General features: G+C 40.2%; 2 protein-coding genes across 2 annotated transcripts; both read left to right on the plus strand.

Moving 5' to 3' along the window:
- Nucleotides 1-25,813: 25,813 nt before the first annotated feature.
- Nucleotides 25,814-26,974, plus strand: LOC138868791 (uncharacterized). Its single transcript, XM_070146361.1, has 2 exons — nucleotides 25,814-25,906; nucleotides 26,606-26,974. Exons 1-2 carry the CDS (start codon nucleotides 25,814-25,816, stop codon nucleotides 26,972-26,974), a joined length of 462 nt encoding a protein of 153 aa, XP_070002462.1.
- Nucleotides 26,975-44,564: 17,590 nt separating this feature from the next.
- Nucleotides 44,565-47,586, plus strand: LOC138868792 (uncharacterized). The gene is made up of 4 exons (XM_070146362.1): nucleotides 44,565-44,757; nucleotides 45,040-45,297; nucleotides 45,416-45,692; nucleotides 47,475-47,586. The coding sequence occupies exons 1-4, from the start codon at nucleotides 44,565-44,567 to the stop codon at nucleotides 47,584-47,586; spliced, it is 840 nt and encodes a 279-aa protein (XP_070002463.1).
- Nucleotides 47,587-72,089: the final 24,503 nt, after the last annotated feature.

Consider the following 72,089-nt stretch of genomic DNA (forward strand, 5'->3'; position numbering starts at 1 on the left):
GCCACGAGTTACCAGGGCTCGGGGAGAGTCGCATAGTGAGACTCCATATCAGACTTCACATACCTTGCCTTCTTTAGAGAAGATCTGAGGGGCACCAACTCCAGCACCCACTCCAGTACCCCCAGCTCCTCAACCAGATGCACTGGGTCAGGAGATAAGAGATGCTATTATGCTATTGACTCGATTAGTGGCTGCACAGGCTCGGCGCCAGGAGGTAGCTATTGATCATGCAGATAGGGCCATCAATGCAAGGGTTCGTGATTTAATTAATTTGGACCCTCCGATATTTACTGGATCAGACCCAAACGAGGACCCTCAAGTATTTATCGATAGAATGCGGAGGACTTTGAGAGTAATGAAGGCCACTGTGACTGAGTCAGTTGAGCTAGCTTCCTATAGACTTCAGGATGTTGTAATTAATTGGTATGAGTCTTGGGAGTTGTCCAGAGGTGAGGATACCCTTCCAGTAGTATGGAAGGAGTTTATAGAGGCTTTTCTTCGTCATTATTTGCCACTAGAGATTAGACGGGCCAAAGTTGATAGTTTCTTGACCCTTCGATAGGGTAATATAAGTGTTCGGGAGTACAACCTTCAGTTTGATTCTTTGGCTAGGTATGCTCCCACTATTGTAGCTAAGATGGAGGATCGAGTTCACCAGTCTGTGATGGGGTTGGAGCTGCACCTGCTTAATGACTGTATGTCGGTCTCACTTCATCCAGGCATTGATATTTCTCGTATTCAGGCATACGCTCAAGGTGTAGAGGAACGTAAGCAGAAATAGAGGGCCGATCGTAAGCATGATAAGGGCCAGAGTAAGAGAGCGAGATCTTCAGGTCCTTCTGGTGAGTTTCAAGGTGGTGAGAGATATCAGTACCCGAGGTTATCCAACCCAGCCATCGGTTAGTGCACCCCCTCAGTTTTCTGGTAGGAGATTTGATTATTCCACCTATCCAAGGTCCAATCAGAGTTCCAGGGCCTTTAGTTCTCAGTATAGGGGTGAGTCAAGTGATAATAGGCTAGATTCATGTAGTTTTGTGACTATTTATTCCCTAACTTCGCTATGCCTCACCGTTCTAGGATAGTTAAATGATGATAAATTGGCTCTAATTGTGAATTTCATATTTTGCAGGAGCAAATTGTGCTTATGAGGACTTGGGACAATATTTGGAGCTAAATTAAAGCAAAGGAAGCCCCTCGGAGCCGAGTACGTATGAAAGAAGAAAGAAAAGAAGAGGAAAAGGCTGCTTCACTCTAGCACAGCCTTATCACGGCCTTAGCGCGACCACGCTAGAGCAGAAAAATGAGGTAGAACATTCAGCGATATGCACGGCCACGAGCACGGTTCGAGCGCGTCCGCGTCCGCGCTAGTCCATCCGGAGGGCAGAAATTTTAGGGCCAAACTTGGAAGTTTGGGGGTAATTCCAGCTCGCCCAAAAAGACATTATCAAGGTTTTTATAGCTTAGTTGAAGGCAAGAAGAGGCAAGAGGCAAGAAGGATAATTCGACATTGAGTTTTACCTTTCTTCCTTGTATATTTATCATTCATGATGAATTTTGCTGTTGTTATTATGAACACGATTATGAGTAGCTAATTATTTAGTCTAGGGTTTTGATGGAACCTATTGAACGATGAACTTCTTGTTGTGTTAATATAGTTTGTCCAGTTTAATCTCTATTTGTTCAACTACGTTCTTGTTGTAGTTAATTGATAGGATCCTCAATTAGCTGTGCCTATTTAGTATGTATTACTCAGGAGAGAGTGCATATTTAGGTAGTTGTTGAACAACACCACTCCCAAAGTATATGAGGAATCAATAACCGAGGGTTTAAAGGTGAGATTAGGGATAATGAAACCTTGGGTGTGATATAAAGTAAGTTGTAATAAAAGCCTGCTAGCGTAACTCGGGAGAGTGCATCTAGTAAATTGTCGTAATTACTCGGGAGAGAGTTATGATAGTAAGAGTGCTCATGATCGATAGAGATGATTAGGCAAATCTATGCGACACATAACAGAAAGGGATTCCATTAATAGGGGAAATCACAACCTTAGATCCTTCTCTTATTTGTTTACAACTCAGTCATAGTTAGCTTTTAGTTTACTTAACTTCATTCAGTTATAGTTGGTAAAAATATCACCAATTGTTATTCAATATATCTGGGAAGTTGATTACGAAGAATTCAGTGAGTCTGACAAAAGTAATTGGTAGGTTAATTCCATATGGGATTCGACTCTGAGCTAAATACTTGGATTATATTTGCAATGACCGCTTTGTCCTTTTTATAAGGCATAATTGGGCGTGATCAAATTTTGGCGCCGTTGCAGGGGAATTAATAGTGTTATCAATTACAGTTGAAGGAAATACAAAAAAGAATTCTTAGTGTAGTCAGTTTTCTTTACTTTCAATCCGTACATTGAAATTTTAACGTTTGTTAACTTGGTTGTACATGTGCATGCCTAGAAACTTATCGAGAACTGGTGAAGTATTTGAAGCATTATCAGATCTCGAGAGAGTTTTCAAGGCCTTGAATCGGGCCAACCGGAAAAACAAACAACAACAATCAACTGAACAACCTGAACCAGACATGGGGGATAACATGGTAGACCTAGCTACACCAGTAGTGGTGCCTCGTGTGCCAAAGGCTCCTCTATATGACTGGGCGCATCCTACAATAGAGAATTTGGCCACAACCATATTAGTCCCACAGATACAAGCCGAATCTTTTCAAATTACAAACAACATACTACACTTGCTGCAAAACAAGGGACAATTTTCGGGGTCATACATTGAAGATCCTCAGCAACACTTGAAGAATTTTCTGTCAATCTGCAAAATTCAAAGGCAACCCAATGTAACTCAGGAAGTAATAAAGCTGTTGTTGTTTCCATTTTCAGTGACAGGAGCTGCCCAGACTTGGCTAAATTCACTCCCCATTAGTTCCATCACGACTTGGGAGGAGTTAGTCAAGCAATTTGTGAATAAGTTTCATCCACCCAACAAGACTGCTCAGCAAATTGATGAAATTTTGAGCTTCAAACAGAAACCAATGGAAACACTGCAAGAAACATAGGAATGATTCAAAGGGATGTTGGTTATATGTCCGCACCACAGTATTCCAGAGCAGATGTTGGGGCAACATTTTTACATGGGTCTAACAGATGGTGTGAAGGCTAATTTTGATGCTTCAGCTGGTGGAGCATTGTTGAGCAAATCATGGAGAGAAAACTAGGTCTTGCTTGACAATATGGCACATAATTCGGGGTGGATAACTAGGAATGCACCTATCACTCCAGTAGTTCACTCAGTGCCCTTAGATCCATCCAACACTCTTGCTGAAAATATGGCCACCTTAATGAGACAAATGAGTATACTCACCAAAAACGTGGAAGAGTCAGGGCAAAAGCAGCAGGTGCACATTGTAGATACAACCAATGGGGGCTTATGCACATCTTGCATTAGTCAGCCAGTTGGTAACCAATGGAATGTAGAAAGTGATCATCATCATTATCCTGAGGACATGAATTATGTGTCTATTATGGGGGCCAGAGACAGGGTGTCAGAATTGGGACCAACAGAATCAGCCATACAGGCCAGTCCAGCCACAACACAACAATGGAACTATGGGAGCCATGCGACCTCACAATAATGTGGCACCCTACCAAAGGCCACAGGGATACAACAACCAAAATCAGTAGCAAGGTTATCATCCTCCTCAGGAACAACATGGTGGGAGATAGGAAGATGTGTTTGCTAGACTCAAGGAAATGATACAGCAGGTTATTGGGTCAAATGCAAAAATGAGTGAAAGAGTTGATGCACATGAGTCAGCTATAAAGAATATTGAACTGCAAATGGGCCAAATCTCAATGTCTTTGAATAATCGTCCTCATGGGACATTGCCTGCAGACACTTAGGTAAATCCAAAAGATCAAGGCCCGAAGAAGCTGATGGCAGTGAGTCTACATAATGGTAGAGACTTAGACTTAGAGCAAGAGAGGGCTCGAGAAAGCAGATAGGCTGAGACACTTGTACCAGTGCTCATTGAGCTAGATGATTCAACGAAACTGACAGAGATGACAATATAGCCTGCCCAGGAAGAAACCAACACACAAATTGAGACTGAGAAAGAAGCTAAGACAACCCAGGAACCAGTAGTTGAGGTGGTGTCTGACAAAGAGAAAACCCAAATCATTGGGAAGAAGAGACCTCCAACACCATTCCCACAGAGGTTGGCCAAATACCAAAAAGAGGAACAATATAAGAAATTATTGGAGATGTTGAAATAAATCTAGGTAAATATTCCATTGATTGATGCTTTGAAGGAGATGCCTAGTTACGCAAAAATGATGAAGGACTTGATGTCCCAAAAATTTGATTTCCAAGATTTGGCCACAGTGACTCTAACTCAGACCTGCAATGCTATGGTGACTAGACCAGTTGCTGAGAAGTTGTCTAATCCAGGGAGTTTCACAATTCCCTGCACCATTGGTAACTTTGCCTTTGCCAAGGCACTTTTTGATTTGGGGGCTAGCATAAATCTTATGCCCCTGGCGATCTATAAGAGGTTGGGATTGGAATAGCTAGACCCACGTCTACGTTGTTGTAGCTAGCTGACAGAACTATGAAAAGACCCTATGGTATTTTGGATGACGTGTTGATACAGGTAGGGAAATTTGTGTTCCCTGTAGATTTTGTGATTCTGGATTGTAAGGTGGATGAAGAAATTCCCATAATTTTGGGAAGGCCGTTCTTGGCCATAGGGCGATCCCTCATTGATTGCGAAACTGGGGAGCTCAAGATGAGGTTGAACAATGAGGAGATAACATTCAATGTGTAGAAATCTATGAGGCGACCAAGTGAATTCGCTAATTGTTCTATTATTGATGTCGTGGATGTAATCATGGAAGAGGATGATGAGACATTGACTATTGAAGATCCTCTTGCTGCATGTCTTGTGAATTTAGATGAGGTGAACGTGGAAGAATTAGCAGAATGGATGTTGGCTCTAGAGGGCAGAGGGTTTTGGGAGAGAACACTTGAATTCGAGCCCCTGCACTTAGAAAACAGAGAAACTCCTCCAGCCAAGCCATCTATAGAAGAACCACCAAAGCTGGAGTTGAAGCCACTGCCCGCCCATCTCAGGTATTCGTTCCTAGGACATAACTCCATATTACATGTTATTCTCTCATCTAGTTTGCTAGATGTGCTGGCATAACAGCTTTTGCAGGTACTCAAGGAGTGCAAGACTGCCATTGGGTGGACCATAGTAGACATTAAGAGGATCAGCCCGACATATTATATGCATAAAATTCTGCTGGAAGAGGGGCACAAACCTTCCAGGGAGCACCAAAGAAGGCTGAACCCCAACATGAAGGAAGTGGTGAAGAAGGAGGTGATTAAGTGGTTGGATGCGGGAATCATTTTCCCCCATCTCTAATAGCAACTAGGTTAGCCCGGTGCAATGTGTTCCTAAGAAGGGTGGTATGACTGTGGTAAAAAATGATAAGAATGAGCTGATCTCTACAAGAACCGTCATAGGCTGGAGAATTTGTATGGACTATAGGAAATTAAATCTGGCCACCCCGAAAGACCACTTCCCACTTCCCTTCATTGATCAGATGCTTGACAGACTGGCAGGGAGGTCCCACTTCTGTTTTCTAGATGGGTACTCAGGGTACAACCAAATCTCCATTGCACTAGAGGACAGAGAGAAGACCTCTTTCATATGTCCATATGGAATTTATGCCTTTTGGAGGATGCCTGGTTACGCTAATCTAGGTAAATATTCCATTGATTGATGCTTTGAAGGAGATGCCTGGTTACACAAAAATGATGAAGGACTTGATGTCCCAAAAATTTGATTTCCAAGATTTGGCCACAGTGACTCTAACTCAGACCTGCAGTGCTATGGTGACTAGACCAGTTGCTGAGAAGTTGTCTAATCCAGGGAGTTTCACAATTCCCTGCACCATTGGTAACTTTGCCTTTGCCAAGGCACTTTGTGATTTGGGGGCTAGCATAAATCTTATGCCCCTGGCGATCTATAAGAGGTTGGGATTGGAATAGCTAGACCCACGTCTATGTTGTTGCAGCTAGCTGACAGAACTATGAAAAGACCCTATGGTATTTTGGATGACGTGTTGATACAGGTAGGGAAATTTGTGTTCCCTATAGATTTTGTGATTCTGGATTGTAAGGTGGATGAAGAAATTCCCATAATTTTGGGAAGGCCGTTCTTGGCCATAGGGCGAGCCCTCATTGATTGCGAAACTGGGGAGCTCAAGATGAGGTTGAACAATGAGGAGATAACATTCAACGTGTAGAAATCTATGAGGCGACCAAGTGAATTCGCTAATTGTTCTATTATTGATGCTGTGGATGTAATCATGGAAGAGGATGATGAGACATTGACTATTGAAGATCCTTTTGCTGCATGTCTTGTGAATTTAGATGAGGTGAACGTGGAAGAATTAGCAGAATGGGTGTTGGCTCTAGAAGGCAGAGGGTTTTGGGAGAGAACACTTGAATTCGAGCCCCTGCACTTAGAAAACAGAGAAACTCCTCCAGCCAAGCCATCCATAGAAGAACCACCAAAGCTGGAGTTGAAGCCACTGCCCGCCCATCTCAGGTATTCGTTCCTAGGACATAACTCCATATTACATGTTATTCTCTCATCTAGTTTGCTAGATGTGCTGGCATAACAGCTTTTGCAGGTACTCAAGGAGTGCAAGACTGCCATTGGGTGGACCATAGTAGACATTAAGAGGATCAGCCCGACATATTATATGCATAAAATTCTGCTGGAAGAGGGGCACAAACCTTCCAGGGAGCACCAAAGAAGGCTGAACCCCAACATGAAGGAAGTGGTGAAGAAGGAGGTGATTAAGTGGTTGGATGCGGGAATCATTTTCCCCATCTCTAATAGCAACTAGGTTAGCCCGGTGCAATGTGTTCCTAAGAAGGGTGGTATGCCTGTGGTAAAAAATGATAAGAATGAGCTGATCTCTACAAGAACCGTCATAGGCTGGAGAATTTGTATGGACTATAGGAAATTAAATCTGGCCACCCCGAAAGACCACTTCCCACTTCCCTTCATTGATCAGATGCTTGACAGACTGGCAGGGAGGTCCCACTTCTGTTTTCTAGATGGGTACTCAGGGTACAACCAAATCTCCATTGCACTAGAGGACAGAGAGAAGACCTCCTTCATATATCCATATGGAATTTATGGCTTTTGGAGGATGCCTTTTCGCCTATGCAATGCACCAACCACATTCCAAAGGTGCGTGATAGCCATATTCACTGACATGGTTGAAGAAATAATGGAGGTGTTTATGGATGATTTCTCAGTGTTGGGAAACTCATTCGATGAGTGCCTTACAAACTTGACTCGAGTGTTGAAGAGGTGTATAGAGACTAACCTTGTACTTAATTGGGAAAAGTGCCATTTCATGGTACAAGAGGGTATAGTCTTGGGACACAGGGTATACAGCAAGGGAATCGAGGTGGATCGTACTAAAGTTGATGTGATAGCAAAGCTTCCACCCCCCACATCAGTCAAGGCAATCAAGAGCTTCCTCGGGCATGCCGGGTTCTACCGGAGATTCATCAAAGACTTCTCAAAAATTGCCAACCCTCTCTGTAAGTTGTTAGAAAAAGATCACCCTTTCATGTTTTCTGATGATTGCAGGGTAGCATTCGAGGGGTTGAGAAGAGGCTAGTCACAACACCCATCATTGTTGCCCCCGACTGGGAGCAACCATTCGAACTCATGTGTGACGCCAGTGACTATGCAGTGGGGGAAGTGCTAGGACAGTAGAAAGACAAGCTAATGCACCCAATTTACTATGCCAGTAGAATGTTGAGTGGAGCTCAGCTGAACTACACTATGACTGAAAAGGAGATGTTGGTTGTGGTGTTTGCCTTTGACAAGTTCAGATCATACCTGATTAGCTCTAAGGTAATTATATATATTGATCAGGCTGCTCTCAGGTACTTTATTGAAAAGGAGTCCAAACCACGCCTGATTTGTTGGGTGCTGTTACTGAAAGAGTTCGACCTGGAGATTCGTGACTGTAAGGGTACAAAAAACCAAACCGCGGATCATCTATCATGGCTGGAAGGAAATGAAAACTTAGTTGAGGTAGAGGATATTCTGGAAACTTTTCTAGACGAGCAGCTACTCGCCACAAGCCTTGAGGAAGTGCCATGGTATGTAGACTTTGCAAATTACCTGGCAAGCGGTATAGTTCCCTATGACCTTTCCTCTGTGCAAAAGAAAAAGTTTTATCGTGACTGCCGCATGTATTACTGGGATGAACCTTATCTGTTTAGAATATGTGTTGACAATATAATCCGTAGGTGTGTTCTATTAGAATATGTGTTGACAATATGATCCAGAGGTGTGTTCCCGAGATAGAACAATCTTCTGTTTTGCAGGCATGTCATACATCAGCATATGGCAGACATTTTGGAGGAGTCAGGACGACAGCAAAAGTGCTAGAGCCGAGTTCTACTGGACAACAGTGTTTGAGGATGCACATCAATGGGTGAAGGGCTGTGATGAATGTCAGCGAACCGAGAACATTTCCCGTCGCCATGAGATGCCCATGAACCCAATTCAAGAGGTTGAAGTGTTCGATGTATGGGGGATAAACTTCATGGTCCCCTTCGTCAGCTCCTTTGGTAATAATTACATACTTGTTGCTGTAGATTACGTGTCCAAATAGGTAGACGCTGCAGCACTCCCCACCAATGATGCAAGAGTGGTGGTGGCATTTTTGAAAAAGAATATATTCACCCGTTTCGGGACCTCGATAGCTATTATCAGTGACGGAGGCACTCATTTCTACAATCGAGCATTCGAGAAATTGCTAGCAAAGTACGATGTGCACCACAAGGTGGCAACCCCATATCATCCTCAGACTAGTGGACAGGTCAAAGTATCAAATAGAGAGATAAAGAGTGTGCTGACCAAGACTGTGAATGCCACAACAACTAATTGGGCAAAAAAGCTAGTTGATGTACTTTGGGCCTACAGAACCGCTTTCAAAACACCAATTGGTATGCCACCATACAAGTTGGTGTTCGGGAAGGCCTGTCACTTGCCAGTGAAACTAGAACATAGAGCTTGGTGGGCAATGAAACAACTAAATTTGGACATTGAGGCTGCGGGAACAAATAGAATCACAGAATTGCATGAGCTAGACGAGTTCCAATTTTTTTGCTTTCGAGAGCACGAGGTCGTACAAGGAGAGAATGAAGAGGTTGCACGACAAGAACATTGTTGAGTGAAATTTTTCAATTCCGGAGACATGGTGTTGCTTTATAACTCAAGATTAAGGCTATTTTTGGGTAAACTCAAGTCACGATGGTGTGGACCATTTCGGGTGGTCGAAGTGCTCCCTTCAGGTGCCATAGAGATTGCCTCATAAAAGGATTCCCATACATTTAGAGTCAATGGGCAAAGATTGAAACCATATGTGGGCATGGATGAACCCAAGGAAGTGTCAATGATCCATCTGACTGAACCTCATATGTCAAGCGAGCCTTAAATACGCTGATCTGCGTCGTGCCACGACATTAAATCAAGCACTGCATGGGAGGCAACCCATTGACTTGTTGTATTTTTCGTGCCACGACATTAACTATGGCGCTGGTTGGGAGGCAACCCAATGCGTAGTGACTTTAGTATAGTTAGTATTTGTTAATTTTGATTTTGGTAAGTACTAACCAATGCAGGTGAGCTTGGGTGAGTGATAAGTCCATCAGACGCGGAAGGAACAGGTAAAAAAGAGGAAAACGTTTGAGCCTAGGAGTGCGCCCGCGCTATAGGCCGCGCATATGGCCAAACATTCTGCCTCAACTTTACACCCAGGAGCGCGCCCGCGCTAGTGCCTGCGCTTATGGCCAAACATTTTGTCTCACTAGCATGGCCACGCTCAGACCGCGCTAGTGCCATCCGTCTGCCACTTTTTTTAACTTAACATTTTTGTTATTTTGTATGTTAATTGTTTTAGTTGTTTATTCCCCCCCACCCTAACTATTCCCCTATTCTTTATTCCCCAATACCCAACGCCCAACGAGAACCCCAGCCCTAATTCCCTTCTTCTCCAAATTAGATTCTTCTCCAAATTCCCCTCTTCTCCATTCCCAACTAATCCCAGCCCAAATTCCCCAAGGTTCAAGCCACGCCCTCCCCTACTCTTCTTCACTTCTCACAATCTCCTCTCACTGCAGGTAAGGTTTTCTTTTTGCCATTTTTTTAGATTTTCATTTAATTTCTTACTTATGTAGTAGTTTTTTCTTCTCTTTTCTTAGAAGTAATTTGTAGTGTGTGTGTAGTGCTTGTGGGTGCTGATATTTGTGGAGTTATATATCTTAACTTAGTTAGGTGAATTTGGGGAAATTGTGGTGGTAATTGGGTTACACCATGTTTAATTGGGAGTTCCGGTAGATGATGCCCACGAAGTGTTTGTTTAAATGCCACAGTGAGTGTAAATGGTAATTTTAACCAATTGTGCAGGTGAAGTCTGAGTAACCACAGTTGAGTCACACCTTTTGTGTTGTGCTAATTCTATTCCTTTTCCAAGTACTATAGCACCATCCAGGAAACGCCGCACAACTAGTGCTTCATCCAGTAGTCAAGTTGGATCTTCTAGGGCACGCGGGTCAGCTCCTACTCGTCCTTTTGACAGTAACAGGTTCGTCTCTGCTAAGGCCCAGGATCATTTTGCTGATAAGGCTCCTAAGAAACCAATACCGGAGAGGGGCATGGATATAGGGTCATTCCAGCTTGGCTGCCCCAACTTGTATCATAAGCTGGTCAGGCATGGGCTATAAATCTTCTTTGAAGTGTCGGACGAGGGGAATTTGATGGTTGTCTGTGAATTCTATGCCAACGTAAAAGAACATGTGAATGGTGTAGTAATAGTGCGTAGGAAGGCTGTGGATGCCTCTGTTGAGGCTATTCGGAGGATATACCAGCTGCCCGCACCAGTGGATGAGTATGAAGACTATTATGAGCTGTATGGGAGAAAATACACCTAGTGGGAGAGGTTCTTTGAAACCATTTGTGTACCCAGCAAGGAAATTGTATGGATGAAGTATGGGCAGAAGTTTCACTCTGCGACACTCACCTTTGAAGGGAAGTGCTGGTTGTATGTCATCAACAACCGCTTGATCCCATCGTCCAACACTACGGAAGTGAATGCTCCTCGAGCTGCTCTAGTCACAACTTTGATGTGGACAAGCTGATTCACGAGGAGATGTTCACCCGTTGTCCGGTGAAGAGGTATGGTTTATTCCTCCCTTCCCTAGTCACTAGGCTTTACCGGGCAGCTCGGGTGCCGAAAAATTTGAATGTGGATGGGATAGTGGCAAGAGACTCCAAGTTCCAAGCTGATAAGGTAACTACTGGGAAGGAGCCTGTGGCAGCTGGTGGTGATGATAATGTTGAATCCGATGACTCTGAGGAAGGGAAGGGTGAAAAAGAGGAAGTAAGTGCCGAGTCACCGGCCTATGAGAAGATTGTAGAGGCTACAGGACCATCTGGGGCTGCTCTGGTTACTTGGTTCACATCTTTAGAGAAGGAGGTGGCAGTGTTGCGGACCTCGTTCGCTGACTTAGATACACGTGTTGATGCGGTGGCCGCCCAGCAGGCAAAATCGGAGAAGAAAATATTAGGCTGGCTGCAAGCTCTAGGTCGTGCATGCAATTTGAACCCGGAGACGGTCTCCGATCAAGAGTGAACAATCTGGGAAGTTCCTTTACCTCACTGTTCTTTATTTTGTATGCCATGAGGAAATGTCTTCCTTTTAAGTGTGTGGGGGGGATACTTCAATGTATGTGTATATATGTAAGAACTTGACTGTTTTATGTTTTCTTTGTTTTTCTTGATTGTTTTTGTGGTTGAGTAGCAGACAAATTAGGTAAGTTGACTTGCCCCGATGACATATCTCTTTCGACGGGGTTCTTGAGGGTATAAGTCGACGAAGTAAAAAAAAACAGAAAGATGTTGGACTCTTCCCGATGACGGATCTTCTAGACAGTTTTCTTGAGGGAAGTAAGTATAAAGAAAATACCAAAAAGTTTTTTTGTTTTTGTTTTAGGTAGTATAGTAACTCCCCCTTCGTTTTTCTTTGGGACACGATTCTTTTCCAAGGGTTTTGCTTGAACCGGATATAGTTAGTTTTTTTTTGTTTATTTTGTTTCTAGTTTTTAGTTGGTACTTATGGGTGATGAGTTGAAATAGGAAGAGAAGCCCTTAGCGTTGATACACCTGAACACAGTAGGCACTAGAGTGTGACACTTAGTCTCAGTTGTTGATTCTTGTTAGAGTGCCTTAAATTGTATGTTTGTAACTTACTTGAGTACACAAACGAGAGTGTCTTGATAAGCCAATCTGGAGTGAGTCATGTTCCATGTGTGTGTGAGTTGTATTGTATTCTATGCTCTGCACTTGATGCCTAGAACTTGCCCCGTGAGTTTGCAAATCGAAAAGTAGCTTTATTTAGTCTTAGAAGTGATATAGGCATTTCTTTGTTAAGCTAGATATATAAAGTAGACCCACATAAATGCGATACATCATAGTAACCCCGTTGAGCCTATAAGCCTATTTCTTTGGCAACCACATTACAAACCTTACCTAATTGTTTGAACGGCCCATCTGTTTGAACCCCTTTACTTCCCATGAGCACTTGAATGGTTATGAAATATGCAAAAGTTAAAGTGTAGGGTGGTGGTTTGGTTTTTGAGTGGAACCAATGAAATAGAGAAAAAGGTGCAGTATATTGAAAAATAAAAGAATAAGCGCCACTTAAAAAAAAAGAAAAAAAAGAAAAAAGAGAATGAGTAAATGTAGTACTTGATAAGTGGTGACTTGATAAAATTGCACCTAATGGAGTTTGGGGTATTATAAATAGAAGTGTGGTGGAATGTCTGGTCTGACATAAGTATGGTTGCGAATGCGAATGGGATTGCATTAAAAGTGCTTAGGGAGGTTAGTCACTATATCCAAATATATCCTACCCGTCTCTTAGCCTACATTACAACCAAATGAAGTCCTAATTGATCTTAGACTGAATGGGCTCCATTAGTAGAGTAGTACACTACGGGAAAGCCTATGGTGCATCTGTGTGGCATATGAATTTTCTTTCCGAGAGTGAGCAAATTTTGTCTATCTAAGTTCCTAATTGTTCGAATATTATTATTTGTGGAACTACTCTCTTGTATGATGTGAGGGCATCTGATTCATGAAGGAAAGATAAGTCTTGACCTCTGTATAGAGTAAATTGACTAAGTATGAATATAGCATGACACATGAGAGTCGACTCTTGAGGCAAAGATGTTACACTACTAGACATAACTTTGGTGATTTGTTCTTGGTGTGATATGTTAGGGAAAAACTCAGTGAAGGAACCTTTATAGAGTATGGTGGATTGCTCAGGGACTAGCAATGATTTAAGTGTGGGGTGTTGATAATAGGTTAGATTCATGGAGTTTGACGACTATTTATGCCCCAACTTGGCTATGCCTCACCGTTCCAGGATAGTTAAATGACGATAAATTGGCTCTAATTGTGAATTTCATGTTTTGCAGGAGAAAATTATGCTTATGAGGACTTAGGATAGTGTTTGGAGCTAAATGAAAGCAAGGGAAGCCCCTCGGAGCTGAGTACGCATGAAGGAAGAAAGAAAAGAAGAGAGAAAGGCTACTTCACTCTAGCGCGGCCTTAGCGCGACTACGCTAGAGCAGAAAAACAAGGCAGAATACTTAGCGATATGTGCGGCCACTAGCGCGGCCGCGCTAGTCCATCCGGAGCGCAGAAATTTCAGGGGCAAACTTGGAAGTTTGGGGGTAATTCCACTTAACCTATAAGAGGTCCAGCTCGCCCAAAAAGACATTATCAAGGTTTTTATAGCTTTGTTGAAGGCAAGAAGAGGCAAAAGGCAAAGAGGATAATTCGACATTGAATTCTACCTTTTTTCCTTTTGTATTTATCATTCATGATGAATTTTGCTGTTGTTATTATGAACAGGATTATGAGTAGCTAATTATTCGACATCGGATTATGAACTTCTTGTTGTGTTAATATAGTTTGCCAGTTTAATCTCTATTTGTTCAACTACGTTCTTGTTGTAGTTAATTGATAGGATCCTCAATTAGTTGTGCCTATTTAGTATGTATTACTCAGGAGAGAGTGCATATTTAGGTAGTTATTGAACAACAACACTCCCAAAATATAGGAGGAATCAATAACCGAGGGTTTAAAGGTGGGATTAGGGATAACGAAACCTTGAGTGCGATCTAAAGTGAGCTGTAACAAAAACCAACTAGCGTAACTTGGGAGAGTGCGTCTAGTAAATTGTCGTAATTACTAGGGAGATAGTTACGGTAGTAAGAGTTCTCATGATCGATAGAGACGATTAGGAAAATCTATGTCAAACATAACAGGAAGGGATTCCATCAATAGGGGAAATCACAACCTTAGATCCTTATCTTATTTGTTTACAACTCAGTCATAGTTAGCTTTTAGTTTACTTAACTTCATTCAGTTATAGTTAGTAAAAATATCACCAATTGTTATTCAAAATATATGGGAAGTTGATTACGAAGAATTCAGTGAGTCTGACAAAAGTAATTGGTAGGTTAATTCCCTATGGGATTCGACTCTGAGCTAAATACTTGGATTATATTTGCAACTACCGCTTTGTCCTTTTTATAAGGCATAGTTGGGCGTGATCATCAAGTCAGATGAGGCCACCCTTGCCATGATGTGCTCAGTGTGGTAAGCAACATGCCGGACAGTGCCTCGTGGAGTTGGGTGTTTGTTATACTTGTGGTTATCCAGACCATGGTATGAGAGATTGTCCGACGAGAGGTGGTGTAGGTATAGTTCAGCCAGCGGGATCTGTAGCTTGTTTGTCATCATCAGTACACCCCCTGAGCAAGGTTCACAGGCACCGGCCGGTCGTGGTAGAGGTAGAAGTGGAGCATCTAGCTCGAACGATCCTCAGAACCACATTTATGCATTAGAGGGTCGATAGGATCAAGAGTCGTCACCTGATGTTGTTACAAGTATATTATCAGTCTCCTCATATGATGTATATGCATTGATTGATCTAGGTTCCACCTTATCACATGTCACTTCGTTGGTTGCTAGAAAGTTTGGGATAGAACCTGAGTTGATTAAACCTTTTGAGGTGTCTACACTTTTTGGGGATCCAGTGATAGCTAGGCATGTATATAGAGATTGTATAGTAGTAGTTCTTAGTCGCTCTACAGTAGCAAACCTGATTGAGCTAGATATGGTAGAATTTGATGTTATAATGGGTATAGATTGGTTGGCTTCTTGTTATGCTAATGTTGATTGTAGATCAAAGATGGTTCGATTTCAGTTTCCAGGGGAGCCAATTCTAGAGTGGAAAGGTAACACTGCATCGCCGAGAGGTAGGTTTATTTCATATCTCAAGGCAAGGAAGATGATCAAAAAGGGCTATATTTATCACTTAGTTCGGGTACAGGTGAAATCAGAGTCACCGACCCTTCAATGTATCCCGGTGGTTAATGAGTTTCCCGATGTTTTTACCGATGAGTTTCCAGGCCTTCCGCCAGAGCAGGAGATTGAGTTTGCTATTGACACATTACCAGATACTCAGCCGATATCTATTCCTCCTTATAGAATGGCACCTACAGATCCGAGAGAGTTGAAAGAACAACTGAGGGATTTGTTTGAAAAAGGCTTTATCAGACCCAGTACATCACCGTGGGGAGCACCTGTGTTATTTGTGAGAAAGAAAGATAGTTCCTTTCAAATGTGTATTGATTATAGACAGTTGAATAAGGCGACGATCAAGAATAAGTACCTGCTCTTGAGGATTGATGATTTATTTGATAAGTTGCAGGGTGCCAGGTGTTTCTCGAAGGTAGACTTGAGGTCGGGTACCATCAGGTAAGGGTTAGAGAGAAAGATTGTTACGCCCCGCAGTATTACGTCGATGTTACCCTCTGCAGTAATGCATTACGATGATGTCACACTTCGCAGTATTAAGTTAAGACAGTATTGCACCTAGCAGTATTATATTATGGTGATGTTGCGCTTTGCAATATTAAGTTACGACAGTATTGCACCCAACAGTATTACATTACGGTGATGTCACGCTTCGCAGTATTAAGTTACGATGATGTTGCACCCTAAAGTATTGTACATTGAATTTGTTGCAAGGTAATTGACATCAATCCAAGTAAAAGATTATTTGGAGATTATAAGGATTATGCCATTTCACAAGTAATAAGTAAATTTGTAAAGTTGATAGGGAAGCAAGTCAAAGAAAATGAATTTTTGTCCAAGTTTGGCATGTTGGGATAAAATACGGCTCAAGCTAAAATACTTGGTATTTATGGACTAGTACCATACAAGGTACCACATGATCATAATAGTAAGGTGTATAAGGTATGTGAAAAGTAAGTAATATTTTAAATAAGTGGGAATAATTCTTAATTTTACGGGTAATTGATTAATTATCGGGTAACGGGACATTACTTAATTAATTGGGGATATATTTGGATAAGATTAAACCCCACCCCACACCCCATGTGGCAGCAAGCCACTCTTGGCGAAGTGACTCTTAGTCTATTTTCATTAGGTGGCAACTAATAGTCATACACTACTTCATTTCTAGCAATTTCCATATTACAATCAGATGGATCACCACTTCATTTCTAACCTTTTCAATACTACAATTGGATGAGAGGTTTGGCACCTTGGAAATGAAATTCTCACAAAATTCATACAATCAGAACATTAGCCGTGAATTGACAATTACAAAGCACTACAAAGAAGAACGTTAAGCCATTCTTCATGTTTTCAACAAAAACGTCTTGCAACAAAGAGGTTCCAACAAAAGTTATTAGAACTTAGCAATGTAAAATTTTTCGGTTCTAAATGAGTACGGTGCAATCTTTTTTCAAGAATATTATACGTAGCTTTCCCTACTCCAGGTATGTTAAGGCTATCCCTTCTTTCTTTTGGCTTGATCCATACGATACGAACGAAACGTGCAAATGCACGAATTCCATAAATGACTCTATTCATAGAAGTATAGAGATATCTATGTTCTTGATTTCCATGTGTCATACTATTTTATCATCTGTTCATGGGTCTTAGAAAAATACGAAAGATGAAAAGAGTTTACTTTATGATATTACTCAAAGGCAAAATGGTCTTATGACATTCCGAAAGATTTTATTAAAGTACTTTTCATGCATTGCATTCATGTACATTGACCCATGACCAGATGGCGTTATATACACATATATATGTATGTATATATATGTATATGGGATATGGGAAAGGTTATGGCGTTATATACGCATCACCACCTGATCAGCTGGTATACATTGATGATTTTGCCCATAGTGGCCGATATGATATGATGTGATACCCTCAGAGGCTGATGATGCTATGAAATATGTACCTATGCACGACATGACATTCATACGCATATGTATGACGCTAAAAGTAATTTATGATTTACAGAGTTATCCAGACTTACAGGTTGAGTCAATTATTCCATATTTCTTCCATGTCTGTTATGTACTTATTTATGTGCCTTACATACTCGGTACATTTTTCGTACTGACATCCCTTTTGCCTGGGGACACTACGTTTCATGCCCGCAGGTCCCGATAGATAGGTCGAGAGCCCTCCAAGCAGGCTATTAGCTCAGCGGAAGATGTTGGTGCGCTCCATTTACTTCGGAGTTGCTTGTTTGGTTAGTATAACTTAGACATGTATTGTTTGGTATGGCGGGACTCTATCGCGAACTTTATGACATTTATGTACTCTTAGAGGCTTGTAGATATATGTCGTGTACGTGAAATATTGTACGGCCATGTCGGCCTATATTTTGAGTTTATAAATGATTACGTTGGCCTATTAGGCCCGTATGTCATGTGTATATGATGATGTAATAAGAAAGAAACGTTACGTTTGTACTCGGTTGAGTAAGGTACCGGGTACCCATCGCGGCCCATCTGTTTGGGTCATGAAAAAAGTGGAATCAGAGGAGTTCTGTCCTAGGGAGTCTACAAGCTGTGTCTAGTAGAGTCTTGTTTATGGGTGTGTCGTGCACCATACTTATAAGCAGGAGGCTACATGGAATTTAGGACTGTCACTCTTTCTTCTTACTCTAGATTGTGTGGTAGAGCTTACTTATAAGAATTCAAATTCTGAAATTCTATTTTATTCGTAATGAGACGATACCTACATCCAGAAAGAAGGTTGTAAAGAGAGATAATTGTGGAAGAGCCGAGTCAGAGGAATTGGATTTTTACATGATGCCTACGATAAGTAAATGTGAGGTCTTTGGCAGATCATGGGTGTACTGAAAGGTGTAAGCTTCCTGATAAGAAGCCTTAAGGCAAGAATACCTATCCATCTTAATGGTGAAAGACAATGAGAGATTCAGAAGAAAAATACAAGTTTCAACAAGCGAAAGAAACAAGATGAAGAAGAGTACGAGGCGCCCAATTAATGAAGGTTAACAATGTTTATAATTCAGGCAAAAGAATATAAGCTTTTTGAGTTACCCTAAATAGTAACAAAGGTATGTATAATTGGCCCAAAATAGTGAATGGATTGTTTGCTTTAGTTGACATTTCTGAAGGATATTGCAAATGCGCTAATAGTTCTCCTCGTGAGACACCTAGATGGTGCACCCTAAAATATTAAAGCTAGATATGAGCACTGGAAGCCTTGAAGGTATAAATATTACCTTAGTGTGGCTCCCGTCCCAGTAAAGAAAGAATGTTGGCCAACTGGAAGAGCCAAGGGATGGAGCAAGGGGAGCCAAAAGCAAAAGAATGTTTTGTTTGAGTTTTCAGAGTAAAGAAGTAGACATAGATAATTAGCGCGAGATAAGAAGAGGGTTAATGAAGCATTATGAGTAAGATGTGATACACGGATGACAACGGTAGGTCAAAAAAAAAATAATGACAGTATTACAGAGTTTACAGTCAAGTGAAGGAAAAGACAAAAGTTGACAGGCCTTGAGACAATAAAAGAATATAGGCCATAAAGTCATATCCTCATTTCGAGAAATAAGTTCGCAACTCTAACGTGATTAACATAAGGAAAAATTAGACACCAGATTAATAGAAATTAATATGGACTGGTGAACAAGATAAACTAAATATGAATTAAGGACTGAGTGATTTGATAATAGTCAGCATCATGAGAATTTTAAATTGCGTTCCAGCTATAATAGGACGTATAACAGAAGAAGATTCATGAGAAATTTAGAGAATGGTCATTCAGGAAGACTCTTCCCTAAAGCAAGCAATGTTAGCATAGTTAAGCTTAAGGGACTATATGTACCAGTTACATTGCAAGTAAGGGAATTTGTCATCCTTGGTACAGAAGGATTGCTGCAAGGAAAGTAAGGATCATTGATGTTGTGAAACGATGCCAAAGATGAAGAGGTAAAACATCTATAGGTAGATCCTCATGACTTCAACTCTTAGTACACCCCTAAAGGGGGGAATATGGAGTGATGTGGCATTAAGTTAGAATTAAGTGGTTCTAGTGACTATGGAATGGTAAAGGAAGAATGCGATAAATGAAAGAGGAATGAGATGGCACTTATCCATATCTTACAGATACGCTACAATTCAAGAATATTGTGCAAGCATGACGTCAAAGAGAGGAAGTAAAGGTTCCTGCCCGAGTTGTTATTAATAAATAAGGAGCCAGTGCGAGACGTAAGTTAAGACAAAGGAAATAACCCAAGAAAGATTACGAGGAATATTGATATGAGAATGGGCCAACGAGTAGTTAGTAATTGGTCAGGAAGATTCCAGTTATGGCTAAATAGGAGGTTACATACGAGTCATCAGATCGTGTAAGATAAACATAGCAGAACCCAACATGTAGAATTCAGCCTCGAAAAATATCATTGAAATACTTGAGATATATTCAAATAAGAGTTGGGGTAGTTAAAGGTACTATATGAGTGTTACGGGGATAAAAAAGTGCCACTGGGAAGACAGTCAAAATATCAGTTCAGAAGCAACCATACAAGCACAAGGGCATGGAAGTAAGCAACTACGAATGATTTTAGGCAAGTAAGGACATCAAAAAGGTCCGTAATAAGCTCACAGCTTTACGAGAGTCAAAGGTTCTCCATAAGTACTACAACGAAAGACTAGCTAAGGAGATAAGAAAGAAGGCTTCAAACTAAGCACAACGACCTAAAGAGGAAATGGTCGTGTAACAATAATCTCGCAACAACATTGTAAGCATTCCAAAGGAAACTGGCACCTACCATGGCTAATGAATGGGAAGTAAAAATTAAAAGTAATATCCGAGATCATATGAGTTGTATGAAAACTCTAGCAAGTGTGGGCACTGAAATAAGCTAAGTAAGGACACAACAAGGGGACAGAAAGACCAGGAAAAGTAATAGCTTACGTTGAAATAAAGCTAAGATGGAACGAAAGAATTTTTTCAATCAATGATCTAGAGTTAGTACATTATGGATACACTCAAGATTTTGGAGCATTATCCAGGCAACATATTTGTTGACAATCATACATCCATAGAAGACTCCGGTACAAGTAAAAAGAAAGAATTAAGCCCAGGGCATAGACAAAGGATTGGATTATTAGGAGAATGTATCATGGATATTCTGTAACGCCCATGAAAGGCTAAGTTAATAACTAATACCATGAGCCACAGATCGGAAGATAGCTTAAGCCTACGTAAAGGCTGATCAGAAGGAAAAGGAAACTAAAGAATTACATCACCCAAGTAAAATCAGGAGTCTGATTATTGGACCTAGAAAAATTATTGAAGTTGTGCTTGAGAACATAATAGAATCACTCTTAATATCCGATGTTCAAGAGAGATAACACAACAACCATAATCTATAATGGCCCTACAAGGAAGCCAGTTAGAAGAAGTACCAGCCTCATAAGAAGTCAGTACGAAGCTCCCACCGGATTGTGTATATACCAGAGGTGCGAGTATTATCATAGAGCTTCAAGTTATGGATGTGAACTACACCTAGGTGGAAGGGAGGCCAGGAAAGAGATAGAAGATACGATACGAGATTTTAAGGTAAGTAAGGTAAAAGTGAACAACGTACGAGATACTCAAAGGCAGAAGATCGTGAATAGTCCATACTTCGAATAGAAGGCTATAAGCACGGGGATCCAATGCATGTCTTCCAGCCTATGGTTTCTAAGTATTGAGAGATCTAGTTAATAAAATAGAGAAAAGTTGGAGATGATGTGATGTTTCGCTTGACATTCCAAAATAACATAAGGAAATCTATGATGCAAGCAAGTTAAAGGAAAGTTGCGAGTAGTATAAATGGATATGTATAGGTCGCAAGCTAAAGTATGGTACATCGACAAAGTTTTAAGGAAACATGAGTAAGGATGAGGAAAGGCAAGTGAAAAAGGTGATGAGAATGGATAAGTCTTTAGGATTAAGCCCATGAAAACAAGAAGAGCAGACATTTTCTCTATGTTATACAAAGCTCACTATAGCCCTAATGAACTCAAAGGAGTCTAAGATTAATAACATTTAGAAGGAATGAAATGTTGACCTGGTAATAAAATGAGGGTATAATTGTGACAGATAAATGATGATGTTTGGGCCTTAGTTTGAATAATGATTTGAAAAAAAAAGAAGAGAAGGAGAAAAGATTTCGCTGGCGGCACGAAATTAGGATACCCCCATAAGGTGAATCACATTGAGACACTATGAAATACGATTATAGGAATCACTTCGAATATTCCTTGATGTAACGTAAGCCCTAGGGGCAAAGTATTACGTAAGAAGTTTCAAGTTATCAGTGGTATATTGTAGATCAATATTGAGGTAAATCAACAATGGATGGACAAAAGTCACAAAGTATGAGATGAGATTAGGCCGTCATTCTAAAGATGAGCAGTAATGAGGAAGCATTAAAGGACTTAAATTTATACATATGGAATAAGCAACGAGAGTAAGATGGGATTTGGTAGCAGACTTCAGCAATGATATTAAAGTAAGAGTTATGGCAGTAAATTCATACGGATGGATAAACTGACCTATGCGATGAGATATAGCAATATTCGTGAATTCAACAAGTACCGAGCGAAGAACTTCAGTATACCCATATATGCCCAAAGGGACATCTTATCAAGCTCTACATATGAATCCTAGAGATTGGGCATACTTAAAAGGTCAAAATTGTACAGGCTGCATGATGAAAGGTAGCAACAGTTACGAGATTAGAAGGATTCTGACTACAAGTTGTGGTGCGAGAAGGAGGCCTAAGGGGGAATGCCCTGGATTTTGGACTCCTTCACAGAACAGTCGCCTAGATGGCAAGGGAAGTTCTAAAGTATTCGGAAGATATAAGTTATGAAAATGATAAGTGCACTAGTCAACATTCAAAGACGAATGTTCCAAAGGGGGGGGGATGATGTTACGCCCCGCAGTATCACGTCGATGTTACCCTCTGCAGTAATACATTACGATGATGTCATGCTTCACAGTATTAAGTTACGACAGTATTGCACCCAGAAGTATTATATAATGGTGATGTTGCACTTTGCAGTATTAAATTACGACAGTGTTGCACCCAACAGTATTACATTACGGTGATGTCACACTTCACAGTATTAAGTTACGATGATGTTGCACCCTGAAGTATTGTATGTTGAATTTGTTGCAAGGTAATTGACATCAGTCCAAGTAAAAGATTATTTGGAGATTATAAAGATTATGCTATTTCACAAGTAATAAGTAAATTCGTAAAGGTTAAAGGGGAAGTAAGTCAAAGAAAACAAATTTTCTTCCAAGTTTGGCATGTTGGGATAAAATACGGCTCAAGCTAAAATACTCGGTATTTACGGACTAGTAGCATACAAGTTACCACATGACCTTAATAGTAAGGTGTATAAGTACGTGAAAAGTGAGTAATATTTTAAGTAAGTGGGAATAATTCTCAATTTTACGGGTATTGATTAATTATCGGGTAACGGGACATTACCTAATTAATTGAGAATATATTTGGATAAGATTAAACCCCACCCCCACCCCACGTGGCAGCAAGCCACTTCTTGGAGAAGTGACTCTTAGTCTATTTTCATTAGGTGGCAACTAATAGTCACACACTACTTCATTTCTAGCAATTTCCATATTACAATCAGATGGATCACCACTTCATTTCTAACCTTTTCAATACTACAATTGGATGAGAGGTTTGGCACCTTGGAAATGAAATTCTCACAAAATTCATACAATCATAATATTAGCCGTGAATTGACAATTACAAAGCACCACAAAGAATAACGTTAAGCCATTCTTCATGTTTTCAACAGAAACGTCTTGCAACAAAGCTGTTCCAACGAAAGTTATTAGAATTTAGCAACGTAAAATTTTGCGGTTCTAAATGAGTACGGTGCAATCTTTTCCAAGAATATTATACGGAGTTTTCCATACTCTAGGTATGTTAAGGCTATCCCTTCTTTCTTTTGGCTTGATCCATACGATACGAACGAAACGTGCAAATGCACGAATTCCATAAATGACTCTATTCATAGAAGTATAGAGATATCTATGTTCTTGATTTCCATGTGTCATGCTATTTTATCATCTGTTCATGGGTCTTAGAAAAATACGAAAGATGAAAAGAGTTTACTTTATGATATTACTCAAAGGCAAAATGGTCTTATGACATTAAGAAATATTTTATTAACGTACTTTTCATGCATTGTATTCATGTACATTGACCCGTGACTAGATGGCGTTATATACGTGTATATATGTATGTATATATATGTATATGGGATATGGGAAAGGTTATGGTGTTATATACACACCACCACCTGATCAGTTGGTATATGTTGATGATTTTGCCCATATTGGCCGATATGATATGGGGATGCCCTCAGAAGCTGATGATGTTATGAAACATGTACCTATGCACGACATGACATTCATATGCATATGCATGACGCTAAAAGTAATTTATGATTTATAGAGTTATCCAGACTTATAAGTTGAGTCAATTACTCTATATTTCTTCCATGTCTGTTATGTACTTATTTATATGCCTTACATACTCGGTACATTTTTTGTACTGACATCCCTTTTTCCTGGGGACAATGCGTTTCATTCCCGCAGGTCCCGATAGACAGGTCGAGAGCCCTCCAAGTAGGCTATCAGCTTAGAAGAAGATGCTGGTACGTTTGCTTGTTTGGTTAGTATGATTTAGACGTGTATTGTTTGGTATGGCGGGACTCTATCCCGACCTTTATGATAATGTACTCTTAGAGACTTGTAGACATATGTCATGTACGTGAAAGATTGTATGGCCCTGTTGGCCTATGTTTTGAGTTTATAAATGATTATGTTGGCCTTTTTGGCCTATATATTGCGTGTATATGATGATGTATTAAGAAAGATACGTTACGTTGGTACTCGATTGAGTAAGGTACCGGTTGCCCATCGCGGCTCATCGGTTTGGGTCGTGATAAAGATATTCCAAAGACAACATTCCTGACCAGATATGGGCACTTTGAGTTTCGTGTTATGTCGTTCGGCTGGACCAATACCCCAACAGTATTCATGGACTTGATGAACCGTGTGTTCAGACCCTTTCTAGATCCGTTCGTGATTGTATTTATAGATGATATTTTGGTTAATACTCGTTCAGAGGCTGAGCATGCAGATTTTGCATATTGTGCTCAGAGTTCTACAATAAAGGAAGTTGTACACAAAATTCTCTAAATGTGAAATTTGGTTGAATTCTGTAGCTTTTCTTGGACATATTATTTCAGATGAGGGTATCCATATTGATACATAGAAGATTGAGGCAGTAAAGCCTTGGCCTAGACCCACGACACCGACGGAGGTTCGTAGCTTCCTGGGTTTGGTAGGTTATTATAGAAGATTTGTAGAAGGCTTTTCTTCTCTTTCAGAACCATTGACAAAGTTGACTCAGAAGGCAACTAAGTTTAAGTGGAATGATGCTTGTGAGCGGATTTTCCAGGCATTAAAGGACAGATTGACTTTAGCACAGGTTCTAACACTATCAGATGGTATTGATGGTTATGCTATCTATTGTGATGCTTCAGGCATTGGATTGGGTTGTGTACTAATGTAGCATGGTAAGGTTGTAGTTTATGTATCTAGACAACTAAGAAAGCCCGAGAAGAATTACCTGACCCACGATTTAGAGTTAGCTACGGTGATTCATGCACTAAAGATGTGGAGGCACTATTTGTATGGCATCTATGTTGATATCTATACGGATCATAAGAGCCTTCAGTATGTCTTCAAGCAAAAGGAATTGAATTTACATCAGAGGCGATGGTTGGAGCTACTGAAAGACTATGATGTTGATATTTTATACCATCCAGGGAAGGTGAATGTAATAGCCAACGCCCTCAGCCGTAGATCTATGGGTAGCCTATCATATTTACAGCTAGAGAAGAGTGAGATAGCCTATAAGATTCATCAGTTAGCTTATCTTGGAGTTTGATTACTAGATTCAGGTGATACCGGAGTTACTATCCAGGACACGACCACATCCTCTTTAGTAATTGAAGTGAAAGAACGCCAGTATGAGGATCATGTGCTAGCTCATTATAGAGATACAACCCCTCAAAACTAGAAGACACCATTTGAGGTTACAGGAGATGGAGTCCTCAGATATCGAGGTCGATTATATGTTACTAATGTGGCAGGGCTGCGCCAGTAGGTTATGGGAGAAACACACTATTCTCGTTATTTTGTTCATCTAGGAGAGGCAAAAATGTATCATGATAAAATTAAGAAAATATATTGGTGGGATGAAATTAAAAAGGATATAGCAGAGTTTGTTGCTCAGTGCCCTAATTGTCAGCAGGTTAAGATTGAGCATTAGAAATCTGGTGGATTACTGCAGGCAATAGAGATTCCGACTTGGAAATGGGAAATAATTAATATGGATTTCATCATAGGATTACCGCGTACCCAACGTAAGTTTGATTCTATATGGGTTGTTGTTGATAGACTTACAAAATCAGCCCACTTTCTACCTGTTAGGACTACATATTTAGCAAAATATTATGCAAGGCTTTACATTAAGGAGATAATATGACTTCATGGTGTCCCTATATCTATTATCTCAGATAGAGGTGCTCAGTTTATAGCTAATTTGTGGAGGTCCTTCCAAAAAGTATTGGGGACTCAAGTAAGTCTTAGTACAACATTTCATCCCCAAACAGATGGTCAGGCTGAGCATATTATTCAAACACTGGAGGATATGCTATGGGCTTGTGTGGTAGACTTCAAGGGTAGCTGGGATGATCATCTTCCACTTATTGAGTTTGTATATAATAATAGCTATCATTCTAGCATTCAAATGGCTCCATACGAAGCTCTTTACGGACAGAGGTGTAGGTCACCTATCGGATGGTTCGAGGTTAGGGAAACTAAGTTAGTAGGACCAGAGTTGGTACAACAGGCAGTTGAAAAGATTAAGCTTATACGGGAAAGGCTATTAGCAGCTCAGAGTTGCCAGAAGTCCTATGCTGATAATCGATGACGAGACTTGGAGTTTCAGGTAGATGACTGGGCATTCCTAAAGGTATCACCGATGAAAGGCGTTATGAGATTTGGTACCCCTCGGTACATTGGATCGCATAAAATCATACGCAGAGTAGGCCAAGTAGCATATGAGTTAGACTTGCCTTCCAACTTGGAGTCAGTACATCCAGTTTTTCACGTGTCTATTCTCCATAAGTGTATCAGAGATCCTTCTAAAGTCATTCCAATTGACGATGTTCAGGTCACAGAGCATCTATCATATGAGGAAGCTCCCATTGCTATAGTGGATAGACAGGTTCAGAGATTGAGAACTAAATATGTATCTTCGGTTAAAGTAATTTTGAGGAACAATAATGTGGAGGAGATGATTTGGGAAGCTGAGTAAGACATGAAGTCTAGGTATCCTCACTTGTTTCCGCTTCCAGAGGAGGATTGGACTGAGATATCACAGCCTTAGGTACGTATATGATACTTGATTCTTATGTTAGTTATTGTCATTGGTCCTGTGAGACCATTAGTGTTATTGATGATTGTGGCTTGTGTGGCTTTGTATTGTTGGGTTTTCTGTCTGACAGGTTGGCAGTGGTACCATTACATAGGAGACTCTGCCAAAATTTCTATAGATCTCTGGGAGTTTAACATTCGAGGACGAATGTTTTTAAGGGGGAAGATTATTACACCCTGTGCGTCCCAAGGTGACGTATAATGAATATGAGACTTGTTAATAATGATTTAAATTAGTTTAAAGTCATAATACGACTATATATGATGTTTGGATAAGAAATATAAAGTTTGGAAAAAATCGGATTAATGTTGCGGAAAAACCGACTAAGCATTTGCCTTGTACAAAGCTTTTTGAGAAATGCATTTCATGTGCTATATGAGGTCTTTATGGGACATATTATATAACAAATTTAAGGTCTTGTAATTTAGTTTCCAATGCACTTAACCGTTTGGTCATACAACATCGGGATAAAAAGATATAAGCATCGGAAGATGGGCCAATGCGAGGGTGCCAAGCTAGCACCTCTTTGACTTTTCAAAAGTTTATATATAGGTTTTAGCTCGTCTCTCTCTTCACTTTTACATAGAGCCCAACCAGAGAACACCATAAAAACCAATACTTAAGCTCTCCAAAGGGTTTCAAAGAATACTAACATCCAGGATCGAGAAGCGATAACATCAGAACGATCTCTACGACATAAGTATCATTATATCGTCTCTCTTTTTTCTTTGTAGTTCGATTTTTGCAAGATACTTTATGGTTAATAAACGTGTAACTTCTATAATTAAGTGTTTAAATATGAAGGAATGTTTATAAATTGTTTTCCTTATAGTTAGAACTCACGGGACGGTGATTGGAAACCGTGAGTTCGATTTTTTCCCACTTTTAGTGGACTGTTTTGTAGTCCATTTGTGCTAGCCTATTTTGCTATTGATTTATGGATTTTGGAAGGATAAAAAGGCGTGGAGAAATGTCACATGAGGTAGGGTAGTAGGTTGGTCGCTCGTCGTTGCATTTTTAAGCTAATTGATAAGTTGTGATTGGGTGTGTTATGGTATATTTGGAGTTTTTGATGTATTGAAGGTCCCGAATTGTAATTAGGTTGGTTTTGAGTTGATGATTGTATTGTGTTTGTATCTCTCCTATAGTAGGATTGAGGGAGTAGAAAAATCTAGGGAAATGTTGCCCGTTTTATTTTAGAATCAAGTTATCGTTTGAGATACATAATACACTAGCGCCATCTAAGTCGTACATGTATTTCTTTGTTATAGGGTTGGCGCGATAGTTATCATAAGCTTGTTGTGGATTTGCACTGACGACTTGAGGTATGTTAAGGCTATCCCTCCTTTCCTTTTGTCATGATCCATATAATACAGCGAAACAAGCAAGCATGTAACTTTCACAAATGATTCTATTCTTAGAAGTACTAGGGTTGCCTATGTTCTGGATTCTCCGTATGTCCTACTATCATATCGTCTGTTCATGGGTCTCATGAAGTTTCGAGAGATCTTATTGACTTACTTCATTATGCATTGCATCCATTTATACATGTATATTGACCCATGACCAGATGGTGTTATATACGCGTATAATATATGTATATAGGGTATGGGGAAAGGTTATGGCGTTATATACGCACCACCACCTGATCAGCTGGTATACATTATGATTTTGCCCATAGAGGTTGAGATGATATGATAAGATGCCCTCAAAGGCTTGATGATGTTATTTACGCATATACCTATGCATGACATGACATTTATACGCATATGCATGACATTATAAATATTTCATGATTCACAAAGCTATTTAGACTTACAGGTTGAGTCCTTTACTCCATGTTTCTTTCATGTATTTTATATACTGATTTTTATGCCTTACATACTCGGTACATTATTCGTACTGACGCCCCTATTTCCTGGGGGCCTATGATGACCCAAAAGTGGGTCATCACTTGTTTTAAAAGTGAATTCTACATTCCGAGGCCTTAAAAACCTCTTTCGACATCACCTCAATTTGCGTGCGCAGTCTAGGCGCGTAGCCGGAAAGCCATTTTGTGAAAATCTGTGAAAAATGATGAATTTTGCATTTAGAATGAGTTTAAGTTGACTTCGGTCAAAATTTTGGGTAAACAGACCCGGACACGTGATTGGACGGTCTCGGAGGGTCCGTAGGAAAATATGGGACTTGGGCATATGCCCGGAATCGAATTCCGAGGTCTCAAGCCCGAGAAATGAATTTTTAAAGAACATTATTTTCTAAAATTGTTTATGAGTTTTGAAAATGAATTGTGATTAAAACTTGATGGTATTAGGCCCATATTTTGGTTTCTATACCCGGTACAAGTCTTATATATGATTTAAGGTTAGTCTATGAAATTTGGTAAGAAACAGACTTGAAACGACGTGAATCGGATTGTTTTTGTGAAAATTGGAAATTTGAAGTTCTTAAGAAAATATAATGATTTTGATGCTAAATTCATAATTGTTGATGTTATTTTAGTGATTTGAATACACGAGCGAGTTTGTATGATGTTTTTAGGTTGGTGTGCATTTTGGTTTGGAACCCCGGGGGCTCGGGTGAGTTTTGGATAGGCCACGGGGTGGATTTTGGACTTAGTGAATTGCAGGTTTTTAGCTGGTGTGATCAGGCCTGCAGGCTTCGCATTTGCCAAGACTGGCTCATAAATAAGAGTTCGCAAATGCGAAGGCCGAGTCGCAAATGCGAAACAGCCCAGGCCAGCTCTTCCTTGCAAATGCGAGGTTTCCTTCGCAAATGAGATACGCCACTTTTGGGCCTGTTATCGCAAATGCGATCCTTTGTCCACATTTCCCAACTCGCAAATGCAAGAACCCCTTTGCAAATGCGAACATAACAGAGGTCGGGGTTCGCAATTGCGAAATTGCGAACCCTGATCGCAATTCCCATATCTGCAACCTGCAATTTTATAACTTAGCCGAAAATCTTTCATTTTTCACACTCTTTCAAAACCAAAACACTCTTGGGCAATTTTTTAAAGACAACTCTTCTTCCAAATCGATTGTAAGTCAATTTTAACTCGTTTTCTTCAATCATTAACATTTTTCCACATGATTTCAACTCAAAATCAATGATTTTCATTGGGGAAATTGGGTGCTTTGGTAGAACCTAGGTTTTTAAAAAATTGAGGATTTGGACCTCGATTTGAGGTCCGATTTCAAAATAAATTATATATTTGGGTTCGTGGGGGGAATGGGTAATCAGGTTTTGGTTCGAACCTCGGGTTTTGACTATGTGGGCCTGGGGGCGATTTTTGACTTTTTGGGAAAATTTTTAGAAAACTCATTTTCATGCATTAGGATTGATTCATTTAGCATTTATTGATGTAATTAAGTAACTTGTGGCTAGATACGAGCGAATTGGTGGTGGAATCACGAGGTAAAGCGATAGTAGAGGCTTGAATAGTGTTCGTGGCATCGAGATAAGTGTTTGGTCTAACCTTAGCTTGAGGGATTAGGAGTTGTGTCTTATTTGCTACGTGTTAATTGTGGAGTATGACGTATAGGCATGGTGACGAGTATCTATACGTTGGTGTCAAGCATGCCCGTGAGTCTTTTATTGTAATTATTATGACTCCGTTGTGGTTTATTGCGCTTCACATGTCATTATTATTACTGTACCCTTGCTGGGATATTATTATCATTATTGTTCCCTTGCCGGGATGTTATTGTCACATTATTGTTCCCTCACCGGGATGTTATTGTCATAATATTGTTCCCTTGCTGGGATGTTTATTTTGATATTATTGTTCCCTTTTCAGGACCCTTTTGTGATTGGTGTTGAGAAAAGAAATGGGAGCAGGTTGCACGCCTGCAACAAGATATGTGAAATGGGAGTGGGTTGCATGCCTACAATGAGATATGTGAAATGGGAGCAGGTTGCATGTCTGCAACAAGATATGTGAAATGGGAGCGAGTTGCACGCCTGCAACGAGATATGTGAAATGGGAGCGGGTTGCACCCCTACAACAAGATATGTAAAATGGGAGTGGGTTGCACGCCTACAACGAGATATATGAAATGGGATCGGGTTGCACGCCTGCAACGAGATATATGAAATGGGATCAGGTTGCACGCCTGCAACGAGATACATGAAATGGGATCGGGTTGCACGCCTACAACGAGATGTGAAATGAAAGTGAACTCTGCATTCGTTTTCCCTATCTTGTTAGTAATTGGATTTTGGTTTCTTTATATTCTCTTGATATTCTGTTGTTATCTGTTATTCCCCGAAGTATGTTTTCCCTGCCCAATTTTAATTGCAATTATCTGCTTCTATTTCCGTTGTTTATGATATAATTGCACAGGTTTATTTAGTAGTCTGGTCCTAGCCTCGTCACTACTTCGTCGAGGTTAGGCTAGACACTTACCAGCACATGGGGTCAGTTGTGCTGATACTGCACTCTGCACACTTTTGTGCAGATCCCAGTGTTTTAGACTTCGGACCGCATTAAGGTTGCTACTTTCAATCCAACAGGCGACCCGAGGTAGTCCTGCAAGCGTCCACGGGCCTTGGCGTCACCTCCTATATTTTCTTTTATCATGTTTCCTTTACTTATTTCAGAATCAATGTGTATTTTTTCTTTTAGACTTTGTATGTAGTATTCTTAGATCGTCTATGAAGCTGTGACACCAAATTCTGGGTAGAGTTATATTTAGACTTCCACAGTTTGTATTAAGATTAATTATCGATTTTGTCTTCAGCTTAATTATTTCCGCTATTTGCATGATATCTACTCATCACTGATAATGGTTTAAAACTGGAAAAGGTTAAGTAATTAGAATAATTTGGCTTGCCTAGCTTTCACCAGTAGGCGCCATCACGGATCTCGAGGGTGGAAAATCCGGGTCGTGACAAGTTGGTATCAGAGCTCTAGGTTACATGGGTCTCGCAGTTCACAGGCAAGCTTAGCAGAGTCTGAGGGATCGGTACGGAGACGTCCGTATTTATCCCCTAAAGGCTACAGAGTTAGGAAAAACTTTACATTTATTCCTTCCTGTCGTGCGGTTTGGTTTCTCAATGCTAATCGAATTTCTACTCTATTCTTTCGCAGATGGCAAGAGCACTCACTTCCTTATCCACTGACCAGCAGCCCGATCCCCCAGCAGCAGCTCCCACGAGGGGCAAAGGGCGAGGTCGAGGCTGTGCTAGAGGTCGAGGTAGGGGTAGAGCTAATCCTAGAGCAGCAGCACCAGCGGCGGAGCCTCAGGTTGACTTTGATGATGAGGTTCTGGCCCCGGCAGTTCTGGTAGGCCCAGATCAGGTCCCAGAGGGGTTTATTGCCACCCTAGTACTCCAGGATGCTCTGGTCCGTCTAGTGGACCTTATGGAGAGTGTCACCCGGACAGGCTTGCTTCCTGTAGCACCAACCGTCTCTCAAGCTGGAATAGGAGCCTAGACTCCTGCTACTCGCACTCCGGAGTAGGTAGCTCCCCAGTTCCAGACTCCAGTAGTTCAGCCAGTTGGAGCAATTCAGCCGGGTGTGGTAGCTCAGACCTATGATGGAGCAGTTATGTATGCTGATGCTTTGTGGAGGTTGGACGGGCTCACCAAGCTCTTCACTACTACTTTCAGCGGTACATCTTCTGAGGACCCTTAGAATTATCTAGACAACTGTCATGAGGTTCTCAGAAACATGGGGATCGTGGAGACCAATGGGGTCGATTTTGCTACTTTTCGCTTGTCTAGATCCGTCAAGACTTGGTGGAGAGATTATTGCTTCGCTAGACCAGCAGGATCACCAGTTTTGACTTGGGAGCAGTTTACTCAGCTATTTCTGGAGAAGTTTCTCCCTATTACTCAGATAGAGATCTATTGGAGGCAATTTGAGCGTCTCCAACACGGTTCCATGACAGTTACTCAGTATGAGACCAGATTCATCGACTTGGCCCATCATGCTCTTATCATACTTCCCACCGAGAGAGAGGGGGTGAGGAGGTTCATTGAGGGACTTATCCAGCCTATTCGACTTCAGATGGCCAAGGAGACTGGGAGTGAGATTTTTTTCCAAGAGGCGGCCAATGTGGATAGGAGAGTTGAGATGGTTCTATCGCAGGGAGGTGGTCAGGAGTCTGACAAGAGGCCTCGTCATTCCAGCCGATTCAGTGTTACCTCATCTGGAGGCAGAGATTCATATAGTAGAGGCCATCCTCCTAGGCCTTTTCAGTTGGCACTTCAGGTTTCTCACGGTGCTTCAGGTGGCCGTGGTTCTCATATATAGTATTCTGATCAACAGACCTACAGTGCACCACCAGCTCCTATCAGTGCACCGCCGCTCCAGAGTTTCCAGGGTCATCAGCCCTAGCTACCGAGGGCTTGTTTTACTTGTGGCGACACGAGGCACATTACTAGATATTGCCCTCGAGCACCGGTCAATTCTCAGTAGCAAGGTTCCCGTGCTATAGTTCAGGCACTAGGTGTTCCATAGCCCGCCAAACCAGCTAGAGGTAGGGGGTAGAGGTGCTAGAGGTGGAGGCCAGCCAGCAGCAGGTCGTCCTAGAGATGTAGTTCAGGGTGGTGGGGCCCAACCCCGATGTTATGCCCTTCCAACTAGGCCCTAGGCTGAGGCTTCCGATGCAGTTCTCACAGGTACAATTCTGGTTTGTAGCAGAGATGCTTCAGTTTTATTTGATCCGGGATCTACGTACTCCTATGTGTCATCTTATTTTGCACCATGTCTGGTCATGCCTAGTGATTCTTTGAGTGCTCCTGTTTATGTGTCTACACCGATGTGTGATTCTATTATGGTAGATCGAGTCCATAATCCTTGTATAGTTATGATTGGGGGTCTTGAGACTCGTGTAGATTTGCTTCTTCTGGACATGGTTGATTTTGATATCATATTAGGGATGGATTGGTTATCACGCTATCTTGGACTGTCATGCCAAGACTGTGACCTTAGCCTTGCCAGATTTACCTCGTTTAGAGTGGAGAGGTACTCCTGGTCATTCTACCCGTTGTGTTATCTCTTATATGAAGGCTCGGCGTATAGTTGAGAAGGGGTATTTGGCTTATTTGGCCTATGTTCGTGATTCTAGTGCTGAGGTCCTTTCTATTGATTCTGTGCCTGTAGTTCGTGAGTTTCCTGAGGTATTCCCTTTGGACCTGCCAGGTATGCCACCCGACAGGGATATTGACTTTTGCATTGATTTGGCTTCGGGAACTCATCCCATTTCTGTCCCGCCGTATCATATGGCCTGCCTGAGTTGAAAGAGTTGAAGGAGCAGTTGCAAGACTTACTCGAGAAAGGTTTCATTAGACCTAGTGTTTCTCCTTGGGGTGTGCCGGTGTTGTTTTTTAAGAAGAAGGACGGATCGATGAGAATGTGTATTGATTACCGGCAGCTGAACAAGGTTACAATCAAGAATAAGTATCCATTGCTAAGGATTGATGATTTGTTTGATCAGCTTCAGGGTGCCAAGGTATTTTCGAAGATTGACTTGAGACCTGGCTACCATCAGTTGAGGATTAGGGCATCCGATGTCCCTAAGACAGCTTTCCGCACTCGGTACGGGCATTATAAGTTCTTGGTGATGTCATTCGGGTTGACAAATACCCCAACAACTTTTATGGAGTTGATGAACCGAGAGTTCAGGCCTTACTTGGATTTGTTCATGATAGTCTTAATTGATGATATTTTGATCTATTCCCGTAGTCGGGAGGAGCACGAGCAACATCTTAGAGTGGTTCTTCAAACTTTGAGGGATAGTCAGCTGTATGCTAAGTTTTCGAAGTGTGAGTTCTGGCTAAGTTTAGCTGCATTCCTGGGTCATGTTGTATCAGTAGAGGGTATTCAGGTGGATCCGAAGAAGATTGAGGCAGTCAAGAACTAGCCTAGACCAGCATAAGCTACAGAGATCCGGAGTTTCTTGGGATTGGCAGGCTACTATCGTCGGTTTGTGGAGGGGTTTTCATCTATTGCAACCCCGATGAACAGGTTGACCCAGAAGGGTTCCCAGTTCAGATGGTCAGACGAGTGTGAGGTGAGCTTTCAGAAGCTCAAGACAGCTCTGACTACGGCACCAGTGTTGGTTTTGCCCACAGGTTCAGGGCCTTATACAGTTTATTGTTATGCATCTCGTATTGGACTTGGTGCGGTGTTGATGCAGGATGGCAAGGTCATTGCCTATGCTTCACGGCAGTTGAAGATCCATGAGAAGAACTATCCGGTCATGATTTGGAGTTAGAAGCCATTGTTCACGCGTTGAAGATTTGGAGGCATTATCTGTATGGTGTGGCATGTGAGGTATTCACGGATCGCAAGAGTCTACAGTATTTGTTCAAGTAAAGGGAGCTAAATTTGAGGCTGATAAGGTGGTTGGAGCTATTAAAGGATTATGACATCACCATCTTATATCATCCGGGAAAGGCCAGCGTGGTGGCCGATGCCTTGAGTAGGAAGTCAGCTAGTATGGGCAGTCTTACTTATATTCCGGTCGGTGAGAGACCGCTTGCTTTGGATGTTCAGGCTTTGGCCAATCAGTTCGTGAGGTTGGATTTTTTTAGCCCAGCCGTATGTTAGCTTACACAGTCGCTCGTTCTTCTTTATTGGAGTGTATCCGTGATCGGCAGTATGATGATCCCCATTTGTGTGTCCTTAGAGACACAGTGCAACACGGAGGTGCTAAGCAGGTTACCTTAGGAGATGATGGAGTTTTGAGATTGTAGGGTCGAATTTGTGTGCCTAATGTGGACAGACTCTGAGAGTTGACTTTAGAGGAGGCCCATAGTTCCCGGTACTATATTCATCCGGGAACCGCTAAGATATATTAGGATTTGCGGCATCATTATTGGTGGCGGAGAATGAAGAAGGAAATTGTTGCGTATGTGGCTCGGTGTTTGAACTGTCAGCAGGTTAAGTACGAGCATCAGAGACCTGGTGGTTTGTTCCAGAAGATTGAGATTCCTTAGTGGAAGTGGGAGAAGATCACTATGGACTTCGTTGTTGGACTCCCACGGACTCAGAGGAAGGTCGACGCAGTGTGGGTTATTGTTGATAGGCTGACCAAGTCAGCACATTTCATTCATGTGGCAGTCTCCTACTCTTCCAAGAGGTTAGCTGAGATCTATATCCGAGAGATTGTTCGTCTTCATGGTGTGCCCGAGTCTATCATTTTGGATCGAGGTATGCAGTTTACCTCCCATTTCTATAGAGCAGTTCAGCGAAAGTTGGGCACACGGGTTGAGTTGAGCATAATGTTTCATCCTTAGACGGACAGGCAGTCCGAACGTACTATTCAGATTTTGAAGGATATGCTTAGAGCTTGTGTCATTGACTTTGGAGGCTCGTGGGATCAGTTTTTGCCTTTAACGGAGTTTGTCTACAAAAACAACTACCAGTTGAGTATCCAGATGGCTCCTTAAAAGGCTTTGTATGGTAGGCGGTGTCGGTCACCGGTTGGATGGTTAAAGCTGGGGGAGGCTCGGTTGTTGGGTACGGATCTAGTACAGGATGCCTTGGACAAGGTCAGGATTATTCAGGATAGGCTTCATACAGCTCAGTCCAGGCAAAAGACTTATGCAGACCGTAAGGTTCGAGATTTGGCATTCATGGTCGGTGAGCGAGTATTGCTTCGAGTGTCGCCTATGAAGGGCGTGATGAGATTTGGGAAGAAGGTCAAGCTTAGCCCTAGGATCATTGGCCCATTTGATATTCTTGATCGAGTGGGAGAGGTGGCTTACAGACTTGCGGTGCCACCGAGCGTATCAGCCGTGCATCTAGTGTTTCATGTGTCCATACTTCGGAAATATCACGGCGATCCATCCCACATGTTAGATTTCAGCACTTTTCAGTTGGACAAGGACTTGTAGATTCTAGACCGGTAGATTCGTCAGTTAAGATCGAAGAGTTTTCCTTCTATTCGTGTTCAGTGGAGAGGTCAGCCCGCTGAGGCATCGACCTGGGAGTCCGAGTTCGATATGCGGAGCCGTTATCCCCATCTTTTCCCCTACTCAGGTACTTCCTTCTTCTGTTTGTTCGAGGACAAACAGTTGTTTTAGAGGTGGAGGATGTTTGGGTCATCACTTGTTTTAAAAGTGAATTCTGCATTCCGAGGCCTTAAAAACCACTTTCGGAATCACCTCGATTTGTGTGTGCAGTCCAGGCGCGTAGCCGGAAAGTAATTTTGTGAAAATCTGTGAAAAATGATAAATTTTGCATTTAAAATGAGTTTAAGTTGACTTTGGTCAATATTTTAGGTAAACGGACTCGGACTCGTGATTGGACAGTCCTGGAGGGTCCGTAGGAAAATATGGGACTTGGGCGTATGCCCGGAATCGAATTCCGAGGTCCCAAGCCTGAGAAATGAATTTTTAAAAAAAATTATTTTCTGAAATAGTTTATGAGTTTTGGAAATGAATTGTGATTAAAACTTGATGGTATCGGGCCCGTATTTTAGTTTCGGTGCCTGGTACAGGTCTTATATGTGATTTACAATAAGTTTGTGAAATTTGGTAAGAAATGGACTTGAAACGACGTGAATCGGATCGTTTTTGTGAAAATTGGAAATTTGAAGTTCTTAAGAAAATTTCATGATTTTGATGCTAAATTCATAGTTGTTGATGTTATTTTAGTGATTTGAATACACGAGCGAGTCCGTATGATGTTTTTAGGTTGATGTGCATGTTTGATTTGGAGCCCCGAGGGCTCGGGTGAGTTTTGGATAGGCCACGAGGTAGATTTTGGACTTGGTGAATTGCAGATTTTTAGCTGGTGTGATCAGACCTGCAGGCTTCGCAAATGCGAAGGCTGAGTCGCAAATGCGAAATAGCCTAGTCCAGCTCTTCCTCGCAAATGCGAGATTTCCTTCGCAAATGCGATACGCCTCTTTTGGGCCTGTTATGGCAAATGTGATCCTTTGTTTGCATTTCCCAACTCGCAAATGCGAGAACCCCTTTGCAAATGCGAACATAGCAGAGGTCGGGGTTCGCAATTGTGAACCCTGGTCGCAATTCTCATATCTGCAACCTGCAATTTTATAACTTAGCCAAAAATCTTTCATTTTTCACTCTTTCAAAACCAAAACACTTTTGGGCGATTTTTCAAAGATAAATCTTCTTCCAAATCGATTGTAAGTCAATTTTAATGCATTTTCTTCAATCATTAACATCTTTTCACATGATTTCAACTCAAAATCAATGATATTCATGGGGGAAATTGAGTGTTTTGGGTAGAACCTAGGTTTTTCAAAATTTGGGGATTTGGACCTCGATTTGAGGTCCGATTTCAAAATAAATTATATATTTGGGTTCATGGGGGAATGGGTAATCAGGTTTGGGTTCGAACCTTGGGTTTTGACTATGTGGGCCCGGGGGCGATTTTTGAGTTTTTGGTAAAAACATTAGAAAACTCATTTTCATGCATTAGGATTGATTCATTTAGCATTATTGATGTAATTAAGTAACTTGTGGCTAGATACGAGCGAATTGGTGGTGGAATCATGAGGTAAAGCGATAGTAGAGGCTTGAATTGTGTTCGTGGCATCGAGGTAAGTGTTTGGTCTAACCTTAGCTTGAGGGATTAGGAGTTGTGTCTTATTTGCTATGTGTTAATTGTGGAGTATGACGTATAGGCATGGTGACGAGTATCTATACGTTGGTGTCAAGCATGCTCGTGAGTCTTGTATTGTAATTATTATGACTCCGTTGTGGTTTATTGCGCTTTATATGTTATTATCATTACTGTTCCCTTGTCGGGATATTATTATCATTATTGTTCCCTTTTCGGGATGTTATTGTCATATTAGTGTTCCCTTGCCAGGATGTTTGTTTTGATATTATTGTTCCCTTGCCGGGACCCTTTTGTGTTTGGTGTTGATAAAAGAAATGGGAGCGGGTTGCACGCCTGCAACAAGATATGTGAAATGGTAGCGGGTTGCACGTCTGCAACGAGATATGTGAACTGGGAGTGGGTTGCACGCATGCAACGAGATACATAAAATGGGATCGGGTTGCACGCCTGCAACGAGATACATGAAATGGGACCGGGTTACACGCCTGCAACGAGATGTGAAATAAAAGTGAACTCTACATTCGTTTTCCCTATCCGTGTTAGCAATTGGATTTTGGTTTCTTTATATTCTCTTGCTATTCTATTATTATTTGTTATTCCCCGAAGCATGTTTCCCCTACCCAATTTTAATTGCAATTATGTGCTTCTATTTCTACTATTTATGATATAACTGCACAGGTTTATTTGGTAGTCTGGTCCTAGCCTCGTCACTACTTCGCCGAGGTTAGGCTAGACACTTACCAGCACATGAGGTCGGTTGTGCTGATACTACACGCTGCACTCTTTTATGCAGATCCCAGTGTTGTAGACTTCGGACCACAGTGAGGTTGTTGCCTTCAGTCCAACAGGCAACCCGAGGTAGTCCTGTAGGCGTCCGCGGGCCTTGGCATCACCTCCTATCTTTCCTTTGTCCTGTTTCCTTTACTCACTTCAGAAACAGTGTGTATTTTATCTTTCAGACTTTGTATGTAGTATTCTTAGACCGTCTGTGAAGTTGTGACACCAAATTCTGGGTAGAGCTGTATTTAGACTTCCGCAGTTTGTATTAAGATTAATTATCAGATTTTGTCTTCCGCTTAATTATTTCCGCTATTTGCATGATATCTACTCATCACTGATAATGGTTTAAAACTAAAAAGATTAAGTAATTAGAATAATTTGGCTTGCCTAGCTTTCACGAGTAGGCGCCATCACGGCTCTCGAGGGTGAAAATTCGGGTCGTGACAGGGCCTGAGTTTCATGCCCACAGGTGCAGGTAGACAGGTTAGCAGTCCCCCTTCTTTGGATCCTTGCTCAGCAAGAGTTGGTATGCTCCATTTGATCCGGAGCTGCTATTGAGTTTTGGTACGATACTTTTGTATACGTATGGGTATGACAGGGCCCAGTCCCATCCTTTATATAGTGTACACTCTATTAGAGGTTTGTAAACAGTCATGTGTATTTAGATAGTATGTGTCCTTGTCGGCTCGCCCTGCTGTATTCAGTATATATATGTATATATGTCTTTTGGGCATGTTTTTCCGTGTATGTTATTCACATGAATCAGTATTTTATTGCAAGGTGTTATGCATGGCCTACACTTATTTCATGTCTATATCTTAGATGTATGCTTAGAGGTATTTGATAGGTATAACTCGGGCACTCGTCACGCCCCATCGGTTAGGGTCGTGACACAACACCTCCTTTAAGCACAACTTCAACTAAAATAGATTAATTCCTCTTGATAACTTCAATTCCAATTAATTATTTAAGGATAAACTCAATAATGAAAGTATCTCCATGAATGGCAACTCAAAAATAAAAGAATTCAAGTAAAGGTAAAAATGGTAACAACTCCAAATAAGCATAAAAAACAAACTCGAAAAATAAAAAATGTGACATGTAACGACAACTTCCAATAAAGCATGTAATAGTGGACATGGCTAATAAAGGATATAATAGTGTGCCAACAATTTTCTAATTAAATACATAAAAGATGTGTAAGAGTTTAAACCGATAGAATTTCTACATATAAGCCCAAATACGTACTCGTCACCTCACGTACACGGCTTTCACATTATACAAATAGCACAAATGTCTTAATTCCTAAGGGGTAGTTTCCCCCACACAAAGTTATGCAAGATACTTACCTTGACAAAGCTAAAATAATACTCTAAAATAACCTTCTCGCGTGAAACGACCTCCAAACGGCTCAAATCTAGACAAAATAATTTCATAACATAAATAAAATTCATAGGAAATAAATTCCGGATAATAAAGCTTCGGTTTTTAATTAAAGCTAAAAAGTCAACCCCATGCCCGTACCTCGGAACTCGATAAAATTCACGAAATCTGAACATTCATTCCGATACGAGTCCAACCATACCAAAATTATCAAATTTCGATATCGAATTGCCGTCCAAATCCTCACTTTACATTTTGAAAGATTTTACAAATTTCCCAATTTCTTCCATTTAATTCACTAATTTAATGATGAAAATAATATGGAATCATGAAATATAATCAATGTCGGATGAATAAAACTTATCCAAATAAAAATCATGAAGAACCCCTCCAGAATCTCCCAAAGCCGAGGCTTCCAACTCAAAAGAAATGAAGAAAAATGACCAACTTTTGACCCTTAACATTCTACCCAGAATCGCACCTGCGGAACAGCAGCCGCACCTGCGGCGTCATTTTTACGAACAAAATTTCCACTTCTGTAGAGAAGCACTGGAGGTTTGCCTTTCTCACCTATGAAAAAAGCTTCGCTCCTGTGCAAACGCAGATGCGAGCCAATCTTACGCTTCTGCGCTGCCTTCCGCTTTTGCGATCGAGGTTTCCGCTTCTACTGACACGTAGATGCGCCCGGTATTTTGCTTCTGCGCTCCCCTTCCATTCCAATTTGTCTTTTGCACCCCCCTTCTAGTCCAATTTAGCTTCTGTGACCAAAGTGCCACATCTACGGCTTGCATCTGCGACCAAACCTCCGCATATGCAAACACACCAGAACTCTACCAGACAACCATAACCAATATTGATGCAAAACAATCCGAACCTCGTCCGGAACTCATCCAAGCCACTTGGGACCCTGTGTGAATATACCAATAAGTCCCATAATGTAACACGAACCTACTTGAGGCCTCAAATCACATAAAACAATGTCCAAACTATGAATCACACCTCAAATCAAACTTATAAATTTTTAAATCTTCCAACTTCCAAAACCCATGCCCAAACATATCAAATAAACTCGGAATGAACCCAAATTTTGCACACAAGTCCCAAATAACATAATAAAGCTATTCAAATTCCCAGAACCAAAATCCAAACCCGATATCATCAAAATCAACTCTGGGTCAAACTTATGAACATTTCAAGCCTTCAAATTTCCGACTTTTGCCAATTAGTGTCGAAACCTTCTAGGAATATCCAAATGCAAATTTGGGTATATTACCAAGTGTAAAATAATCATACGAAGCTATTGGAATCATCAAAATACCATTTCGGAGTCATCTAACAAAAGTCAAACTCCAGTTAACTCTTTTCACATAAGTTTCTAAAACAAGAATTGTTCTTCCAAATTGATCCCGAATCATCCGAAAACCAAACTCGACCACACACGCAAGTCATAATATATAATACGAAGACAATCGAGACCTTAAGCCACCGAACAAAATACATTCTTAAAATGACTGGTCGGGTCGTTACAATCATCAATAAGCTTCACTCCTTTGGCGAAGTCATCCCAAGAATCAAGTTGGTCAGGAAATTACTCAATGTTACCGGTTTCCTGGGAGGGTTAAGTTAATGCTATCACTAAAGCCATGGATCTGCAAAAGCTGACCATTGATGAACTCATTAGAAATCTAAAAATCTATGAGATGAAGAAAAAGAAAGATCTTGAAAGAAGAGAGACCAAAAAGGAGAAGAACCTAGTTCTAAAGGTGGACAATAGTGACTCAAATGGTGACGAAACAAACATGGCCTATCTTACTCGATGATTCCAGAAAAGGGTTAGTAAAATATAGGAATGGCCAAGAGAGGAAGCTCCAGCAGAAATACCAAAGGAAATGATTGCTATCACAAGTGCGGAAAGCTAAGACATTTCATCAAAGAGGGTCCTCTTCACTAGCAGGACCATTACAAACACAACGTTGAAAAGGTGGTTAAGAGGAACCCGATCCCTGATAGGAGGTACAAGAGAAGAGATGTCGCTAATAATGTTTTGAAGCAAGCAATGGCTACCTGGGGAGATTCCTCTAGTGAATTTGAAGGTGATGATGACCAAGGAGACACCTCTATGATGACTGTTGAGAGTGATTCTACTGAGTATGATTCCACATTTGCACTCATGGCAAAATCTGATGATGATGAGGTAAAAATTTTTGATGTTCAAATAAAATTAAAAACTTACTCTCAAAAGAAACTTGTATCTTTAGAAAGTACTTTGATTGATGCTTATCACAACCTCATTAATGATAAAAATGCTTTAACTGAGGAAATTGGAGAAGTAGGACAAGAGAGAGATGATCTGGTGGTTGTATTTTTAGATCTGAAAGAACAAGTGGAAGAAATAATGAGAGAAAACACCTTGTTGAAAATCAAATGGAAAAGTGGATGAACACCCCTAAGGGAAAGGAGGTGTCAAGTAAGGCACAACTTAAGATTGAAAGTGAACTCAAAAATTTAAAATCAAGTCTGGTTACTGAACTTGAAAAGAATAGACACATGAGGACTTAAGCAGGATTAAAAATGATCTAGATAAGTCACTTAAGTGGACCTGGTCCTCCGAAACAATAAGTTCTATGTATAAAAGCAATTGGGGGGGGGCATGCAGGTAATCGGGTTCCATACGGCTAAAGCTCCATATAACCCATATAGAAAGTATGTTACTGTGATTGATAACTGGCTTTGTACTCATTTTGGTCCAACTGGTCATTAAAAGGACTCTTGTAAAGATAAATACTAGTCCCAACAGAAAAACAAAGTTTTTTTTGAAAAAGTACCCACTGCTAATGAACATGGTTCTCTGAAAAAGAAACATATGATGCCTTCATGGAGAAAAAGAAGTTTGATTCACCTATTCTATCATTACAGGGGACCCAAACTCCTTTGGGTTCCTAAGTCTAATCATTGATTTCCTCTAAACACGGATAAGGTACATGGATAGTGAGGGGAAGCAATCAAAAATGGTACATGGATAGTGGCTTCTCTAAACACATGACTGGAAAAATGGATGATTTCCTCTCACTCAAGGCCATGTAAGGTGGGAGTGTGTCCTTTGGAAATGGAAAGAAGGGATACATTCTGGGCGTTGGAACGATTGGAAAAACACTCTCCCACTCAATTGAAAATGTGTATTATGTAAATGGCTTTAAATAAAGCCTATTGAGTGTCTCTCAAATTTGTGACAAAGGAAGCAAAGTGGAGTTCTTGTCAAAATTCTATACCGTCACTAATCTCATAAATGGTGAAGTGGTTCTGATTGCAAAAAGATTCAAGTACATCTATATTGCAGACTTTGACTCTCTGAATGGTGGTGATCTTACATGCCTAAGTGTCATTGATGATGATGTTGAGCTATGGTACATAAGACTAAGGCATGCAAGTTTCTCTTTGTTGAACAAGCTGATCAAGAAGGACCTGGTTCGTGGGCTGCCAAAGTCAAAGTTGAAGGATCACAAAGTGTGTGATGCGTGTGTGAAAGGGAAGCAAGTAAGGTCCTCATTCAAACCAAAGAAGGAAGTGAGCACATCAAGGCCACTGGATTTTCTTCATATGGATCTGTATGGACCTATGAGGATACTTAGAAGAGGAGGAAAGAAGTACATCTTTGTGATTATGGATGACTATTCCATATTCACATGGACTTTATTACTAAGGACCAAGAATAAAACCTTTCCGGTTTTTGTTGCCTTTGTTAAGTAGATTCAAGTGAGTATGGGCTATAATATTAGCAGTATCAAATCTGATCATGGCATCGAGTTTGATAATGCCAAGTTTGATGAATTTTGTGCGGAACATGGTATAAGTCATAATTTTTCTGCTCCGAGAACACCTCAACAAATTGGTGTTGTGGAGAGGAAAAATAGAACTCTCGAAGATATGGCTACGAAAATGCTGATTGACAGTGGTGTGCCAACGAGCTTTTAGGCCGAAACATTAAACACAACCTTCAACTTAATTAATAGGTGCATGATTAGGTCCATACATGATAAGACTCCTTGTGAACTACTCAATGGGAGAAAACTAAAGCTTACTTACCTAAGAGCGTTTGGATGCAAATGCTTTGTTCTCAACAATGGTAAGTAAGCATTGGAAATATTTGATACAAAAAGTGACGAAGGGATTTTTCTTAGTTACTCCTCTCAAAGAAAGGCATACAGAGTCCACAAAAAAAGAACTCAATGTGTAGAGGAAAGTGTGCATGTAATCTTCAATAAATCTCACCACTCAAGTGGGAAAGATTCACATGATAAGGATGATCAAGACAGAGATTTCTCAAAAGTCCCTGAAGAAGCCATAGATATAGAAAATGAGAAGACAATTCTAATAAGTCAAGTGAAGGAGGTAGGTGAAGAATATGCAACAAAATCTCCAGCTAAAATAGAGGAACCCAATCCCTCTATCACCGCACCTGAAGCTGATAATAGGGTTGTTGATATTGTATTAGGTACTCTTGATGTATAACAAAGAAGTAGCATTCATACTTCTATTGATGGAAATAATGGGTAAAATATGGAAGAACCTGGTCCCTCACACTTTGAAGTTCAGGTGTCAATAAATCTCAGCCTTATTGTCTCAAATTGAGCCAAAAAATATCAAGGAAGTATTGAAAGATGCTGACTGGATTAGCTTTATTGGTTTGAAAGGAACAAAGTGTGGCTGGCACCTAGTTCCCCAGCCCTCAGATAGAATAGTGATTGGAACTTGGTGGGTGTTCAAAAACAAACTTGATGAGTTTGGCAATAAAACAAGAAACAAAGCTAGGTTGGTGATCCAAGGTTACAACCAAGAAGAGAGGTTGAGGAATGCAGTTCACTTTTCACTTCTGGAGGGTCGTACAACGTGAGTTAGGCACATAGGTTGAGTTGAGTACAACATCTCACCCCCAGATGGACAGACAATCTGAGCGCACCATTCAGATATTGGAGGATATGTTTCACGCTTTCTTTATGGATTTCAAGGGTTCTTAAGATCTATTCTTGCTGCTTGCGGAGTTTGCCTATAACAACAGTTACCAATCGAATATTCAGATGGCTCCCTATGAGGCATTATATGGGAGATTATGTCGTGCGCCTGTTGTTTTATTTGAGACAGGAGAGGCTAGGTTGTTGGGTATAGACTTAGTCCAGGATGCCTTGTAAAAGGTCAAGATGATTCAAGATTGACTTTGCACAGCTCAGTATAGGCAGAAGAGTTATGCCGATTGTAGAGTTCATGATATTTATTTCTTAGTTAGAGAGAGGGTTTTTCTCTAGATTTCACCCATGAAGGGTGTGATGAGGTTTGAAAATAAGGGAAAGTTGAGCCCTAGGTATATCAGACCTTTTGAGATTCTTGAGAGAGTGGGTGAGATGGCCTACAGGCTTGCCTTGCCACCTAGTTTATCAGCAGTCCATCCGGTGTTCCATATCTCCATGATTCGAAAGTATCCCCGTGATTCGTACCATGTGTTAGATTTCAGGTGAGTCCAATTGGACAAGAATTTGACTTATGAGGAGGAGCCGGTGGACATTCTAGCCCGGTAGGTCCGGAAGTTGAGGTCTAAGAGTCATCCTTCAATTTGAGTGTAATGGAGAGGTCAGCCATTTGAGGAAGCCGTGTGGGAGTCTAAGTTCGATATGCATAGTAGATACCCACACCTTTTCACCAGTCCAGGTACTATTCTATGTCCGTTCGAGGACGAACGTTTGTTTTAGAGGTGGAGAATGTGATGACCCAATAGGTCATTTGGAGATTTAGCATCTATTCCCATGTTTTGAGACCTTGATTAACTTTATTTAGTGTTCCTCAAATTGCGTGCATAGTTCGTGTCTTGTTTCGGAAAATTTTTATGTGAAAAATTAAAGAAAATATGAAATTTTGCCTTAAAACTCATTTGAGTTGACTACGATTAACATTTTGTGTAAAGGAACCTGGATCTATGTTTTGACAGTCCCGGTGGATCCATATCGTGATTTGGGACTTTGGCGTATGCCTGAAATCAAATTCGGAAGTCCCTAACTTGATTTAACATGATTTGTTGAAAACAAGTAATTTGAAGGTTTAAAGACTTCCTAAGTTTGACCGTAGGTTGACTTTTTTGCTACCGGGTTTGAATTTTGGTTTCGGAACTTGGTATAGGTTTATTTCCCTATTTATGACTTGTCTGCAAAATTTAGTGCAAAACGGAGTTGATTTGACGTGATTCGGATGTTTAGTTGTAAATTTGCAAGTTCTTCAGTTTCTTTGAAAATTTCATACATTTTGATGTCTTATTCATAGTATTAGGTGTTATTTTGGTATTTTAACCATGCAAGCAAGTTCGTTTGATGTTTTTAGATTTGTGTTGATACTTGGTTTGGAGCTCTGAGGGCTTGGGTGAGTTTTGAATGTGTTTCGGAGTGTTTGGGAGAGTGTTAGTGTTGCTGGTGCTATCTAGTACTGTAGTCCTCGCAATTGTGAGGTGGAAGATCGCATTTGCGACGTTTGAACTCTTCTGCTAGGCTCACACTTGCAAACTCTGTGTTTGTATTTACGAAGATGGGGCTGGGTGAGCTTTCTCACATTTGCGATCAGTCTGGTCGCATTTGCGATGTGTCAATTGTTCACAATTGTGAACATTAAGTCATATTTGCAATTGTACAGGGATGTGGGATCTTCGGTTTTGCGATGGATTTCTCACATTTACGGTGCTCGCATTTGCAAACCCCGGGTCACATTTGCGACACCTGTGACTGGACAAAAAGCTGAGGGATAGAAATTTTAGCCTCATTTTGAGTTTTAAGAGTCGATTTGGACTCGAATTTTGAAACTGATCACATATTTGAACTCGTAGGGTCATGGGTAGTCAGAATTTGCCATTGGATCCAGGTTTTGGCCGGGCCAGTCCCAAGTTGACTTCCATTGACTTTTTAGGAAAAGTGTAAAGATCTTAGCTTTAACTATTGAATTGATTTCCCTAGAACGTTTGATGATATTAAATCGATTTTGGTTAGATTCAATTAGTTTGGAGGTGAATTTTAGAGGAAAGGTCCCGGTTGAGCTTTGATTTGATTGTGGAACGAGGTAAGTGTTGGGTCTAACCTTGATTTGAGAGAATTAGGAACCCCTGAACAATATGTTATGTGAATAACATGTGAATCGGCGTATATGCGAGGTGACGAGTGTAAATACACTGTCAAAATAATTGTTTCCATGTCTTTCTCGTAGTTTATGAATTATCCATGCCTTAACAGTTACACGCATTAATTGCTTTATATGCTGCAATTTGTTACTTGTCATTAATTATTCTTGTATTGAATTGTTCGTCTCTTTCATGACTTCGCAATTAATTGCTACTTGCTTTAATTGTCTTACTTGCACACCTTAATTTTCACGTACGTAACTTGTCTTGTTGCTTTTTTATTATGTATAGCACTCATTTGATTAGTTCGTGGTTCCTTTATTGCTTTGCTTTCATATCCTTTGATTGTAGAGATTCTTGTAAATTGAGCTATTGACTGATTACATTTATTGAAATTGTTTGTGGATCGGGTTGCACACCACAACGGTTGTGATATGATGGAAAAGAGAGGATTATGACATTGATTTTGATGATATGGTGGGATCAGGTTGCGTGCCCCAATGGTTGTGTACGTAAGACTTTATATTGATGAATGATGATATGGTGTAATAAGGGAGGATTATGACGTTGATTATGATGATGCGGTGGATCGGGTTGCGCGTCCCAATATATTGTATACGTGATTCTTGATATTGATAAATGATGCTAAGGTGAAATAAGGAGGATTATGTGTGTATGGTGGGATCGGTTTGCGCGCCGCAACAGATTGTGTGTGTTGTACTCTTTTATGCTATTGTATTAGTTTCCAGTATTTTTATATTATGAGGTCTGACATTCTGGATTCTTTGATTGTGAGCCTGAGTTCTTTTTCATAAATTAACTGCTTAACTTTCATTCCTGTTTTCTTTCCCTGTTATTATTATCATTACTGCGTACGAATTATTGTAATTGGCCACCTTAGCATCGTCACTACTTCATCGAGTTTAGGCTTGGTACTTATTGTGAAGAATTCAGAGTATGTCCTAGTGCCATTCAATAGATTTGGTCGGATCTAGTTCTTGACGGAGACTTAAGGTACAGTTGCAAAGTATTCGTAGCCCTGAAGTCCCCTTCTACATCAGCTTAGCTGTTTATTTCGATTCAGATAGTTATGCTTTTGTTCAGACTATTATTTGTACTACTCTAGACACTCATATATTCGTGACATTAGTTCTAGGATTGTATTTGTATATCGTCGTTTATTACTTTATTTACTTGATTTCAGTTTTAGCCAGCTTATTGGTTTTCTGAATTGTTAAAAATGGCTAATAAATATATCTAACATTGTCTTGCCTAGCAAGTGAAATTTTAGGTGTCATCACGGTCCTGAGGGTGGAAATTTCGGGTTGTGACAAGTTTGTATCAGAGACCTAGGTTGCTTAGGTCTCACGAGTCACGATCAAGCTTAGTAGGGTCTGGAGGATCGGTACAGAGATGTCTGTACTTATCTTCCAGAGGATATGAAGTCTTAGAAGAATTTCACTTCTTTCATTTTCTATCGTGCAATTTCATTCTATCAGTGATGATTGAATTATTCTATTCTTGTTCTCTTGCAGATAGAAAGAACACGCATTGCATATGCAGCCGTACAGGAGCCGAAGCCCCTTGTGGAAGCTACTACCAGGGGCAGAGGTCGAGCTCGAGGTCGAGCCAGAGGTAGAGCTCAACCTAGTGCTCAAGCAGCGGAAATCACAATAGACCCTCTGATTTGATTATGAGGAGGAGGTCCCAACTCAGACTGTACCTGTCGGACCAGCTCAGGTCCTGGAGGGATTCATAGCCACTCCAGTGCATCATGACACTCTAGTCCGCTTGGTGATAAGTTGGTATTTTACCAACTTATCTCGTCTTTCAGCTTAGATTTGTGCAATGTTTGATTGATAAAATCGTGTGTTTAATATCGTTTACTTCTATATTATAGGTTCTATGTGATCATGAATAAACCAAGTGAAAACAAGTCAAAAAGAAGTTGAAAAGAAGAAAATCTGAAAATGGCCTCAGATGTCGCAATTGCGACATAGATGTGGGAAATGCGAAGATAGCAACAATCGCAATTGCGACTAAGAAATCTCAAAAGCGAAGTCAAACCAGTCAAGCAATGTTCGCAAATGCAAAGTCAAACCAGACAGTCAACCTTCGCAAATGTGAAGTTTTTATCGCAAATGCGATAGTCAACAGGAAATTCCTAGTTCGCAAATGCGAACATTTCTTCGCAAAGGTGAAGATCGCGCTTCAGTTCTGGGTACTTCTATAATTTCACATTTTTTGGCCCTAAACTCTTTAATACATGACCTAGCTTATTGGAAAAAGATTTTTGGCTTATTTTTCAGTCTTTGGACTAGAGAACACAAGTTTTGGAGCTAGGGTTCTTGCACACACACTTGGGTCTTGAAGATTTGAAGCTTTTGGTTGAGAATTTTTACTCATTTATGCTCATTTCATTATTTTCTTGCTTTGTATTGTATATCTAAGTACGTAGTATTTAAAACACTTTAATTTTGTTTATGGGAATATTCATATTTAAAGTATGGATTCAAAATCTTGTTGTGCTTAAGTATTGAACGATATTTTTTAATTATGAAGTGAGTTATTGTTTCTTTAATTATTCTTGTTCTTTAATATCTCCAAAGGGATTAGCTAACCCTATGACTCACCCATTTACTTCGAATTAATTTTGAAAAAGATAATTTGGGGTTGGGAAAGATTAGTTAACAAGAACTTGAGGCTTTAACCCTCACTTTATAGATTCTACCTAGGGATAGGATTGAACTACTTGTATCCATATTCGAGTGTGTTTAATCTCTTAATTGTTTTAGGGATAATTCAATTAGAAAATCTTGTTAGTCTTTGGAAGAAACTAATATAGAATTATTACCCGAGGCTAATTAACATAAACTCCGCTCATATTTGTGAAATCGTGAAATACAACGGATCGTTACTTGAGTATAATTCCCATTGCATCCATGCTTTTAGCCATTGATCATTTTACTTGATTTCTAGGTTAGTTTATATTTTCTCAATTAGTTATAAATATTTTCTCGACACTTTTCTAAGTGTTTGGCTTAATATAATAAGTAATAATTCTCTTATACGCTTAATCGCCTATAAATTATTCTCTGTGAGATTCGACCCCGACTCATAGTTGGGTAAATTATATTGCATGCGACCGTGTCCATTTACTTTTTTATTAGTGGATTTGGACGTCATCAAAATTGGCGTCGTTGCCGGGGAATTAGTTTGGCGTATTTAGGTTGTTTGAGAAATAAGCGTAAGGGCTTTGGTCCAAACTTGTGAATGTTTTTGTAATTATTTTCTTTTGCAAAATTGTTTAAATTCTCCCAAGGGCAGATTTTGCACACAATCTCAAATCCATGAGTGGAGTATATGTGATAAGTGTGGTGGTCAAAATGACCATTGGGTTAATTGTGCTTATTTGTCCTTCCCTTCCCAGAACCCCCGCTATGATGACTCTACTTTTTGTGATGATAAGTATAGGAAAATGGAAGTGGAAGAAGTTGAGCATGGTAAAAATGGAGAGTTCAACCTCATGGTGGAGTGCCTACTTGAAGGGAGAAACAAAGAGCAAAGTGCCTTGGAAGAGTTTTTGGAAAATAGTTTCCAAAATGATTTGGCACTAAAAAGACTAAACGTACAAATGGGAGAAATGCTTGAAGCTTTAGTGGTCCAAAAAGCCTCGGAAGTGAATGATAGCCAAGAACCTTCCTTAGAGTTTGAAGTCAAAAATCCTTCCTTGGCACTTGATCAAACCCAAGAAGAACTCTCAAATGCTCAAAATGAGAAAATGATGCTCATGTTGGAGGTCATTCTTGAAAATGAGAAGAAGCAAAGCTTGGCACTCGAGGACTTAAAACAAGCACTAACTCAAAATGATGATAATATCCCCACCTTGGAAAATCAAATGAAAATATTGGTTGAGGCTCACTATGCCCACCAACTTGAGAGTGTGGAAAGAGATCAAGAAGAGTCCAACTTTGAGGAAGAAAGTGAGCTTTATTTTGAGGAATCAAGAATTGAACGTCCGCTAACCGACTCCATGCTTGTTAGTGATGCCAAGAAAATATGGAATCAGAGTCAACCGGTGTAATTGAAAATATGGTTGTGATTGACTCTAGTTTGGGGGGAAAAGAGGATGTCAAAATTGGGGAAGAATTGAAATTTGGAGGCTTGATGTCACATTCCAAGCATTTTTCAATATTGGATTTGCGTGGTGATATGGGAATTGAATTACACGACTCAACGAGAGATTGCGAGGAATAAAGGCAAATGCCATACATTTTACAATTTGAAGGCACAAGGAGGCAAAATGACATGACATTCCTCGCATGAAAGCCAAGAAGTGCAAAATAAAGAAATTAATGCTTGGATTGATAATCTACTTACCACCCCCATCGTTCATGGTCACAAGCTTGATTCCAAGTTAGGTGCCCAATTCATATCGTCCAAGTGGCGAGAAAAGTGGTAGAGTTGATTCGCATTGTGCCACGATATTAAATGCGGCTCTTTGTGGGAGGCAACTCATCGTTTTCAAAAATTTTAGTCATTTTGAAAATTTTCTATTTTAGAATAGCTTAGTATATTATTTTTAACTAATCTGCCAAGTTTTACAATTTTTGGAGTTGATTTGAGCAGGTTGGGGTGATCGGAGAGCCAAAAACCAATAGCTACTGGAAATTGCAGTCCAGGCCTCAGCGTTCGCATTTGCGAATATATGTTCATATTTACGAACTGGAGCCAACCGCAAAATCGAACAAGCAGTTGCAGTTGCAAAAATTGCTGATGTTTCATTGTTCGCAATTGCGAACACTCAGTCGCAATTGCGACCTCTAAGGCACTTATACTGGGTTTTGCTTAACGCTAGCCAAAAAATTCAAAAATCTTTTAAGGCCCTAAAATTGAACGACTGGTTTCTTCCTCACTCTCCCCACTTTGAAACTCCCTCATTTTACTCCTAAGTGCAAGAATCAAGGTATGAAGGCTTAACCTTTGTGCTCTTTATGTTCTATTGCATCTTCTTCTTCTTCTTCTCTCCTTTATCTCTCAAATTATGTGTTGATTTCTGGGTGAGGTTCGTTGAGAGTGTGAGCTTATTATTTGCTGTAAAAATGGGGAAGTCTGAGTACCCATGGCCTTGTTAAAATAAGAGTGATTTTTGTGTGCTTACTATGTGTTCGATGAAAGCCCGATTGAGATTCTTGGTTGAATCATTGAAATTGTTTTCAATTCGTGGTGGTATGTGAAGTCTATTGCATGATTTTGTGCTTAAAAACTAATTGGGTTGTCTAAAAGTGTGATTTTGTTCGAATTTTTTTGGATCTAGGGACTGTTTTGTGGATGGGGACGATAAGATCGCAATTGCGATGGCCTCTTCGCATTTGCGAGCTTTGCATTTGTGAAAAGGTCGTTGCAATTGCGAAAACTGTCAGCTCTGGTAACCTTGACAATTGTGAAGAATTGATCGCAATTACGGACTCTTGGGTTTCTTGTTTCTTTCGCAACTACGAAGAAAATGTCGCAATTGCGACATCAAAGAGTTGTGCTCTACAGATTTGAAAATTTGAAATTTTTTCTAAGGTAAGGTTTCGAATGTCCAATTATTTCTTGATCATATTTGAATCATCTTCCACTATTTTTCATAGCCATACCATGTTTTCACTCTAATACTTTGTTTACGGGTACCATAAGCTGGAAATAAGCTATAAATCCGATGAATCCGCGAATGACAACCCTTTGGAAGTGGAGGAGAACTATGACCAACACTGGTTCCTGTCATTGGAATGTCAGGAATGGTACTATGCCGAGTTGATTTTGAAGAAAGTGCTCCCGGGAAGTGGTATATTGCTGGAAAAGGACCCGAAACGTCTTCCCGAGTTCCATCAGAGGCTTGTAGACATGGGATGGACCTGTTTTGCCCCTCAACCTTGCAGAGCCAATAAGCAGTGGGTGAGGGAGTTCTATGAAATCTTCCAGCCATCAAGTTAAAAAAGCCAAAGATGAGGATTCGTGGAAAAATGGTGAATTTCGGAGCTGAAGCTGTGAACCCAATCTATCACCTACAGGACCATGACAAGGCCCTATTCCATGCGAAAGATTGTGCCTCGAGCGAGTGGTTGGTCTCAAAATTGTGCCCGAAATTGGATGTTCCATTGGCAGGTGAAAAGAGATAGATCACGTCCAAAGAATTCACTGTCGAAGAAAATATATGGTTGGCCATCATATGCAGTCGCATCTCCCCTATGGAGAATATATAGAATGTACCAATAATGAGAGCTCAAATGATTACCTCCATTCTTGATGGTATTTGTCTCAATATTGGTGATATTTTCATCAATGAAATGAGGGAGTATCGAATTCAGAATGGTCAATCACTGATGTTCCCATCTCTGATCACTGACCTGTGCTAACTAGCAGGGGTTTAGGGGGATCCGGGAGACAACTAGATAGATCAGGGAAAGCTTATCAACCCATTAAAGAAAAGAGGGGAGGGCTGCACCGTCAAGAGCAAAAAAAGAAATTTGGGATCTTATTCTCAGAGCGACCAGGGTAGCCAACAATCATCTTCTGCAGGAGGACCATTTTTTATGCTTTCTGAGGAAATGCGACAGATTCGCGACCTAGTAGTTGACCTTCCACAGGGACCTACGGAAACATCTGATGGACCCTCTGTATGCGTTTCAAAGGAAGAATTTCAATGGTATATTGATGATTAGAAGAAGCATGGGGATCACCTTAAGAAGCTGGAAAAGACATATATTGATTTGGCCACGGCGCACGGTACTTTGAGCACTTCTCATGACAAACTGACAAATGCACACACCAGAATGAAGAAAAGGGAGAAGAAGAGAGATAAATTCTTCACATGCATGTAGAAGGGTGTGAAGGGGCTATGGAAAGTTCTAAAGCCTCAAGAGCCAGTTCCATCTACTAAGCTGGAAGAAGATGATGATGCTCCAGTTTATTGGTCCAAGGAAGAAGAGGAGGAGAAGGATACGACTGAGTCCGATAGCGAGGAGAGCACTTGATGCAGTATTCAGGGAGCACTTTCCACCATTTTGCTCTATTTTGTTTAGTTGCATTGGGGACATTGTAACACTTCTAGTTGGGGGTGGTTTCTTGTATAACTGTGGATATAGTAGATTGATATGTGTTTTCATGTGATGTTATTTTACTTTCATGTGATGTGTTATATTAGTATGTTTACTAGATTCTTGAAATTTAGTTTTTATATATAATATGTTTTATTGACTTGATGTTATTAGCTTCTTCATTTTTTTAATAGTATGTTTTATTTTGGTGGCGGTATCCTTGGTTTTCTTTATACCACCGTTCTTTTTCTGAGGATGCCAACTTTCTTTCTGAACAGGGTAATTTTGGTAAATTTTTGTGTCGACTTTTCCTGATGATGGATAGCTAGGTGACTTTCTTAAAGGAATTAGTATTGTAGTTTAGATATAACTTTTTGTTAATTTAGGAAGAATAAGTGGTATGAGTTGGGGTTTGTTCCCATTGGCCAATTTGTGGCTTGCTTAGTACCAACATGATTTAAACCTCGGCATATGAACACTTAATCTTTGAAAAAGAAAAAAGATTGAAGTAAAGATAATTATCATAACTTTTAGACTCAATTTTTGACTCTTTGATTCACTAAATAATTTCTTAGGCTATATGTGACTTCTTTGAGTTCATTGGTTTCAATTGAATTTTTGATTTTTATTCCACTTAAGTTGTCATGTGCCATGTGTGGTGATATTTATTGTGAGTTCTTTTGCATTATTTGTAGTCTAGAACTTGCCCGGAATATGTTTCAAGGTGAAATCCTAGACTAACTTAGGTTGAAAAATGATGTTAGGCCTTCCTTGGACCGCTATTGTACCTTAGATTTTCCTACCCTTGTATATTTTCCCTAATCAATCGCTTTTGAGCCTTTAAACTTTTTCTTTGGCAACCATGTTACAAACTTTAACTCTTCATTTTTTATTGATTTATCTTTTGGCACCCTACCTCCCTAAGTACTTTGAAAGTATAAACATAGGTTAAAGCCTAAGTTTGGGGGTGAAGGTTGGAACAGCTGTGATGTGGAAGTTGCTTAAAAGGTGAAAGGTAATTATTAAAAAAATTAATAAAATCAGAGTAATATTTGAGAAAAAAGAAGAAAAAATAAGGAATTGTGAATAAATGGAAGACTAGGTGATGAAATAAAAAACAAAGAAAGGGTGGAAAAGTTCTTGAAGGAAGTGCACTTTGATTGTTGAACAATTGTAGTGCTTAGGGAGGTTTTGAGTTACTCTAACCAAAATTGTATCATACTTTAACCAAAAGCCTAAACTACAACCTTTTAAGTCCTAATTGATTTTGAACCAAGTTTGTCTACATTAGTGGAGAAATGTATGAAGAGCAAGCCTATGGTACTACTTGTATGCATTTGAACATTTTTGTGAGAGAGAGTTAATTCTTTCCATTTGATATCCCATTTATGTTTTGAAGTGAAATTTATGAGTGTGGGATTCTCTCTTAAGTATGTGGGAACATGAGATTTGAGTTATGAATTTAATCTCATTTTCAATTGGGAAGAATGAACGAGAGAAGTTAATTGTGATAGAGAGGCAAATTTTGAAGCTTTAGTGTCATGAATTGATTGCTACTTTTATTTGCATAGTGTTTGAGTACTTGAATTGCAATTAAATTCATGAGAAGTTTTTGGTATTTCATATGTTTTGGATTAATTGTTGGTACCAATTGAAGTCATGTGTTTGTGCCTGCAATAGACCTTTTTGACTTGGCATGATAATGATGCACTATTGAGTTAAATACTTGGAAGGAGATTTTGTCGCTTTCATTGCTTGAGGACAAGCAACAGTTTAAGTTTGGGGGTTTGATAAGTTGGTATTTTACCAATTTATCTCGTCTTTAAGCTTAGATTTGTGCTATGTTTGATTGATAAAATCATGTGTTTAATGTCATTTACTTCTATATTATTGGTTCTATGTGATTTAGAAGTGATCATGAAGAAACCAAGTGAAAACGAGTCAAAAAGAAGTTGAAAAGAAGAAAATCTGGAAAAATATCCTCAGATGTCGCAATTGCGACATAGATGTGGGAAATGCGAAGATACCAACAATCACAATCGATTAAGAAATTGAAAATGCGAAGTCAACCCAGTCAAGCAGTGTTTGCAAATGCGAAAAAAGACTTCGCAAATGTGAGGTCAAACTAGAAAGTCAACCTTCGCAAATGCGAGTCAATAGGAAAGTCCTAGTTCGCAAATACGAACATTGCTTCGCAAATGTGAAGATCGTGCTTCAGTTCTGGGTACTTCTATAATTTCACATGCTTTGACCCCAAACCCTTTAATACACGACCTAGCTTATTGGAAAAAGTTCTTTGGCTTATTTTTCAGTCTTTGGACTAGAGAACACAAGTTGTCACGGCCCTATACCTGGACCCAGTCGTGATGGCACCTCTCGTAAAGAGAAGGCCAGCCGACACTTTCCATTTTAGTATTTAACAATTTAACAGTAAGAAACAATTTAAAGCATGATAAAATAATCCATGGTTTAAGCAGATGATAGTATAATATGCAGAATACAACTCAATACAGCCCGATATCGGGGTGTCACTAGTCATGAGCATCTAAACAATCCGGAATACTCAGAGGAAACTACAAGGTTTAATACAGAAACTAAGAACATGAAGAAATAAGATAGGGAAGAGCTCTGGGCTGCGAACACTGACAGCTACCTAGAGACTCCTCAGATCCGCCTGAGCTGGAACTGATCAGCACTGGGGAGAGGGACCAGATGTGCCTGAATCTGCACACAGGATGCAGGGAGTAAAGTGAGTACTCCAACTCAGTGAGTAATAATCTTAAATAAGGACTGAAAGCAGGAAATCACGTAAAGCACAATTGCAGACTATAATGAAGTAGTAAAACTAGTGAAAGATATGTGAAAGTCATTTAACTCGAATTAAACTTCACGAAAGCCTTTTTCAACAATTTAAGTAGGTAAATGATAGGCAATCAAGAAAATAAATACATAAAGGTTCACCCCTCGGGCACAGTATCAACAAATCTTCCCCTCGGACAATATCTCAGAACAATACCAGCCCTCGGGCTATATCTCATATCACAATGGGTACCCGCACTCACTGGGGGTGTGCAGACTCTTGGAGGGGCCCTTACGGCCCAAGCGCAATATCAAGTCATCTCGTGGCATCATCACTAGGCCCTCGGCCTCATATCAACAAGCCACCTTGTGGCGTACATATCTCGGCCTTACTCAGTCAAAATCCTCACAAGCCACTCGGGCAATAGTAAAACATGATTCTCAGCCCAAAATATCATTTATAAGATCATTTAAGTGTTAAAACAAAGTAAACATGGTTGAGTACGAAAACAGTGAAATATAACATGACTGAGTTCAAGTATAAAGTCAAAACAGTGAGGAAATATCAATAAAAGTCCCCTAAGGGTTCAAATAGTTGGCACGAAGCCCAAATATGGCATTCGGCCCAAATAATGATGATAGCAAATAGATTTCAGTCAAATACGTGGAAAAATAGTCATTTGAGACGGATTAAGTCACAATCCCTAACAGTGCACGACCCCACGCTCGTCATCTAGCGTGTGCGTCACATCAATATAGCACAACGATATGCAAATCTGGGGTTTCATACCATCAAAACATCATTTACAATCATTACTCACCTCAATCCGGTCAAATCTCTAGCCCGCGAAGCCACCTTTTCCCCTCGAATCAGCCTTCACTCGAATCGAATCTATCCAAAATCAGAATCACGACGTCAAAATATGCTAAGGGAACGAAGCCCAAGCGAAAATAATCAATTTATAACACAAATCCCAAAATTACCAAATCCTGACCCTTGGGCCCACATCTCGGAATTCAATAATTTTTACATCAATGGATTCCTTATCTCCCCCACAAGTTCATACATATCAAAAGTACCAAAATTTGACCACAATAAGTCCCTCAAATCCTCAAGCAAAGGTCTAAGTTTCCAAGCCCTAGTTTCCCCAATTTTAACCTTAGATTCCATTAATTATAGCTCTAATCCGTGAAAAAATAGCATAGGAACGAGTTTTAGGTCCAAATTCCTTACCTCAATGAAGTTCCCTTAAAATCCCTCTTTAAAATCGTCCAAAAATCTCCCAAGCCGAATTAGAAATGGTGAAAATAGCTCAAAATCGCGAAGGACACAATTTATACTTTCTGGCCCATGCATTTTTGCATCTGCGGCCACTTCACCGCTTTTGCGGTACCACATTTGCGGTCCTTGATCCGCTTCTGCGGAAATCACTTAAATTTCCCAAACCGCATCTGCGATGAAATATCCGCACTTGCGCTATCGCAGGTGCGGCCCCTAGACCGCTTATGCTGTTCCTTCCAACTACCCAGCTTCCGCTTCTGTGACCCTTCTCCCGCATATGCAACGTTGCACTTGCAGTCCCCAATCCGCAGGTGCGGAAATACCAGAAGCAGCAAAAATCTGCAGCTCACCAAAAACTCCAACTCTCCGTCAACCATCCGAAATCACCCCGAGGCCCACGGGACCTCAACCAAAAACACCAACAGATTCAAAAACCTTACTCAAACTTGTACCAATCTTTAAAACACCTCAAACAACATCAAATCAACCAAAACACATTGGATTCAAGCCTAAGTCTTCAAAATCTTCCGAATTATGCTTCTGATAAAAAACCCAACCAAACCACATACGAATGACCTGAAATTTTGCACACACATCCCAAATGACACAACGGAACTATTGCAACTCTCAGAATTCCATTCTGACCCCTATATCAAAATCTCGCCTACCAACCAGAAATCGCCAAAATATCAACTTCGCCAATTCAAGCCTAAATCTACTCCGAACCTCCAAAACTCATTCCTATCATGCTCCTAAGTCCCAAATAAACTCCCGAAGCTATCCGAAACATCGGAACTCACATCCGAGCCCTCTAGCACATAAGTCAACATCCGGTTGACTTTTCCAACTTAAGTTTCTTCAAAAGATACTAACTGTCTCAAACCTTCTCAAAACCTTTCCGAACCCGAGCCAACCAACCCGATCACTCATAGAACCGATAGACAAAGTAGTAAGAAGCAGAAATGGGGGAAACGGAGCGGTAACTCATGAGACGACTGGTTGGGTCGTCATACAAGTTTTGGAGCTAGGTTTCTTGCACACACACACTTGGGTCTTGAAGATTTGAAGCTTTTGGTTGAGAATTTCTTACTCATTTATGTTCATTTCTTCATTTCATTGCTTTGTATTGTATATCTAAGTGTGTAGTATTTATTCCAATATATGAATCTTGTTTATGGGAATATTCATATATGTGGATTATATATCTTGTTGTGCTTATGTATTGAATGGTATTGTTTCTTTAATTATTCTTGTTCTTTAATGTTTCCAAAGGGATTAGTTAAACCTAGGACTCGTCCATTTACTTCGAATTAATTTTGGGATTGGGAAAGATTAATTAACAAGAACTTGAGGCTTTAACCCTCACTTTATAGATTCTACCCAGGGATAGGATTGAACTACTTGTAGCCATATTCGGGTGCACTTAATCTCTTAATTATTTTAGGGATAACTCAATTAGGAAGTCTTGTTAGTCTTTGGAAGAAGCTAATATAGAATTATTACCCTAATTAACATAAACTCGTTCATATTTGTAAAATCATAAAATACATTGGATCGTTACTTGAGTGTAATTTTGATTTCATCCATGCTTGTATCCATTGATCATTTTACTAGCTTTCTAGGTTAGTTTACATTTTCGCAATTAGTTATAAATATTTTCTCAACACTTTTCTAAGTGTTTGGCTTAGCATAATAGGTGATAATTCTCTTACACGCCTAATTGCCTACCTATTGTTCTTTGCGGAATTCGACCTCGACTCATAGTTGGGTAAATTATATTGCATGTGATCGTGTCCATTTACTTTTTAGTACTAGATTTGGACGTCATCACTTGGTAAGCCTTATGGAGAGTGTGTCCTAGAACAGTTTACTTCCGGTGGCACCAGTCGTCTCTCAAGCTAGGGGAGGAGCACAGACTCCTGCTACTCACACGCCAGAGCAGGTGGCTCCTCTATATCAGACTCCAGCAGCCCAGCTAGTTGGGTTAGTTCTTACAGTATCTACGACATAGGTCAGGTATAGGCTCGCTTTGTCTTATGATGCCTTCTTCATGCTAGATAAGTTTACTAAGCTCTTTCCTATTCATTTCAGCGGTGCACCTTATGAGGATCCACAAGATTACTTGGACGGTTCCCATGAGGTGTTGCACAACATGGGTATTGTTGAGACCAATGGGTTCGATTTTGCAGTGTTCAAGATGATGGCTCTGCCAAGAGATGGTGAAGAGATTATGTGTTGACTAGACCGGTTAGTTTGCGTGCACTTACCTGGGATTAGTTTTCACAGCTATTTCTAGAGAAGTTCATTCCTTTCACTCTAAGAGAGGATTACCGCTGGCAATTTGAGCGTCTTCATCAGGGTATTATGACAGTTACCCATTGGACCCGAGTTTTGACTGGGCGAGCTACGGGTTGACTTTTGTTGACCATTTGGGAAATGTGAAAGAACTTAACTTTATCTATTGTAATTTATTTCCCTAGCAATATTTGATGATATTAACTGGATTTTGGTTAGATTCGATTGGTTTCGAGGCAAATCTTAAATGAAATGCAATGGTTGAGCTTTGATTTGATTGCGAAATGAGGTAAGTGGTGGGTTAACCATGATTTGAAGAAATTAAGAACCCTTGAACTATATGTTATGTGAATTACGTGTGAAACGGCGTCTATGCGAGATGACGAGTGTATATGCACCATCAAAATAATTGTTTCCATGTCTTTGTCGTAGTTTATGAATTATTTCATTCCAAGCCTTAACTATTACACGTTTTACTTTCTTTCTATGCCGCAATTTGTTACTTGTCATTAATTATTCTTATATTGAATTGTCTGTCCCTTTCATGACTCCGCGATTAATTGCTACTTGCTTTAATTGTCTTACTTTCACACCTTAATTGTCATGCACTTGACTTGTCTTGTTGTTTTTATATTATTTGTAGCACTCATTTGATTAGTTCATGGTTCATTTATTTCTTTGCTTCTATATCCTTTGATTGTAAAGATTTTTTTAAATTTAGCTATTGGATTGATTAAATTTATTAAAATTATCTATGGATCAGGTTTCACGCCGCAACAGTTGTGATATGGTGGAATACGAGAGGATTATGACATTGATTCTGATAGATCAGGTTGCGTGTTGTTATGGTTGTGTACGTAATACTTTATATTGATAAATGATGATATGGTGTAATAGGGGAGGATTATGACATTGATTATAATGATATGATAGGACCGGGTTGCGCACCACAATGGATTGTATAAGTGATTCTTGATATTGATAAATAATGCTAAGGTGAAATAAGGGAGGATTGTGTGTGTACGGTTGGATCGAATTGCGCGCCACAACGAATTGTGTGCATTCTACTTGTTGGTGTTAATGTGTTAGTTTCCAGCATTTTTATATGAGATTATGAGGTCTGACATTCTGGATTTTTTGATTGTAAGGCTGAGATAGTTTTCATAAATTAACTGGTTAACTTTCATTCCTATTTTCTTTCCCTGTTAGTATTATCATTACTACGTACAAGTTATTGTAAGTGGTCATCTTAACCTCGTCACTATTTCATCAAGGTTAGGCTCGGCACTCACAGAGTACATGAGGTCGGTTGTACTCATACTAAACTCTGCACCTCTTTTGAAGATTTCGGAGTGGGTCATAGAGGCATTCAGTAGATTTGCTCGGATCCAGTTCTTAACGGAGACTTGAGGCACAACTGCATAGTCTTTGCAGCCTTGAAGTGCCCTTCTACATCAACTTAGCTGTAATTTGGATTCAGACAATTATGCTTTTATTCAAACTATTATTTGTAGTACTCTAGACGCTCATGTATTCGTGACACCAGTTTAGCGATTGTATTTGGATATCGCCATTTATTACTTTATTTACTCTATTTCAGTTTTATTCATTTTATTGGTATTCTAAATTGTTAAAAATGGCTAATAATTACATATAACATTGGTTTTCCTTGCAAGTGAAATTTTAGGCACCGTCACGATCCCGAGGGTAGGAATTCTGGGCCATGACGAATTCGTATCAGAGCACTAGGTTGCCTAGGTCTCACGAGTCACGAGCAAGCTTTGTAGTGTCTGGAGGATTGCTACGGAGACGTTTGTACTTATCTTCTAGAGGATATGGAGTCTTAGGAGAATTTCACTTCTTTCTTTCTCTATCGTGCTATTTCACTCTATTAGTGATATTGAACCATTATATTCTTGTTCTCTTGCAGATGGCAAGAACCCTACGACATATGCATCCAGACAGGAGCCGAAGCCCCTTGTGGAAGCTACTACCAGGGGCAGAAGTCAAGCCAGAGGCCGAGGAAGAGGCAGAGCTCTGCTTAGAGCTCGAGCAGCAGCACCCATAGGGGAGCCTCAGATTGAGCATGAGGATGAGGTCCCAGCTTAGACCGTACCTATCGGACAAGCACAGGTCCTGGAAGGATTCATAGCCATTCCAGTTCTTCAGGACGCTCTAGTCCGCTTGGTAGGCCTTATGGAGAGTGTGGCCCAGAACAGTTTACTTCCAGTGGCACCTGCCGTCTCTCAGGTTGGGGGAGGAGCACAGACTCCTACTACTCACACGCCGGAGCAGGTGGCTCCCCTATATCAGTCTCCAGCAGCCCAGCCAGTTGGGGTAGTTCTTTTGGTATCTACGACACAGGCCGGGGATAGGCTCGCTATGTCTTCTGAGGCCTTTTTCATGCTGGATAAGTTTACCAAGCTCTTTCATAATCACTTCAGCGGTGCACCTTCTGAGGACCCAGATGATTACTTGGACGGTTCCCATGTGGTGTTGCGCAATATCGGTATTGTTAAGACTAATGGGGTTGAAAATGCAGCATTCCAGATGACCAGTTTTTCCAAGTGATGGTGAAGAGATTATGTGTTGACTAGACCGGCTAGTTCGTCTGCACTTACCTGGGATGAGTTTTCACAACTATTTCTAGAGAAGTTCATTCCTTTCACTCTGAGAGAGGATTACCGTTGGCAGTTTGAGCGTCTTCAGCATGGTAGTATGACTGTTACCCATTGGACTCGAGTTTTGACTGGGCAAGCCCCGGGTTGACTTTTGTTGACTGTTTGGGAAAAGTGTAAAGAACTTAACTTTATCTAATGTAAAATAATTGATAATATTAACTCGATTTTGGTTAGATTGGATTGATTTCGATGTGAATCTTAAATGAAATGCACTGGTTGAACTTTGATTTGATTGCAGAACGAGGTAAGTGTTGTGTTAACCTTGATTTGAGGAAATTAGGAACCCTTGAACTATATGTTATGTAAATTACGTGTGAAACAACGTATATGCGAGGTGGCAAGTGTATATGCACTATCAAAATAATTTTTTCCATGTCTTTGTCGTAGTTCATGAATTATTTCATTCCAATCTTTAACTGTTACATGATTTAATTGCTTTCTATGCTGCAATTTGTTGCTTGTTATTAATTAATCTTGTATTAAATTTTTCATCCCTTTCATGACTCCGCGATTAATTGCTACTTGCTTTAATTGTCTTACTTGCACACCTTAATTGTCATGTACTTGACTTGTCTTGTTGCTTTTGTATTATTTTTAGCACTCCTTTGATTAGTTTGTGGTTCCTTTATGTAACAACCCGGCCGATCATTTTGAGAGTTAGACCCCTGATCCCCTATTAACTGGTTCCCTCGTATCTATTTTTGCTTTTGTAACTTGCCAGGAGGTTTCGTTTCGATTTTTGAAGTGTTTTCGGTACTTAGTCCCTAAATAGGAGGTTAAGGCTTAGAATTTGGACCGTAGTCGGAACTGTGTGAAGACGACTCCGGAATGGAGATCCGTTGATTCTGTTAGGTGTGTTTGGGCTTAGGAGCATATCCGGATTGTGTTTTCGAGGTACGTATCTCATTTAGGCTTGAAATGGCGAAAGTCAAATTTTTAGAGTTTGGGTCGGTAGTGGAATTTTTGATATTGGGGTCGGAATCCGATTCCGGAAGTAGGAACAGGTCCATAGGATTGAATATAACTTATGTGCAAAATTTGGGGTCAATCAGACGTGGTTGGATTGGTTTCGGCATCAGTTGTCAAATTTGGAAGTTTCAAGTTCATTAAGTTTGGATTGGAGGGTGATTTGCATTTTTAGCATTGTTTGATGTAATTTGAGGGCTCGACTAAGTTTGTATTGTGTTTTAGGATTGATTGGTATGTTTGGTTGAGGTCCCGGGGGCCTCAGGTTTATTTCGGGTGATTTACGGATCAAATTGTGAAGTTTGAAGGCTTGCTGAAGTTGGACTCAGCTGGTGTAATCGCACATGCGGAGTGGGAACCACAGGTGCGTGTCCGCAGAAGTAGAGAAGGACCGGCAGAGGCGGCCATGAAGGAGTTGGGAAGAATCCGCAGGTGCGATGGTTTTCCGCACCTGTGTTAGTCGTAGATGTGATTTGTTGTCGTAGGTGCGTGTGCTGTGTTTCAAGTGAAAACCGTAGGTGCGGTATTTTTCTCGTAAATGCGGGACCGCAGAAGCGGATATTTGATAGTAGGTGTGGTTTGACTGGCAGAAAAAGACCTAAGTGCGAGGGTTTGGACTCATTCTTAGGTTGCCAAGAATTAATGAGAATGAAGCCAAGGAGTGGCAGGGGACAGGAAAAAACATTGGAGCAGCATATTCAAATCTTGTGGGAGTAGAGTATGCTGTTCATTTTTTGCACTAACACTGTGTTCTTTTTTGCGGGGAAAGGTACTATCTCTATGCCATACTATTTGAGGAAATCTCATTTGGTGGTATTAGTACTTAGTACTCATTCCAATGGGAGGGATTTGAAGGTAGGCATATGCATAGACTCAAGGACAAACACTCTAATGCCCAGAATTTCCGTGGTAAGCAGGTAGCTTTGGATGCCAATTCTGAACTTAAATGGGGTGTTACATGATAACACCTCAAAGGCACATGAAGGGAACTCCACAAGGGATCATCTAGACAAGGTGTGGAATGCACATGCACACCTCATTGAAAAGTGCTGGTTGAGTGGCTTGCAATACCAAGGCAGACAGGAAAATACATCTACAGCTTCTACAGATGGAACTGATGGGCTACTACACTGTAAAAGACCAGTTGAACATACAGGGAACCAGGCAAATAGCATTGAAGAACAACCAAGTTTGGAGGGAAATTTCAAAGTCATCAACCATGGTCAAACCCTATTGGAGAAGAACATGGTGATGACTATTTTCACTAACGAGGTTTTCTTTTTTGCAGGAAACGTTATTGTGGCTATTCCTCATATTTGGATGAACCTTCAACTGGTGGTATTAGTACTTAGTACTCATTCCATTGAAGGGGAATCATATATGAGCACAAGTATAGCAACAAGGATAGGAAGGGGGCAGTTCTTATGCCCAGTTTTCTCAATTACATAATTGTGCACACATCTAGAGTTGGCAAAGATTTCTGGGTAAAACGATTGTGTTATGGAACAAAACGCACATGCAACTCATCACTTCAATATCCCAGGAATCAAATCATGCAAGGAGATCAGACAAAAACACAGGGATCATTCAAGAAATTGGGCTCCAATATACCATAGTGGAGCAGTTCTGGAAATGGCAATTGACAGGGCAAACTTGGCTGCATTTAGCGGATAATTTAGAGTCACAATGGGCGTGTATTCCAACACAACATCACAGTATAACATCTCAGGAAGGAATTCATGAAATGATCTCAACAAAAATCACAAAGAGGTCATGCAAAAATGAGAGTAAAAATAAGGTAAGCGGACAGTTTTGGGCAGTGATCGTGAAATAGTTGGATCACTAGTACATATGCAGCTGGTACTCAGAATATACTAGTGATTTGTTGAATAGTTTGACACAAATTATGGCATCACAACATCAAGGAAAGGATTTTCTTAGCGCCAGTATAGGGATAGTGATTTCTTTGCAAGAAGACAAGGCTATTTCTGTAATCAACAGCTAGTTTTTATGCATCATTTTTTAAGCTTATTTAGTATTCATTTTGTGATATCAGTGTTGAGTTCATTGCTCAACATTGGTAATAGGTTTTATGTAACTTCCAAATTCTATTTCTTTCATATCGTAAGACTTCCTAACAATGTATTTTGTTTTTGATTTTCTATATATATAAAAACTAGCCCTAGGCGCCTAGCCTAGTGGATTTGCTTAAAAAAACTCATTCTTCATTTTTGGACTTGGGAGCTCGGAAATTGGCGTATCTTTGAGGGATTTTCAGAGGAAGCTTTTGGGTAACGCTTCCTTACTCGATTTTGGTTATATTTCATTAATATATTGTTGTTTTCTTCATTTAATTAAGGATTTTTAGTGAGAAAGTTGGGGAAAAGGGGAAAAAGTTCCCAATTGAATTTTTGAGTTTTGAGTGGTATTTAGACATCGGATTTGGATAATTTTGGCATGAGTGAACTCGTGAGTGAATAGGTGTTCATATTTGGTAACTTTTACTCCATTCTGAGACGTGGGCTCGGGAAGGCTTTTTGGGGCGAATGTATAATTTTTTGTTTTGGCTTTGATTTTAGTAGCTAGATTAGTTCCTTGTAGTTGTATTCATGTTGTGTAATTGATTTTGGCTAGATTTGGGCCATTCAGAGACAGATTTTCATGGAAAGAGCATTATTAAGGATTGATTTGAGCTTGGTTCGAAGTAAGTGGCTTGCCTAACCTTGTGTGGGGGAACTCCCCTTAGGATTTGGTACTATTTGATATATGAGCATTGTGTATGTGCGATGACGAGTACGTACATAGGCTATTTGTTGTAAAACTCCATTTTGTACCAAGTCATAACATGTTTTCTCCTTGTTTGAACTATACTAGCATATGTACTATCCTGTTTAGATTAGAAAAGCATGCCTATGTGTTTTGACTACCTATTTGAACTATGTTCAGCATGTTTAATGGATTACTTGTTTCTTTGATTTGAACTTAGTCTAAACTGTAGGTTTTCTTGCTGTAACTGGTGTTTATATTGGTTGAGCTGCGTATTTACTTTGGGACTACGGAATGGTATTCCGGGAGATCCCCCTGTTCTTTATATTTACTTTGGGACTATGGAAAGGTGTTCCGGGAGATCTCCCAGCACTGCATATTTACTTTGGGACTACGGAACGGTACTCCGGGATATCCCCCTGCACATTTACGTTTGGGACTACGGGACGGTATCCCCGAAGATCCCATGTTGTTATCATCGTTTTATAAGATATTGTCTTTCATTGATTCTATTCCTGTTAGATTTTCGTATTTATTTTTACTACGACATTTCATTCTGTCTTATTTCATTATATTTATACTAGTAGGGCCCTGACCTGACCTCGTCACTACTCGACCCAGGTTAGGCTTGGAACTTACTGGGTACCATTGTGGTGTACTCATGCCCTTCCCTGCACATGTTTTCCGTGTGCTGATCCTGATACTAGCTATCAGCCTCGAGTCTAGTTGTGTGGTTGCTGTTTCAGGAGACTTCAAGGTACATCTTCCCGCGTCCACAGACTTCGGAGTCCCCTTCTATCCCTTGTGTTAATTTCCCCCTTTTTTTCTTCAGACATAAATGTATAGCGCAATTAGAAACTCTTAGAAGCTTGTAATTTGTGACATTTCGGGTTTTGGGCAAAGTGATTATTGTATATTGCGAGTGGCACCGTTTCTGCTTATTAACTATATTTGTTAGTCATTATCCTTGTGTTTTCATTTTATTTCTGCAATATTAGGTTTACCTAGTCGTAGAGAGTAATGCCGTCACAACAGTTCACGGAGGGAGGAATTGGGTCCTGACACTTTATTTCTTTGCTTTCATATCCTTTGATTGTAAAGATTCTTGTAAATTGAGCTACTCGATTGATTACATTTATTGAAATTATCTATGGATTGGGTTGCACGCTGCAATAGTTGTGATATGGTAGAATACGAGAGGATTATGACATTGATTTTGATGATATAGTGGGATCAGGTTACGTGCTGCAATGGTTGTGTACGTAATATTTTATATTGATAAATGATGATATGGTGTAATAGGGGAGGATTATGACGTTGATTATGATAAAATGGTGGGATCGGGTTGCGCGCCACAATGGATTGTATAATTGATTCTTGATATTGATAAATAATGCTAAGGTGAAATAAGGGAGGATTGTGTGTGTACGGTTGGATCGGGTTGCGCGCCACAACGAATTGTGTGCATTGTACTCGTTGGTGTTATTGTGTTAGTTTCCAAAAAAATTATATGAGATTATGAGGTCTGACATTTTGGATTCATTGACTGTGAGGCTTAGTTCGTTTTCAAAAATTAACTGCTTAACTTTCTTTCCTATTTTCTTTCCCTGTTATTATTATCATTACTGTGTACAGGTTATTGTAAGTGGTCATCTTAGCCTCGTCACTACTTCATCGAGGTTAGGCTCGACACTTACAGAGTACATGGGGTTGGTTGTACTCATACTACACTCTGCACCTCTTGTGAAGATTTCGGAGTGGGTCTTATAGGCGTTCAGTAGATTTGCTCGGATCTAGATCTTGACGGAGACTTGAGGTACAACTACATAGTGTTCGCAGCCCTGAAGTCCCCTTCTACATCAGCTTAGTTATTTATTTCGATTCAGATAGTTATGCTTTTATTCAGACTATTATTTGTAGTACTCCAGACGCTCGTATATTCGTGACACCAGTTCTAGGATTATATTTGGATATCGTCGTTTATTACTTTGTTTACTCTATTTCAGTTTTATTCAGATTATTGGTTTTCTAAATTGTTAATAATGGCTAATAACTATATCTAGCATTGGCTTGCCTAGCAAGTGAAATTTAGGTGCCATCACAGTCCCGAGGCTGAAAATTTCGGGTAATGAAAATTTGGTATTAGAGCACTAGGTTGCCTAGGTCTCACGAGTCATGAGCAAGCTTAGTAGGGTATAGAGGATTGGTACGGAGACGTCTATACTTATCTTCCAGAGGATATGGAGTCTTAGGAGAATTTACCCTCTTTCTTTCTCTATCGTGCGATTTCATTCTATCAGTGATGATTGAACCATTCTATTCTTGTTCTCTCGCAGATGACAAGAACACGCACGACATATGAATGTGGCAGCTACTACCCGGGGCAGAGGTCGAGCTAGAGGCAGAGCTCAACCTATAGCTCGATCAGCAGCACCAACAGAGGAGCCTCATATTAATCATGAGGAGGAGGTCCTAGCTCAGACCGTACCTGTCAGACCAGCTCAAGTCCTGGAGGGATTCATAGCCACTCTAGTGCTTCAGGACTCTCTAGTCCGCTTGGTAAGCCTTTTAGAGAGTGTATCCCAGAACAGCATACTTCCAGTGGCACCAGCCGTCTCTCAGGCCGGGGGAAGAGAACAACCTCCTGCTACTCACACCTCGGAACAGGTGGCTCACCTATATCAGACTCCAGCAGCCCAACTAGTTGGGTTAGTTCATCTGGTTGCTACAGCACAGGTCGGGGATAGGCCCCGTATGTCCTCTAAGGCCTTATTGATGCTGGATAAGTTTACTAAGCTCTTTCCTATTCATTTCAGCGGTGCACCTTCTGAGGACTCACACGATTACTTTGTCGTTACCACGAGGTGTTACGCAACATGGGTATTGTTGAGACTAATGGGGTAGACTTTGTAGTGTTCCAGATGACCGGGTTTGGCAAGAGATGGTGGAGAGATTATGTGTTGACTAGACCAGGTGGTTCTTTTGCACTTACCTGGGGTCAGTTTTCATAGCTATTTCTAGAGAAGTTCATTCCTTTCACTCTGAGAAGGATTACCGTAGGAAGTTTTTGTGTCTTCAGCAAGGTAATATGACTGTTACCCATTGGACCCGAGTTTTGACTGGGTGAGCCCCAAGTTGACTTTGATTTGATTACAGAATGAAGTAAGTCTAATCTTGATTTGAGGAAATTAGGAAACCTTGAAATATATATTATGTGAATTACGTGTGAAACAACGTATATACGAGGTGACGAGGGTATATGCATCGTCAAAATAAATATTTCCATGACTTTGTCGTAGTTCATGAATTATTTCATTTTGTGCCTTAATTGTTACATGCTTTAATTGCATTCTATGTCGCAATTTATTACTCGTCATTAATTATTCTTGTATTGAATTGTTCGTCTCTTCCATGACTCCGAGATTAATTGCTACTTGCTTTAATTGTCTTACTTGCATACCTTAACTATCACGTACTTAGACTTGTATTATTGCTTTTGTATTATTTGTAGCACTCCTTGGATTAGTTCGTTATTCCGGTATTACTTTGCTTTCATATTCTTTAATTGTAGAGATTCTTGTAAATTGAGCTATTGGATTGATTGCATTTATTGAAATAGTCTGTGGATCAGGTTGCACGCTGCAACGGTTGTGATATGGTGGAATAACGGAGGATTATGACATTGATTCTGATGATATGATAGGAACGGATTGCGCGTCATAACGGTTGTATACATAATACTTGATTTTGATAAATGATGATATGGTGCAATAAGGGAGGATTATGACGTAGATTATGATGATATGATGGGATCGGATTGCGCGCCGCAATGGATTGTATACGTGGTTCTTAATATTGAGAAGTGATGCTAAGGTGAAATAAGGGACGATTGTGTGTGTATGGTGGGATCAAGTTGTGCTCTCCAACAGATTGTGTGTATTGTTCTCGTTGGTATTATTGTGTTAGTTTCCAGCATTTTTATATGAGATTATGAGGTCTGACATTCTGGGTTCTTTGATTGTGAGGCTGAGTTCGTTTTCATAAATTAACCGCTTTACTTTCATTGTTATTTTCTTTCCCGGTTATTATTATCATTATTGTGTACAGGTTATTGTAAGTGGCCAACTTAGTCCCGTAAATACTTCGTCGAGGTTAAGCTCGGCACATACAGAGTACATGGGGTCGAATGTACTCATACTACACTCTGCACTTCTTCTGCAGATTTTGGAGTGGGTCCTAGTGACGTTCAGTAGATTTGCTCGAATC

This window comes from Nicotiana sylvestris, chromosome 5, assembly GCF_000393655.2.
Source record: "Nicotiana sylvestris chromosome 5, ASM39365v2, whole genome shotgun sequence".
NCBI lineage: Eukaryota > Viridiplantae > Streptophyta > Magnoliopsida > Solanales > Solanaceae > Nicotiana > Nicotiana sylvestris.

Bases quoted from the DNA above. Each gene is read 5' to 3' on its own strand.
- LOC138868791 (XM_070146361.1), top strand. From the start codon at position 25,814: ATGTATCATGATAAAATTAAGAAAATATATTGGTGGGATGAAATTAAA. The intron at 25,907-26,605 runs GTTAAGATTGAG...TTGGAGTTTCAG, and splicing joins AGTGCCCTAATTGTCAGCAG to GTAGATGACTGGGCATTCCT.
- LOC138868792 (XM_070146362.1), top strand. From the start codon at position 44,565: ATGGGCTATAATATTAGCAGTATCAAATCTGATCATGGCATCGAGTTT. The intron at 44,758-45,039 runs GTGTGCCAACGA...CTCAATGTGTAG, and splicing joins GAAAATGCTGATTGACAGTG to AGGAAAGTGTGCATGTAATC. The intron at 45,693-47,474 runs GTGAGTTAGGCA...GCAATTGTACAG, and splicing joins CTTCTGGAGGGTCGTACAAC to GGATGTGGGATCTTCGGTTT.